Consider the following 71,177-nt stretch of genomic DNA (forward strand, 5'->3'; position numbering starts at 1 on the left):
GACTGGCATTCTCACGGTGCATGGTTTAACCGAGTTTAGTCCTGTGGGCTGTGTCAACAGAACTGGCTTTGGTTTGTACCCTTTCAGGACACTGAGGACCCAATTTCACGTCTGTGGGCAGCACGGCTAAGCGGGCAGTGTACTCTGTGTCACTGGGGACAGAGGAGGGATTGACTGATGGGCTACGTCAGTGTGCCCTGCACAATGCTGCCGCCACCTTGCTGGAGCAGTTTGCGTGCTCCTAGCGCCACAACGTGCCTCTTGGAGGGCCGGGGGCAAGGCGAGGCAGAGCTGGAGGTGGTGTCAGGAAAGCCTCATGGCTCCTGCCAGGCACTGCGCCAGGCCTCAGGCCTGGGACGCCAGCCCCGCCCTGCGGCCTCCTGGCGCCCATCGGATGCCACAGCTCCAGGCTGCCTAGCAACAAGCGCCAGCGGCCTCACTATTGGCTGCGCCCAGAGGCGCCAAGGCAGGCGGCCAATGGGGCGGTGCCTGGCCATGATGGAGCAGAGATGTCACAGGGCAGGGTGGGTGACATGGTGCTGGGTGTGCTGGGGCTGCGGCACTCCGGCGATGGTGGCGCGCAGGCGAGGCGCGGCCTTTGGGCTGCTTGTGGCCCCTGAGGAGTGCTCCTGTGTGCAGCTCTCGGTGTTGTCTTCACCGTGTGACCCCGCAGGAGGGTGTCGTCGTGCAGCTTTCGGTGTTCTTATCACGGCAGCCCTGAGCAGTTCTGCATCGTTCAGCTTTTGGTGGTTCTCCTCTGCAGCCTCTGAGGAGTGCTTTCTTGAGCAGCTTTTGCTGTTTTCTTCACTGCGACTTGAGGAGTGCTTCTGCGTCCAGCTTTCTGTGTTGCCTTCACTGCGTTTCCACTGAGGATGCCTTCATTGTGCAGCTTTTGGGGTTCTTCACATCACGTTTACCCTGAGGAGCGCTTCATCATTCAGCTTTTTGCATTTTCTTCGCCGTGGCGCTTGAAGAGTAATTCTTTGTGGAGCTTTTTGTGTTTTCTTCACCTTGTGGTCCCTGATGAGTTCTTCATCGCACAGCTTCTGGGGTTCTCTTCACTTCGGGACTCCGGAGGAATACGTCATCGTGCACATTTTGCTGTTTTCTTCACCTTGTGGTCCCTGAGGAGTTCTTCATCGCGCAGCTTCTGGGGTTCTCTTCACTTCGGGACTCCGGAGGAATACGTCATCGTGCACATTTTGCTGTTTTCTTCACTACGGCCCTGAGGAGTTCATCGTGCAGCTTGCGGTGTTTTCTTCTACTCGGCCCTGAGGAGTTCTGCACCGTCCAGCCTTTGGGGTTCTTCGCCATGTTTTCCCTGAGGAGACCTTCATCATGCTGCTTTGGTGTTGTTTTCACCTTCCAGCCCCTGAGAAGTGCTTCACCTTCTAACATTTGGTGTTTTTGTTTTTTCTCATTCTAGGCCCTGAGGAGTGCTTCTGCGTGCAGCTTCTGGCGAATTCTTCATTGCGGCCCATGAGGAGCTCTTCATCGTGCAGCTTTTCAGGATCTCTTCACCACGTTTCCCCGGAGGAGGGCTTCACTATTCAGCTCGTCGTGTTTTCTTCACTGTGGCGCTTGAGGAGAAATTCTTCGTGGAGCTTTTTGGGGTTTCATCTCCCTGTGGCCCCTGAAGTGTGCTTCTGCGTGTGGCTTTAGTTGTGTTCTTCACTACGGCCCTGAGGAGTTCTTCATCGTGCAGCATTTGGTATTTTCTTCACCGCGGCCCTTAAGGAGTTCTGCATTGTCCAGCTTTTGGCGTTCCCTTCATTACGTTTACCCGGAGGAGTTCTTCAGCGTGCAGCTTTTCTGGTTCTCTTCACTTCGGCCCCTGAGGAGAGCTTCGTGGTGCAGCTTGTGGTGTTTTCTTCACTGCGGCCCTGAGGAGTTCTGCACCATCCAGCCTTTGGGGTTCTTCACCATGGTTTCCCAGAGGTGAGCTTCATCATGCCAATTTTGGTGTTGTTTTCACCTTGTCCCTGAGAAGTGCTTCATCTTCTAACATTTGGTGTTTTTTTCTCTCATTCCGGGCCCTGAGAAGTTTTTCATCGTGCAGCTTTGTGTGCTTTCTTCACTACGGCCCTTGAGGACTTCTTCATCATGCAGCTCTTGGTGTTTTCTACAATGAGGCGCTTTTTGGCATCGCCCATGTCTGCAGCCAGACCGACAGCTTTGTGCCTGACGTGTGAAGAGGCACATTCTTCTGTTTGTTTTCAATCTGCCAACCGATCATTTCATGTAGAGCTGTTTTTCTTTTTGTACTTTTTTTTTTTTTTGTACTTTTTTTTTTGTGCCATGTTCTGTCATGTTGCTATAAATCTCTTTCAAACCATTTCCGAGTTCTCTTGCCTCATGTACTGGGTTTACGTGGCAAGGTTTTGGTAGCGGGGGGCCATCAGGGTGGGTTCTGTGAGAAGAATCCAGAAACTGCGTCATGTTAGAGAAGGGCCCGCTGCTGGCCACAGCCAGGCCAAGAAGTGCTGTTGTTTGCGCCTCTGTGAGGCCACATTTAAGAAAGGTTAAAAAAAAAAAAAATGCTGCGGAAGAGCAGCTGGGAGAGAGGGAGGAATGAGAACAGCCTTGCAGACGCCAAGGTTGGTGAAGAGGGAGGGGGAGAGGTGCTCCAGGCTCCGGAGCCTGCAGCCTGTGGTGAGGACCACGGTGAAGCAGGCTGTCCCCCTGCAGCCCATGGGGTACCACGGTGGAGCAGGGTTCCACGCTGCAGCCCGCGGAGGAGACCCCGGTGGAGCAGGGGCAGAGAGCCACCGAGAAGGAGCGGCGGAGACAAGGCGCTACAGACTGACCGCAGCCCCCATTGCCCCGCTCCCCTGAGCCGCTCGGGGGGAGGAGGTGGGAGGGGGTGCACTGGGGGGGAAAAGTCTTACTGCTTCCCTACTCTGAGTCTGCTTTGCCCATCACAATACCTGCTGAGTGATCTCCCCGTCCTTATCTCAGCCCTTGAGCCCTTGGCATCGTATTTTCTCTCCCTTTCCCTTTCAGGAGGGGGAGTGAGAGAGCAGCCGTGGTGGAACTCGGCTGCCCACCCAAGTAAAAGCACCACACAGTAACACCTACACTAAAGTCCCTTTGCTGCATCTGAAGTCCTTTCTTCCTTGTCCTAAATCTATGGCCTGGGGAGAAGTTTGCTCGCTTTTTACTTGCAGCATCCTTCTCCACATCTCGGTTCTGCCTGCTCTTGACATTAAAGCCTTAGTCCATTAATCCAATGTTTAATCTTTCCTTAGAGACCATGTTTCCTAAAAGTCTGATCCTAAGAAGGGTCGTTCTTAGCATCACTTCCTGGGTTCCTTGGATGCTTTCTGCTCGGTGTGTGTGTTCCTTGAAATACAATCCTCAGAAATGGGCACAATTTCAGTGGAAAATTTCACAGTAGACCCCACGCTCTGGATAGAGCAGTCTTCCGCCAGCCGCTCCCTCTCACCTTCTTCAATCTGCTGATGGGAGCACGAGGTGGAGGGTGTCGAAGGCTTTCTGAAGGCGCCACATGGGGGTCTTCCCTGAGCAAGGTATTCCGCTGTCAGAGAAGGAAACGGCTTTGTTGTTTGTTTCTCACCATCGGCACTTTGTTGCAGTTTCAGTTGTGATTGCCTAACTACACGTAACCTATTGGATTATTTCTTTGAGTATTTTTGCAGGAGTGGACATTTAACTCATTAGTTCAAATAGTGAGATCACGTTCATGTCATTCACTTACTTTTCAGCCGAATGCAACTTTTCATAGAATTTGCTAGCGTTGCAAGGGCCCAGACATGACCGCTCTCCTCTTAAGGCACCTCCAGTGTTAAGGAGACGGGGAAAGACTTTGGCAGTGCATTTTGTGTCTTCCCAGTGGGATGCTGATGCGCTAAACTTTTCTATCACCGAGCGTGATGTGAATCTCCAAACCAAACAACAACAACACAACAAAAACAAAAGGCTCTTGCTACTGTCTGCCACGATATCCTGCTAACAAAGCTGACAAAGCGTGGCACAGAAGAGCGGACAGTAAGGTGGGTTGAGAACCGGCTGACTGGCCGAGCTCAGAGGGTGGTGATAGGCGGAGCAGAGTCCGCTTGGAGACCTGTGACAAGCTCAGGGGTCGGTGCTGGGTCCCGTCTTGTTCGACAGCTTCATCAGCGACTCTGATGAGGGAACAGTGTCCACCCTCAGCAAGTACGCTGATGATACAAAGCTGGGAGGAGTGGCTGGCACACCAGAAGGCTGTGCTGCCATTCAGCGAGACCTGGACAGGCTGGAGAGCTGGGCAGGAAGAAACCAGAGGAGGTTTAACAAAAGCAAGTGGCACCTGGGAAGTGTTCTATATGGAGTGGTAATTCGTGTTGAGAAGATGGTTGATAGTAATAAAGAAGGGGGAGATGTGGGAGTGTGGCCATGCGGGTCGGCACACTCTGTGGTTAATGATAACAGTAGACTCTTAACGATGAGGCCATCAGGAATGTAAAAGAGCTTAGAGGGAACAAAGAAGGGTGATTCAGGAGACTCCATGTCATCTGGGGTTGCTTGTTCTCCAGCCATTAAGGCATGGAAGATGCTGGGTGTTTGCTGTTGCTGGGCAAAGTTGTTGGACCAATGAAAAGTTGTTTTTGAAAAGGATTGCTGTGGGGAGAAGGGTATAAGAGGGGAGCCTGCCCTCAAGGTTATAAAAAAATTAAAAATTAAAAATTAAAAAAAAAACAAACAAAAGGCAACACAATGAAGTTATGTCATCAATAAAGAAGCAGAAAGAAGGAATGAAAAGGAACAGGCTAGCAGAACGGTGACCAGGACGGGAACAGGCACATTGATTGCCTCATGAAGAGAGGTTCGGCCAGACTCATCAAACCGCTCAAAGAAGCTCCTACTGAAAGTCGCTGGAAATGGGCGTACCGGAGCTGCAAAGAAGCTCACGCTGAGAGAAGCGGAGCCGCGCACACAACTGCCCCTCGCTGGTAAGCAGTTGCGCATTACGGGGAATCATGCGTCCGTAGAAACAAAGACTGTCCTGGTAACCTTACGGCTTATTCTCCTTCTTAACAATCGGACAGTTTATGATCCTGAAATATGGGACCAAATTGAGGTCAAGGTGTGGGACTCTGCAACTAAAAACAACAAGGTTGCAGTGGGATTGCTCGGCACCTGGTGAGCAGTCTCTGAGGCCTTAAAGAGCCGTGTGGGACCACAGTCAGACACGTGTGGTTTGCCAGACAGTGAGGGGGGAGCTGCGGGCTCCTTTACTGATCCTGCTGCTACGCCATCGGCCCCTCTGCTGCTACAGCCATCGAAGGCCTTTGCTGTTCCGCCCCCTGGTGACCTGGACGTGCCTTTTGACCCAGGCCCTGTTGGCCTTGAAAAGGAGATGGATATGCTTTTATTCGATGCGGGAAGCACGGGATACATAAGGCCCGAAGACCGAGTTGCTTAACAACTTAAAGCGAGACATATTGCTCCCACGACTAGCCCTGGAATTCTCCCGTGTTTGTAATGCAGAAAAGGAATGGAAAAGGGAGACTGTTAAGTCATGGAACTTAAAGGATTGTTTGTTACCTTTCCTGATTGTACGCATGTATAGGCATACTCGGGTTTCGTATGTAAAAGCAATGTTCTGTATATTTAGAATGTTTGATGTTCGCGTGTGCGTGTTGGTGGAGCGTAGACTCCCCGCACACCCAGCGCTGTTTACTTGCCTTTTATACCTTTTATAAATATTCCTTTTATAACTATTACTAAACACAGATTGAGTTGAGACTTCACTTATAACAGAAGGAACAACCGCATGTATCAGTACAGGCTGGGGGATGACCTGCTGGAGAGGAGCTCTGCGGAGAAGGACCTGGGGGTCCTGGTGGATGACAGGTTGGCCATGAGCCAGCAGTGTGCCCTGGTGGCCAAGAAGGCCAACGGGATCCTGGGGTGCGTTAAAAGGAGCGTGGACAGCAGGTCAAGGAAGGTGATGCTGCCCCTCTACTCTGCCCTGGCCAGGCCTCACCTGGAGTGCTGTGTCCAGTTCTGGGCGCCTTGGTACAAAAAAAGACAGGGATCTCCTGGAAAGAGTCCAGCAGAGGGCCACAGACAGGATACGGGGCCTGGAGCATCTCCCCTAGGAGGAAAAGCTGAGAGACCTGGCTCTGCTCAGCCTGGAGAAAAGAAGACTGAGAAGGGATCTTATCTATAAGTACCTGAGGTGTGGGAGACACAGGGATACGGCCAACCGCCTTTCAGTGGTCTGTGGGGACAGGACAAGGGGCAATGGCCACAAAATGGAGCACAGGAAGTTCCGCACCACTACGCAAAAGAACTTCTTCACGGCGAGGGTGACGGAGCACAGGGACAGGCTGCCCAGGGAGGCTGTGGAGTCTCTGCAGATATTCAAGCCCCGTCTGGACACCTACTTGTGCAACCTGCTCTAGGAAACCTGCTTTGGCAGGGGAGTTGGACCCGATGATCTCTGGAGGTCCCTTCCAACCCCTACAATTCTGGGAAACGAGCCCCACAACGCCTACGTTTCTCTATCTTCTGTTTAACCTATTGCAGTAACAGCTCCATTAATACAATGTTTCCACAGTCTTCTAACACCTGGATTACCCCTAACAATTGAAAAGACGAAGATGCAGTCTTTCTAGACCTGGCTTGCATCGATAAGAACCCCTGGTTTTGAAGATGACATCGAGTTGCATAGTGGGGCCTTGGTCCTTCCACAGTCCACAGACTCAAAAGTTTGCAGAGCGGAAGCTTTGCAGAGCTGTACGATCACTGAAGATCCAGTTCTGCAAGAAGCTGATGCAAAAGCTACATGGCACTGGGCAGTTTGGGTGAGGAAGAAAGGGACTGGCATTCTCACGGTGCATGGTTTAACCGAGTTTAGTCCTGTGGGCTGTGTCAACAGAACTGGCTTTGGTTTGTACCCTTTCAGGACACTGAGGACCCAATTTCACGTCTGTGGGCAGCACGGCTAAGCGGGCAGTGTACTCTGTGTCACTGGGGACAGAGGAGGGATTGACTGATGGGCTACGTCAGTGTGCCCTGCACAATGCTGCCGCCACCTTGCTGGAGCAGTTTGCGTGCTCCTAGCGCCACAACGTGCCTCTTGGAGGGCCGGGGGCAAGGCGAGGCAGAGCTGGAGGTGGTGTCAGGAAAGCCTCATGGCTCCTGCCAGGCACTGCGCCAGGCCTCAGGCCTGGGACGCCAGCCCCGCCCTGCGGCCTCCTGGCGCCCATCGGATGCCACAGCTCCAGGCTGCCTAGCAACAAGCGCCAGCGGCCTCACTATTGGCTGCGCCCAGAGGCGCCAAGGCAGGCGGCCAATGGGGCGGTGCCTGGCCATGATGGAGCAGAGATGTCACAGGGCAGGGTGGGTGACATGGTGCTGGGTGTGCTGGGGCTGCGGCACTCCGGCGATGGTGGCGCGCAGGCGAGGCGCGGCCTTTGGGCTGCTTGTGGCCCCTGAGGAGTGCTCCTGTGTGCAGCTCTCGGTGTTGTCTTCACCGTGTGACCCCGCAGGAGGGTGTCGTCGTGCAGCTTTCGGTGTTCTTATCACGGCAGCCCTGAGCAGTTCTGCATCGTTCAGCTTTTGGTGGTTCTCCTCTGCAGCCTCTGAGGAGTGCTTTCTTGAGCAGCTTTTGCTGTTTTCTTCACTGCGACTTGAGGAGTGCTTCTGCGTCCAGCTTTCTGTGTTGCCTTCACTGCGTTTCCACTGAGGATGCCTTCATTGTGCAGCTTTTGGGGTTCTTCACATCACGTTTACCCTGAGGAGCGCTTCATCATTCAGCTTTTTGCATTTTCTTCGCCGTGGCGCTTGAAGAGTAATTCTTTGTGGAGCTTTTTGTGTTTTCTTCACCTTGTGGTCCCTGAGGAGTTCTTCATCGCGCAGCTTCTGGGGTTCTCTTCACTTCGGGACTCCGGAGGAATACGTCATCGTGCACATTTTGCTGTTTTCTTCACTACGGCCCTGAGGAGTTCATCGTGCAGCTTGCGGTGTTTTCTTCTACTCGGCCCTGAGGAGTTCTGCACCGTCCAGCCTTTGGGGTTCTTCGCCATGTTTTCCCTGAGGAGACCTTCATCATGCTGCTTTGGTGTTGTTTTCACCTTCCAGCCCCTGAGAAGTGCTTCACCTTCTAACATTTGGTGTTTTTGTTTTTTCTCATTCTAGGCCCTGAGGAGTGCTTCTGCGTGCAGCTTCTGGCGAATTCTTCATTGCGGCCCATGAGGAGCTCTTCATCGTGCAGCTTTTCAGGATCTCTTCACCACGTTTCCCCGGAGGAGGGCTTCACTATTCAGCTCGTCGTGTTTTCTTCACTGTGGCGCTTGAGGAGAAATTCTTCGTGGAGCTTTTTGGGGTTTCATCTCCCTGTGGCCCCTGAAGTGTGCTTCTGCGTGTGGCTTTAGTTGTGTTCTTCACTACGGCCCTGAGGAGTTCTTCATCGTGCAGCATTTGGTATTTTCTTCACCGCGGCCCTTAAGGAGTTCTGCATTGTCCAGCTTTTGGCGTTCCCTTCATTACGTTTACCCGGAGGAGTTCTTCAGCGTGCAGCTTTTCTGGTTCTCTTCACTTCGGCCCCTGAGGAGAGCTTCGTGGTGCAGCTTGTGGTGTTTTCTTCACTGCGGCCCTGAGGAGTTCTGCACCATCCAGCCTTTGGGGTTCTTCACCATGGTTTCCCAGAGGTGAGCTTCATCATGCCAATTTTGGTGTTGTTTTCACCTTGTCCCTGAGAAGTGCTTCATCTTCTAACATTTGGTGTTTTTTTCTCTCATTCCGGGCCCTGAGAAGTTTTTCATCGTGCAGCTTTGTGTGCTTTCTTCACTACGGCCCTTGAGGACTTCTTCATCATGCAGCTCTTGGTGTTTTCTACAATGAGGCGCTTTTTGGCATCGCCCATGTCTGCAGCCAGACCGACAGCTTTGTGCCTGACGTGTGAAGAGGCACATTCTTCTGTTTGTTTTCAATCTGCCAACCGATCATTTCATGTAGAGCTGTTTTTCTTTTTGTACTTTTTTTTTTTTTTGTACTTTTTTTTTTGTGCCATGTTCTGTCATGTTGCTATAAATCTCTTTCAAACCATTTCCGAGTTCTCTTGCCTCATGTACTGGGTTTACGTGGCAAGGTTTTGGTAGCGGGGGGCCATCAGGGTGGGTTCTGTGAGAAGAATCCAGAAACTGCGTCATGTTAGAGAAGGGCCCGCTGCTGGCCACAGCCAGGCCAAGAAGTGCTGTTGTTTGCGCCTCTGTGAGGCCACATTTAAGAAAGGTTAAAAAAAAAAAAAAATGCTGCGGAAGAGCAGCTGGGAGAGAGGGAGGAATGAGAACAGCCTTGCAGACGCCAAGGTTGGTGAAGAGGGAGGGGGAGAGGTGCTCCAGGCTCCGGAGCTTGCAGCCTGTGGTGAGGACCACGGTGAAGCAGGCTGTCCCCCTGCAGCCCATGGGGTACCACGGTGGAGCAGGGTTCCACGCTGCAGCCCGCGGAGGAGACCCCGGTGGAGCAGGGGCAGAGAGCCACCGAGAAGGAGCGGCGGAGACAAGGCGCTACAGACTGACCGCAGCCCCCATTGCCCCGCTCCCCTGAGCCGCTCGGGGGGAGGAGGTGGGAGGGGGTGCACTGGGGGGGAAAAGTCTTACTGCTTCCCTACTCTGAGTCTGCTTTGCCCATCACAATACCTGCTGAGTGATCTCCCCGTCCTTATCTCAGCCCTTGAGCCCTTGGCATCGCATTTTCTCTCCCTTTCCCTTTCAGGAGGGGGAGTGAGAGAGCGGCCGTGGTGGAACTCGGCTGCCCACCCAAGTAAAAGCACCACACAGTAACACCTACACTAAAGTCCCTTTGCTGCATCTGAAGTCCTTTCTTCCTTGTCCTAAATCTATGGCCTGGGGAGAAGTTTGCTCGCTTTTTACTTGCAGCATCCTTCTCCACATCTCGGTTCTGCCTGCTCTTGACATTAAAGCCTTAGTCCATTAATCCAATGTTTAATCTTTCCTTAGAGACCATGTTTCCTAAAAGTCTGATCCTAAGAAGGGTCGTTCTTAGCATCACTTCCTGGGTTCCTTGGATGCTTTCTGCTCGGTGTGTGTGTTCCTTGAAATACAATCCTCAGAAATGGGCACAATTTCAGTGGAAAATTTCACAGTAGACCCCACGCTCTGGATAGAGCAGTCTTCCGCCAGCCGCTCCCTCTCACCTTCTTCAACCTGCTGATGGGAGCACGAGGTGGAGGGTGTCGAAGGCTTTCTGAAGGCGACACATGGGGGTCTTCAATAAATATTACTAAATTCAGATTGAGTTGTATCTTCATTTATAACAGGTGGTATTTTTTTGTCTAGAAAACAGAAGGCTGAGTGCTTCAGGTGTTTTCCCAAAGTCCCGTGGATTTATGTTTGGAATGGAGCTCATTAATAATCTGAAATAGTAAAGTTTGTATTTGGAAAGAAGAGTTTAATCCCAGAGAACTGGGATATTTGGGAAGACGATTAGGAAAAGCTAGTAAAAACCTGCAATAATAAGTTTTACTTGGAAATTGAAACAAGTGACAGTAACTAATATAAATAAATAAAAGGGAATGGGAAATCAAGAAAATGGGTAATATCCAAAAAAGAGACGTTTTAAAGAAAGCCCCCTTGGGTGCATATTGGCACATTCGAAGGATATTGTTAGAACTGGGGGGCACAGAAAGCAAGAGGGCTTTCACTAAGTATTGGAGTCAATGGTGGCCACTGTATAAACTAAATGGCCACTTTATGGATCAATCGACTATAACACTATCTTGCAATTATTGTTGTTTTTGAGGAGAGAAGGAAAATAGAATGAAATGTTGTATACTGACGTGTTGTTTCAGCATCTTGGAGGGAAAATGTATGGAATTAAGTTGGCCTCAGACTGAGACTTTGGTGTTGGCATTAGAAAATTACAGGCTGGAGAAAGATAAAGGAAGTGTTAAAAGGGTTATTGAAGGGTTAAAGGGTTAAAGGTTGTGTGGCATGTAGTATTTGACAGAGCTGTTTGAAGTTGAATGAGCAGGGAAAGAGGATGTAGGAATGTTAATAGTTCCACATCAACTGGAGGCTGTGATCTCAAAATCAAGGGTGTGAGCCCTCTGGGGCAGAGGGACCATGATGGGTCCCAGGGAGTTGTCATGGAAACAGAAAAGTAGCTAACTCTTAAAACAACCTGAGTTCATGTGTGAACTCAGATTGCCAGTGGGACCGCTCAGGGAACTGTTGACGATTGCATTCCCCTGACCGACCCCTCACTGAGACCCTAATCACCCCGGAAATTATGAACGGTTATACCAAAATCTGGTTAAATTGGGAATGGAGAATTCATTCCAACAAGGTCCAAAAGAAACCCCTACGGAATTTTTGGACCAACTTTGAAATGCAGTGGAAAAAAAAAAAAATGGACCTGGCTTCAGAAAACAGAGGCAGTTGGCTAGCCTCTTTCTAGGGCAATTGGCCCCTGATACCAGAAAAAAATTGTCTTAGGCTGCAGGATAAAGTTATAACAGTCAGGAATGACAGGGACCTGGAACATCTACCTTAGCAGGTCCACTGGTTGAAATAAAGCTAGGGAACAAAGAGAGAGGTTTGAATTTTTTTTGGTTAAGGGAGCTTCTTTCCTTAATAACACTTTCCAGATTACCCATTCATGATTGCATCAAGACCACGGACATGGTATACTCCAGCTGACCAGACTTAAAGGAAATACCCCTAGAAGATGTGGAGAATTGGTATATAGATGGCAGCAGCTTCCTCCACCAAGGATTTTGCCTCACAGGATATGCGGTAACAAACATCAGCCCCAGAGGTGGAAATCATCACCTTGATAAGAGTTTTTGAACTGCCTAACATTTAGACAAATTTAAAATATGCCTTTGGTGTGGTGCATGCACATGGAGCAATCTGGAAGGAGAGAGGACTTTTATCTTCCTCAATTAAACATGCAGAAGAGGCTGATAGGAGTTATTAAGGAAGAAGGAAAAAGGAGGCCCAGACAGGAACAGCCCAGGCTAGGCAAGGTGCAATGTGCCCTATGTAAGAAATTTGGGCATTGGAAAAATGAATGCCCAGAACAGAAAAGAAATGGAAAAGGGAACTGGGAAGGGAGGTGGTGGTCGTGCATGCAAAAGATGACTGAAGAGGACTGGGGTAATCTACCCCAGCAGATTATAAAAAGGTTATAAAAGCAGGTTATAAAAATGAAGCTGGGGAAGGAGGGAAAAGAGGTGGAACTTATGGTAGATATGGGAGCAACATATTCAGTTTTAAATAAAGCATTGGTATCAGTGGGGAATGATGACATTGTAGTGAAGGGGGCAACTGGCCAATCTGAAATAGCATATTTCTGCAAACCATTGAAATATAAATATGGGAAACAGTGGGGCATTCACAAGTTCCTATACATGCCCAGCTCCCCAGAGTCACTCATAGGGAGAGATTTATCGGAAAGATTACAAGCAACCATTTCATTTAAAAATGGGGAGATTATGCTGGAGGTAAATGATCAAAGATATGTGGAAGTGTTGAGTTTGATATTGAAAGCTATTGAGACCAAAGAGGAAATTAGTGAGGAAATCCTAAGTCAAGTGTTTTCCGGAGAATGATTTTCTAATGTACCAGGGAAGGCAAAAAATGCATTTAAACAGTACCTCTTGAAAAAGGAAGATAGAGAAGGAATTAGCCCGATAATTGATTAACATGTTTAACACCAGAACTGACGTGGTTTACCATTTTAGACCCGAAGGATGCCTTCTTTGGCCTCCCTCTCCATGAAGCCAGACAGAAAATCTTTGCATTTGATTGGAAAAACCCTAAGAAGTGGACGCAAAACACAGCTCACATGGACAAGGTTGCCTCAGGGCTTTAAGAATTCACCCACCTTGTTCAGAGAACAACTTGCAAAGGACTTGGAGACCTGGGAAGCCCCATCAGGAAAAGTAAAGCTGTTGCAGTACGTAGATGATCTCCTAATAGCCACCCAGACAGAAGAAGCATGTGTGGCCTGGACGGTAAGCCTCCTAAAGTTCCTGCAACTACAGGGGTACAGGGTATCGAAGAAGAAGAAGGCTCAGGTGGTAAAGCAGAAGGTGACCTACCAGGGTTATGAGGTTAGTGCCAGACAATGGACCTTGGGGCAAGATCATAAAGAAGCAACATGTCAAACCCTGAAACCTGAGACAATAAAAGAACTGCAAACCTTTTTGGGAATGACGGGATGGTGCAGATTGTGGATCTACAATTACGGATTGCTTGTAAAATCGCTGTATGTGCTCATTGCGAATGGGAACAGGGACCTCCAATGGACAAAGGAGGCCATGCGAGCCTTTGAACAACTGGAGAAGGCTCTCATGTCAGCCCCAGCTCTGGGATTTCCAGATGTGAATAAACCATTTTTCTTCTTCTCCCATGAGAAACAGAACATTGCCCTGGGAATAGTAGCATAGGACATGGGCCCATATCGAAGGGCAGTTGCTTATTTTTCTAAGCAGCTGGATGCCGCCACCAAGGGATGGCCAGGATGCGTCAGAGCCCTTGCAGCAGTGGTGCTAAATATCCAGGAAGCACACAAGTTCACCTTGGGCCAGAAAATAACTGTGCTAGTGTCTTCACTGTGGACAGTGCTGGAAGTGAAAGGCAGTCACTGGCTTTCCCCACAAAGGTTCCTGAAATCAGCAGAAACCAAGGGTAGCCAGTATACCATGACTGCCTGGAGACCATTGAAGCTACCTGCTCCAGCCATCCAGATCTGAAGGACACTCCTTTTGATGATGTGGAAATATGGAAGCAGCTACATCATCAGCGGAAAGTGACATGCTGGGTATGCAGTTACCACTTGCAAAGATGTAATGGAATCTGGAAAATAAACATCTATACGGGCTAAATGAGATTATTGGAAGTAGTTCAGCTGCCTGAAAAGGTAGCAATCATGCACATTAAGGCACATCTCAGAATGCTCATTAAGGTGAGCTCAGAATTGGAGGAAGGAAATGATCTGGCAGACAGAGAGGCAAAAGAAGCAGCAGAAGGTGAGGTAGCAACTGAGGGAGCCCTGATTCCAGACAGGCAAATTCCTCTTGAAGGTAAACTTGTACATAAAAAGGATAGAAAATTAATCGAAAGTCAGAAGGGAAAATATAACCAAGAGGGTTGGACTGTTATCAAAGAAGGGAAGGGGAAGCTAGCCATCCCCTCCAGTTTATTGTGGTCACTGGTAAAGGAAGAACACAGGAAAATACATTGGGGAATAGATGCTTTGTGTAACTATGTAATTGGAAAACTTATTGCCAGGAACTTATATGCTACTATCACTTAAATAACTTAACAATGTGATCTTTGTCTCCAGACTAACCACAAAAATGCCCCCAAACCAAAACTGGGTCAAATTGGAAAAGGCCATGGGCCCGGGCAACAGTAGCAAATCAACTTTTCTGAACTTCTAAGAAAAGGGGGGGTGTCGATATTTACTGGTGTTAACAGATACCTTTTCAGGATGGCCAGAGGCTTTCCCCACTAGGACTGCCAAAGCCTGAGAGGTAACTAAGTCTCTTGTAGAGGACCATACCAGGTGCTCTTTACAACCTTCACCACAATTAAGATCGAGGAACAGAGTGCCTGGATCACCATTCTCAAGCGAAGAAAGCTCCAGAAGCCCCCTGGAAAGTAACGCTAGGTAACAGTGAATTGAAATTAAAGCTCAGTCGAGCCAAATGAGGACATTACGGTCAGAAGTACTTAGCAATATAATTTGCAGAAAATTTAGTTGGCAGAATTGTTTTATTTTAGTGGCTTATAGTCATAATTGTGATTCTAGAATTGGAAGGTGCCTCTATAATAACAGAGGATGGCGAGTGGCCTTGGTCTGAAGCTGCAACAATGGAGGATAAGAGCATTAATGGAAAGTTAGAAATTTTGATTATGTGTTGAAAAAATGGTGACTATTTATATACATTAACAGAATGGCAAAAATTAGGAGAAGAATGAACAAACTCTTTGGATGGTTGCCAACTGCAACTGGAATTTTGAATACATTATGTCACCCAATTATTGTTTTATTGATATTAGTTGGTATATTGCCTTCTGTAATACTTGTTTGGAATTGGAAATTGTTACAACAAATGGTGATATTAACTTCCTTGACGAAAGTACATGGCAAGGCATTGAGGGGCATATATCATAGAGACTTGGAAGAAGAATTTTTATATTAAGTAAAAGAATTACTAGACTTTCCAGAAAAGGGGGGACTGAAACATGGGATTAGAAATTAGAGAGTGATTGATTAAGAATGAATATGTAGGCAACACTCATTGCTTAATATGTGCTACATTTGCAATGTGCCTGTGCTGCGCTTAGGCCTCCAGATAACAGAAGCCCCTGGAACTGCAAGAACCAGATCACGGAACAGAACTGTAGGGGTTGGAAGGGACCTCAAAAGATCATCGGGTCCAACCCCCCTGCCAAAGCAGGTTCCTCAGAGCAGGCTGCCCAGGTAGGCGTCCAAGCAGATCAAACCAACCTTATGGTTTGGACTGTGACCAAGGGCTCAGAGATAAGGACTGTTCTTAAAAGGACAAGATAAAGATAATGTCAAACATGCAAGGCCTCCAGGTAACAGGAGCTCTTCAGACCCAGAGAACTGGACCAAACCAACCTTATGGCCCAGATTGTGACCAAGGCCTCAGAGAGCATGCACAAGGAGATGAGGTGAAAAGTTCAACCGTAATGAAGACATCTTACTTCATCTCCACAACTCTCAGCACTCACCACCAGAAGGCACCGCGCAAGCACAGATGGGAGGAGTTTATGGACATGACTTCTTGGAGCCAATTTTAATACTAAGCGGTGACAGGTTATGCATACATGTATATATAGGTGTACTGGGAAACTTCTTGTATATGAAACTCTTTACTGCATATAACCAAAGCAAGTTGCCATGTTAGATAAGTATGACTTTAGTAGGACTACCCCTTGTGCTGCCCAGCACTGAATAAACACACCTACTGTACAATCTTACTGATTGTGGAGTCCGTTTTCCGCAAGTCAATTCCATACAGAAATCAATACTGCTTGCAGTATTGGTACTGCAGTCCCAACCAAAGCCCCCAACTAGATGGCTTGGGTAATCCAGACTCATTCTTTGGGTCAGAAACAGAGAAATTATGGATTCAAAATAGTAGCTTTTTTATTTCAGAGTGACTGAATATACAGTAGGAAGATGTGCAGGGGGAAAGAGCAACAACACAAGATAGATTAAACCTGAATTTGTGTCCAAGTTTTTCCATATAATGGCATGTGTGATCTGTAAAAGATGTAAATCAGGTCAGAATTAAAATCTGCAATGTGTTTTTGTTGTTGTTTTTGGGTTTTTTTGGTTATTTTTGTGAGAGAACAGAACACCCATTTTTCTGAAAGCTGAAATCTTGAGTGTAACAAAATTTAAAGGAGACACTTGAAGCAAGAACTTGTAACAACCTGCAGGTGTTGGTGAAATCCTTGCTACATTTAACTATTATCTACCTTTTTATGTAGGGTCTATACCAGTTTTATTGTATCACACATCTAGGTATCATTTTATTTAAATTGATTAACTGTAAGTCTAACATACTTTGAAAACAGAGGGAAATTATTAAATCTAGAAAAAATGTACTATAAGCAATTTTAAAGCAATATGAAGTGGCAAGCACTGTAAAGTTACATGGTAGAAATACTGAGATTCAAAAGCCTGTGTAAAAACAAATGACCTTTCGTGATTGTTGAAAATATATAATGCAAACAGTTTTCTTGGAATACCATAACCTGAGCCATTTCTGCTTAATTTCTAAAACATCCTCAATAGAAACATTCTGTTTCAGTATGCATAAGGAACAAAAAAAATAAAATAAAATAAAAATTTTTCTTTATTATTTATGTTACAGGAAAGTATTTTTTCTAAATTACAAATATTCAGTACCCGCTTTGTATTTTTTCTTAAACTTCAGTCAATACTGAGTTTATACAAAATAAATTGACTAATGGTTATCTATTACCTGAAAGTATATCCTAGAAAATGTTTTTTTTTGTTGTTGTTGGTTTTGTTTTTTTTTTTTTCAGATAAGATGGAAAGATGTGAATTAAGACAGTAAAATATAATTTTTCTTTCTTCTTTTTGCTGTAGAATTTCAAACAACTGTCAGATAATCACTAACCATCCCACAAAACTGGGTAAAAGGATGAAGATGATCATCTTTGAGAAACTCTTTTCCTGCATTAAGAGCCCTTTCTATAGTGTAACCTTATGCTGCTAAAGCAATGAATGTGGAATTGAATTTTTCTATGGCTCTTGTGAGGGTGCTGTGGGGAACAACCAGCAGTATTTCACAAGCCAGATTTTGAAATATCAGCCTGCTAATTTTGAGTGAAGGATTTTTGCAGCCACTGATGGCAGGGAGAAGACACTAGGAATTACCTTTGAATGACATACTTGAGTCTGGATACAGCGTTATTTTTCCTTGCCACAGCATGCCACGGGACCTGAGGAATTTGAAAATTCTGAGATCAAAATCTAACTGCATGTTGACTTTGTAAAAATCACTTGCCAAAGTAATATTTTTATTTTTATTTTTGGGAGCATTACAGTATTTTACATTTGAAATTGAACGATACATACTGCACTTCAAAGTGTTAGCAAACAAGTCTTTTCTGATCAAGGAAATTATTTTTTGCCAAATTGAATGTGCAGCATGTAATGATAGATGTCATGAACAGTGCCTCACAAAGCAGATTGCCTTGCACAGTTTGATGTAGTAATAACAGAAAGAACAGCTCAGAGCTGCACAAGGCTTTGTCTCATTCATTCACATTTGATATTGCAAAGTATTCTGGTCTACTTAACCAGAGAGACTGCACAACAGATGAACTCCAGTCAGCAGTGCAGTGGGTAGGAGGACACTTATCAGAATTAACATTCATTTATGGCCGCTGCTGGCTGCAGTAGATTGGAAGCCTTACACTGAAGACAGCCTTTATCTGTCTAGCAGGGAGGTAAATGAAAGCTGAAGAAGAAAGCACTTCTGTTCCTAAAGATTAATAGTATAGATAAGAATTAATCCTACCAAGGAAAAAAATAGAACTTTACACACAACTTTTTAAAAGCTTAGAAAAAATCTGCTTTTGAAAAACAACCAAGAACAGACAGTGAAGAACAACCATAAACAGATCGTTAATGTCTGGTTAAAGGAAGTTAATATGTTGTTTTAAGGTGATTCCTAAAGGAACATAACTTTACAGCTACACATCTTTGTCAACTGCATGAAGTTTAACAAGGCCAAGTGCCGGGTCCTGCACCTGGGGCGCAATAACCCCAAGCAGAGCTACAGGCTGGGAGAGGAATGGTTGGAAAGCTGCCAGGCAGAGAAGGACCTGGGAGTGATGGTGGACAGTCAGCTGAATATGAGCCAGCAGTGTGCTCAGGTGGCCAAGAAGGCCAACGGCATCCTGGCTTGTATCAGGAACAGCGTGACCAGCAGGGCTAGGGAGGTGATCGTCCCCCTGTACTCAGCTCTGGTGAGGCCGCACCTCGAGTACTGTGTTCAGTTTTGGGCCCCTCGCTACAAGAAGGACATCGAGGTGCTTGAGCGGGTGCAGAGAAGGGCGACGAAGCTGGTGAGGGGCCTGGAGAACAAGTCCTACGAGGAGCGGCTGAGGGAGCTGGGCTTGTTCAGCCTGGAGAAGAGGAGGCTCAGGGGCGACCTTATCGCTCTTTTTAGGTACCTCAAGGGAGGCTGTAGCGAGGTGGGGGTTGGCCTGTTCTCCCACGTGTCTGGTGACAGGACGAGGGGGAATGGGTTTAATTTGAGCCAGGGGAGTTTTAGGTTAGATGTTAGGAAGAACTTCTTCACTGAAAGGGTTGTGAGGCATTGGAACAGGCTGCCCAGGGAAGTGGTGGAGTCACCATCCTTGGAAGTCTTCAAAAGACGTTTAGATGTAGAGCTTAGGGATATGGTTTAGTGGAGGGCTGTTAGCGTTAGGTTGGAGGTTGGACTCGATGACCTTGAGGTCTCTTCCAACCTAGAAAATTCTGTGATTCTGTGATCTCCACCCATACAGGATTCATTCAAGCGAATAGTTAATTCAGTACAGTGCTAGCATTACTATTTGGATGTAAATGTGATGAGCATTTTGTAAAACACTCCCCTGTCTGTTCCCGTTTTCTCCAGTGCCAGTTACTAGTTCCCCTCTGTCACTTTCTTTGTTCATCTATCTTGTACTTTGAATTCCCTACTTGAATTTCTGTGATAGCAGAGAGCAGCAACCTCCTGCCAGACCTTCTCAGGGTAGTGCCTCATCTCCCTTCAGCCTGTGAGTTTTTCACTGGTATAAAAAAATATCAGTACCTTACACTTCCTCCTCATACCACCCAGAAAGCCGGTGCCTGCAGTGCAAAGTCAAGGACAAGACAGAACACTCCACCTTTTCCAAGACCCATGATGGGTGATCTCAGCTCCCCGCAGTCACTCCAGGGACGAACTCCACCTGTGCTGCAAACTTTCCCCTGTGGCACTCTCTTTCAGACAAAAGCCAGCAGATGGTTTCTAGATGCTACTACTGCAGAAAGAAACACACTGTTGCTTAGCTCCAAAGAGGCAGAGATTGGCCATTCAATCTTACGCTTCCTCAGCTGAGAAATAATGTAGTAAAGCTTTATTTATGGCAAGCATCAGTCTGGGATTTCCAGAGCTGTTTTACTGCAGCATAATCTTACATTTTTCCTGTAAACTTTAAGTAAACTTGAAGTTCAGTTCTTTAACTCCTTATGATGCTACTTAACTCACAGCCAGAACAATGGACAAAATTACTGCTTTTTCAACTGGTTTATGATTTCTTGGAACAAAAAGGCCAGAAGTAGGGCAACCGTGAAAATTCATCTTAACTCCAAGAAACTCACATTCACTGTGGTATATAATCCCTAGCATGAGAACTACATATTCTTATGACACTGTAAAGACTAAGGGATGAGAGAGAGAGAAAGAGAAGCAGAGAGTAAGAGAAACAGGCAGAAAAAGGAGAAAAGAAAGACAAAGGGAAAGACCATTTGTATTTACAGCCATAGACTAAAATCTATTGTGCATTTTTCATGAGGGAGCTGATTGTTAGGGACATTCCAGCAGTTTGTCCTGACCATTGTGGACCATATTTTTTTTTTTCTCTTACAACAATGGTATAAATCACCAGAGTGCAGACATAGCCCGTCACTAGACTGATCATCATTAGTATTGTTATAACAGTTCCGCTTGCATGCACCTCCTGCTGTGCAGCACATATGCTTTCAGGAAGTACACTGCTCTGTCTGGCAATGAATGTATAACTGGGTGAATAAGAAATCCAGCCATTGGGAGCTTTGAAGATCAAAGATATTGTTAGGGGTTAGTCCTTAGGAATGACGTCTGAATAGATCTTTCTGTTGAGGTTGATTTGTCACCAAATTAAGCCAGCAGTTCTTTATGCATATAGGACTGTAGAGCATGTCAGTCTTCAGCAGATGAACACTGATAAGAGTCTACCATACACACAAAAACTAGCAGATCAGGGAAGCTTTCAGAGCCCAACAGATAGTAACATATAAGCTGGGTACAGCAACAAGGGGGATTAGAGCTATGGGACTGCATCATATACTTCATTTTTTTTTCTGCAAGAAGCAGCCTAAGTAATCTCCAAATAATAAATAATCCTCTAAGAATAAATAAATAAATACTGACCCACATCATTGGGAATATTGTTTTGATTCTTCACATAGACCAACTGCATGTTTTTTTTTTTTTAGTGTTTATATCAAAACACAGCAAATACAGAAACATGACATGCCTTTCATAGCCCTCAAGTATTTTTAGCACATCAGCATTTCTATTTCATAAATGGAAAACACAGCTTAAAGGCTAGTACCATACAGTATCCATAAAGGATACTACCATAAAGGCTAGTATCATACAGATCCCAGCATCTGTCTCAAAATTATTTCAGGAAACCTATTATACCACCTGATGTCTTGACTCAGCCTTTCTAAATCACCATTAGGTTTACCATTGAGATGGACGTAGGCTGTCTTAAGCATTTTCATAGAATTGTAGAATGGCTTGGAAGGGCCCTTAATGACCATCTAGTTCCAACCCCCCTGCCATGAGCAGGGGATGCCACCCACTAGACCAGGTTGCCCAGGGCCTTGTCCAACCTGGCCCTGAACACCTCCAGGGATGGGGCATCAACAACCTCACTGGACAACCTGTTCCAGGGCCTCATCATATTCTCAGTGAAGATTTTATAACATACAGGCTCAAAGCACAGTTGCTTCCAAACACATCATAAAAGCAGGTTGCCTAGCTATTCTCTATCTGTGATATGAGATTTATCACGAATAATGGGTAAGATCATAGACCTAACAAGACTGTCATTGTTTCTAAAAAGAGTTTTGTTTATAAGTATAATGCTTGCCTGCTTACATGTGTGAGAAAAATCTCAAATTTTTTTTTTGATGAAATCTTCTGTGAAGCTATTTTATTCACGATTGCAATGGCAGGCATCCTGCAAGGAGGAGGTCACAGTAGAAAGTATATCATAACCTGATTCCTGTGCCCAGAGCTTTGCTCAGCTCCCCACACAGAGCTACCCATCCCCTCAGGTGTCCCAGGCTTGGGAGCACACAGGGAGCTTCAGAAATGGCACCAGGCCATCCAGCCACAAGGCTTTGGGCTGTGCAGAGGGAGGTCTCTTACTCCGAGGAAGATTTCTATCTTGGCCCTGTCATGAATGCCCTTCTCCAGAAGCCAAGGAAGATGGTGGCAGGAGGTTGGTGCTGGGGCCTGTCCTCCCCTCTCCTGTGACAGATGTGCTGAGAGCAGCTGAGAGCACTGTGAGGTTGGAGAAGGAGCAGCCCAGGCTCCCCACTCTTTCCAGAGCCCTCTCTCATCGTGCCAGCAGTGCAGAGCCTAGACCTTACTAGGCCTGGGCACCCTGTGGGCACCAGCCAGGGGACACTGGGAGAAATACCTCAGTTTTTCAGACAGTCTTCCGAAGCTATTTTATTTGTGATTGCAATGGCAGGCATCCCGCAAGCAGGAGCGCAAACTAGGAAGTATATCATAACCTTATATTCCCCATTACCTGACACTTGATTTCTTCCCCTCTTTCCTCTTTGGCTGAATACTACAAGTTCGCAAGCTACTTGACAACTTTCTGTACTATACATGCATAATTTTATTTGACCAACTGTTAATCCCCCCCCCTTTTTTTTTTCTTCCTTCTCTCGTGATTAGAGGTCCCATGACTTTTGTTTTTACTGATTTCACACTGCACATTCTGTTTTTCTTAGCTATCCTCCTTATTTTGGAACAGTATCCTCCTTATTTGTGGAGCGCTCCCTTTACCTGCTTAACATACTCCCCACTGCTATACTACTGTCATGCCTGCACAATCACTTTTGAATATGCAAGGTTAGTGGAGTTTTCCACTGCAAAATCAGCTTTATTTCTCACAGCTGAAATGTGACAATATCAAGAGCATCTACAGCCTTCTAGAAAGTATACTGTTGCATCTTTCTACCTCAGTACCTGTATTTTGACATCTCAAGTCCCCCTTGTAGTTTAACTTAGTCTTGCTGATACAGTCATCAAATATACTGTATTTCCTAATGAGACATGAAAGACATAGAGATGGGACAAAGATGGAAAACGAAGCTGAAGTCCGTATTTTGAAACAAATAATAGCACTTTATTTTCAAAGTACAAGCAATTAAATTCGGGCTATGCTAAAATATGAGAAACATATATAATGGGAGTAGAGTGACTATTCTATGAACAGGAGTGGGCTGACACACTTAGGACAATGAAAATTCATCTAACCTACAGCTCCTGACAGACGTCAGTCTAGACACCAGTGGTGTAGACACACACAAGGTCACACCTAAACAAGTCTCAATTTTGTATGCTGGTGGAAGAAGATGACTCAGTGAATCCTAAAACACCTTTAGGCTACTCTGACTTCTACCAACAGTGAAAATAATAAAAGTCCTTGAAGATCATCCCCCTCGGTAGAAGTTACTGGAGCATGAAATGCCATAGATGTGCATGGGTATTGTTTATCCAGATGCTGCCCCCAAAATATGCTAAAGGCAAAACCCAACTGCATAATCAGCTTGTTAAAATTCTACTCTATGGTTACACTGCTGAGGAGCTTCCCCAAACCATGAAGAACTGCACCATTTCCTAACACAAAGCAGCGCAAAGCAGACAAAAGGACAATAAGTGAAACATCACACTAATTCCTTGCTGCTGCTTTGGATGACAACTGTCCCAGGGTAAACATTTGTGAGACACTTCAAACCAAGATGCCTGCCTCTCTGCTGTGACATTTGTTCAGTTGTGTGTTTTTTTTTTCCCACTTCAATTCATTATTAGTTTAAGTATGAATCCTACCAGCAGCCCACAAAACACTAAGAGAATATCTGACCCTGAAGCCATACACATCTACCTTTACAATTGCCTAATGCAGTTACTAGAAGTAACAGGAAAGATGCATAGCAGGACTAGCCGCAGTTCCTGGGCCTGTGCCTTAAACCTAGACTTCCCCATGTTTCAGTAGGTGCTTTAAACACCTTCAAATCTTGCATTTAAAAGCTTTATCTCATTGCATCATTTTAAAACCACACCACTGCACTGAGCACAAGCTTTGGCACAAGTTGCATGCTGTTTTTTCAGCAGGAGACTCTTAAATTAGATGTGGCTGAATTTTTTTTTTTTTTTTAGATTCCTGCTTAAGCCCACTAGATGTTATTAGCTCAGGGGCAACACCATAAACAATTGTATATGTCTTGAACCAGAGAAAACAAAACCTGTTAAACTCAACTTCAGTTTTCTTCTAAGTGGGAGAGCAGAGCACTACCCAAATCAACTTTTTTCAGTACCTAAAACAACCAACCAAACAAAATCAGTATTACTCACTCAATTCAACAGAAGTGCAGAATCAGGATTTCAAGTGCAGCAGAAACGTCCATTAGTATCTCCCAGTATCCTGTACATCACATCAAGTCCCTAAGTGTTGCAAATGTTGGTTATTGGATATCAGAAGCAAAATCACTGTGCGTTGCATGACCAGTGATTACTGCTTACACCACTAATTAACCAGTGATTTGTTCGGATCCATTAGTAACGCGAAAGGCTGGACAGTGACTCTCCTGTAGAAGTATTATTAATATATATATAGCGTTACTTGCACTACACAAACTTTGCTAGGATGGCTTTTTCATTGCCAGAATACTTCTACTGCAACATAAAGACAATATACAAACTGCACCTGTTAAATCTATTTCTTTCAAGAAAACAAGCAAACAAAAAATTATAGCAAGACAGTACAGTATTACATAAACTCTCTTCTATTAAGATTTCTCTACTAAAATAACTTATGTATGAACTGACAGAAGGCAGAATATTAAGAGGTCAGTTGAAAACTTTCATGATGAGAATGCAAGTAGCTTTTACTACCATGAGACCACAGTGTACAGTCAATTGGAATACACAGAAATAATTATACCCCTGGCTCTCAATGCTTCTACATACACCCACTTTAAAGTTCTCGAGGTTGACTCACAGTCAAACTAATCATGATACTCCCTCATGCTGTGCAATGTTCAGCTCCATGAAGTAAGCTTGATTCAGCTGCACTGAAAGATCCATTTCTGTAAAAATACTTCATTCCAGCATCTGGTCTGGTCTTGGTCTGCTCTAGGTTAGGATATTTCAACAATCAAATCAAAAGGAAAACATTTTCAGGAACTCTCACAAAGTGCTGGATGCAACGGAAACTATGGATCTGAGGAGGGATGAAAACTAGGTTTGGAAAACGAGGAGCCACATTTCATACGTTTCTGTAAGCCCAAGACTTGCTAGAGTACTTATCAGGGTTGTGAAACACCAAGCTTAAAATCTCTCTTTCTGACAGATGCCACCAACTTGCCAATTATTTAAGGCTGTAACCTAATCAACATCAATCTAGACCTCCCTGTCTACCTTTGGTTCTTTGATCTGCACTGAATATTAACACTAATTTTACATCTTTGAATCCATTCTCACAAATAGGATGATCAGCTTCCACATTCCGGTTCCTAAAGCACAATTATTTTTCCCCCAGCCTTGAAAAATACAAACTTTCCCCATTCACCTCCCACATATAACACCTAATACACTTATTTTTCACTAATCCCTCGTTTGTTTACATTGTTTTCCTTGACTGAGTACCACTGGCACATATTAATGGGCTCCAAGATACACCTAGGTTTTTCAGTTTCTTCTCCCACACTGTGGACAAGCTTTCTTGGGAACCACCGCAAAGCTTAGCAGGCTTAATCAATTTCTTCTTTAAAACTTTCCCGTCCCACGGTGCTCAATACTCTCTTATAATGTGCCACTTCAGTTTTTAGTATGGGTAAGGTCGTGTACAGCCGTGTGCTGTACACAAGTTACAACAAGCAGCCAAGTCACAGGCAAAAAGGTGGTTTGTTTGTTTGTTTGTTTGTTTTTACCTTTATACTAAATTTGACATTGATGAAGCAGAGGTACAAGGAAATCATTTTAGAAGAGGTTAAATATTTATATTATTTTCCACACTCAAAACACTCACCACTAAACTTCACAGAAGTAAGGGTGAACTGCAAGAACTCCTTGTGCCACCAGCAAGCAATACACTACTCAGGTATTGATTTCAGTATCTGACTTACTAAGTTGTGTACATTTTAAAACAGCTCAAGAGATCTTTCTTGGTCATGTTTCTTAAACGTGTGCTACTGACTACAAGAAATTCTCACTGGAACACTTCCTAGGAGACACCACCTCAACTTCACAAAACCAAAAAAAAAAAAAGCAACTTGTAATAACTCAAGTGCTATCCTGTAGACTTTTAAAAATAATGCTTTTAAAAACCATTCTACGAAGTTTGCTTTTATATATGCACACACATAGTAAAACTATGTATTAAGCTATCTTCTAAAATGAATTGCTTTTCTATTGGAAGAGACTAGTTTTTAGACTACAGGAGAGCCTCTAAGGTATAAGTTTAAGACAATATTATGAATATATTATGATGATGTTTCTGAAAATTCATTGCTAAATTGAAGAATTTCAGTAATGCTCACTACTGCATTGGAATCTAGCTGTTACAAAGCTTAACATGACAGAACTAGAACAAGTTTTCACCTGAAAAAAGCTATGAGAACAAACAGACCTTTGTTTCAAGAGAAAGCCAAAGAGAAATGGCAATAGAAATGCAAGCAAGATATGTGAAATGGAGATATGAAACTGTTTTTGTTGAGTAAGAATACACAGGAGTCCCCAATGGCACAATTACAATATGCTTACATATAAGTTCAATCTAATGAGAACCATTAACACAGCTATTTTCAGATTCTGGCAGTTAATGACAAACTAGGAAGACTATAACTAAACTCCTTACTGAGAGGAAATAATGACAACATTCAGTACAGGGCTAAGTATTTCAGTGTGAGACATGACGATTAGTATTATCAAGAAAACTAATTCCATTTAGAGTCTGTTATAAACAAGAACACACTTTGACTAAGTCTTGGTCTTTAGTCACCATTTAGGAATGTTTAAGATACACCAGTATTTCCTGATTGGGAGTGTACCTACCACCCATACTTCCACAGATGTCACATGGCAAGTATTAATTCAATTAATGCAGTTTCTCATTTGGATTAATTCTAAACAAAGTGTAAATTACTGATAAATTATTTGCAAACCGAATTATTTGTAAACTGAAAGTGTTTTGTTGTTAACCCAGCTGTGTCATGCTCACATCCAACTGCTCATTTCAAACCATTCGAGAGAGCGGCATGGCTTGAACAAGTTCCTCCACTCTTTCCCAATAGCTGACTTACACCACACTAAACATGTTTGGCAAGTCAGACATCCCCACCCTTTCTCAGGCAAAATGCAAACTTGATGCTGTGGCTATCTCTTACGAAAAAATCTGTCCTGCATTTTATCCTGCACAAGACAGGATGAATTTCTCCTCCAGCAATATTTGCTCTAAAGAGACAACCTTAGAGCACTCAACCACTAACCTCTATCTGAAGCTTAGTTTTTGTTATAGAAGTTACCTGATCTATCATTAATATCAAAGACTCCTAAATGTAAAGTTGAACCCTCACTCCTGGGGGCAATATCTATGCAAAGGTTATACTGGAATTAAAGAACTTTTCCTCATAGCCAAGAAACAAACCTTCTCATTCTCTGGAACCCAGAGAAGCACTATTTAAGAATCTCTGTTTAAGTCTAAAATGCTAATTTAAGCACAGAAATTTTTAGAACCCATTTTTCTAACACCATGAAGAAGATGCTCTGCAGAAAAACAAGCCCTCTTATAACAGTTTAATACTTACAGACAATTCTTTTCCTGCTTTTCTGACAAGAAGCCAGACCAGAAAGTTTATTTTGTATTTTTTTATTGTATGCCAAAGTTCATTAAAGATGAGGTTTTTGCTTGTATACAAGTTACTCAAAAATGTATCTAGGCATAGATTCATTAGCAATCCTATTTCAAAGCATAGGTTTGTTCAACCAGGCCACAAAAATAATATTGTGTACAAGCAATAACTAGAAGGAGCTGCAGGTTGAAGGAGTTTCCAAGTATTATAGATCTTGAGATCTATAAAAATGAAGTCAAACAAGAGCAGTCAAAATATAAAATAGCAGCTCCATGTAGCTTTTTCAAGTTTTAACTTTATTCAGAAAGTGACAGTTCAGTTTGCCTCATTCTTTGATGCTTCATCAAAGTTTTCAACAAGATCTGGAGAAAGAAAAACACCGAAATTAGAGTTTGAACCACTTCTGCTTTGCCAAATGTATTTTTTCTGAAGTTCTACTTCATATCAAGTGCTTATGAGGTTAAAAAAAAAAAAAAAAAACAACAGCTTATAGAACACATTTCAAATAACATAAGAGCTTTTCAGACTTCATTTTCTTGCTTAAGAACTAAGTTTTAGGTGGTTCATTATAAAGCACAATTCTAAAATGATTTAACTTCACTTGTACCCACAACTAAACAAAGTGATACTGGATAGGTAGTTCTGTCCCAGCCTTTTTACTGAAGATTAAATAATTATCTCAGCCACAGCTATTACTCCTACACAGGACAAAAATGCTATCCCAAACCAATTATTCATCTAGTCTAGCATGGTATCTGAAAATAATGAAATAACCTGTCCACAGGAATTATGAAACAGAGTGACCAGTCAATACCCTACTGTCCTTGGCCAAATGTTATGGTACATAAGTCGTCTCTCAGCAAAACTCATTTCCTTTTTCTCAGTTTCATGTTTGTTCTTACCTGGAACTTCATCATCATCATCTTCACCAGTAGCAAGTGGTGCTTTTCCATCCACAGCTGCAAAGAGCAAGTAGTTTAAAAAGTGTTATTCTAGCTCACCGTAAGCACCCTAGTTACAAAGTTGTTCTGCTTTCTGCTTATTTATTTTTAAACATTATCAAAGAGTGTAAGCTAAGCTGTAATGCTCTATACAGTTTCCCTGCTGAATAAAAAAAAACCTACAACTAGCCTAAGAAGTTACCATTCCCTTTGTTACTGATCATGCTCAAAGAGATGATAGTTTACCTGACACCATCTTTTACCTAAAGGTATTGAGTGCCTTGCATGGTAGTCATTTTCAGTGACACAGACAAAGACTTATTCTACCAATTCCTCTTGAAAGCATCTTCGTTCACCGACTACTCAGTCGTTCTCAAAGTTTACCTATTTCATGACATCAACAATTTCCATGGAAAAGGACAGATCTGAGTCCTTCTTATGATCTTAAGACATTCAAGAAAAACAATAGTGTAATTATGAAGCTGCAGGCACATGCAGATGACTAGAGACACAAAAACACTACTGTTCTCTAGAAAAATTAGAGGAATATGGAACCAGATGCACCATTTTACCCTTACTTGTTTGAGGTAACCACATGCTCTGGTCCACTTCTCTGATGATTCAGAATCTTTACTACTCTCATTATATTTGCCAGAGCATTAACCATTCCCACTGAAGCAGATCAATGAGTATCTCTCAAACTCCAGTCGCAGAATGCTAAGAATAGGCATTTCAGGTCCCTGGGTGCTCGTGCCACTGCCTTTACTGCTATTCTTAGCTGTGCTACCTAGGCTAAGTTGTATCAAACTCTTCACTACTTCAGTTTTTCCTAATTAACCCTTCTGATTTCAAAAAAAAAGCATGAAGAAAAAGACAAGTTTATACCAGATGACCAAAATCACCGTACCCTCATTTCTAGATAAGTAGGTGAATACGTAAAATTTACTTGGAAGGGGCTTATAACAAGGTCACTGCTAATCATCCCTTTGTTTTTAACAGCAGAAAGCTATTACAGCTTGAGTACATCCTTAGTGTTACGTAATCCATTTCAAAAGCAAACTGTTTTATTTCCTCCTGAACTGTCTGCAATTTCTTTTCATCCCCAAGACCAAACCAAGTTCATTTCAACACCTGCAAATGGGATCACTAAACATGCTTTACTCTTTGATGTCAGGTTTCCAACCCCAGTAGACAATACTGAATGGAAAGTTTTGTGCAACTACCCTGGCATCCACCCAAAGCAGAAATAAACTACCATTTACCAGATCATGCAAAGCAAGCACTTTTAACAAGCTTCTCCACTATTAACACTGTCCAATTTAGCTTGTGCAGAATATACCCATCTTGTTATGAGAAGCAAGTCTTTAGTGGATCGGTTTAAGACCTTCGGATTCTCCTTCTTTTGAGTCCTACTACTATCACACAGAAGCCACAGAAAGAACGTTACAAAGGAGGAAACTGAGCTTCATGGGGAAAGAAGTGGTTTATTTCCTCCTGAAGACTACTTGTGGCACAATTTAATTTTTTATTTTTTGCTGGGAAATAGACTGGAGTGAATCAGTATCAACTTGAGAAATGGAAAGAGAGGCTGTCTTTGCTTGCAGCAAAACACAGAAATAAATGCAACAATCAAGTCCATTAATATCAGCAACTGGACATCATAAGCTTCTTGCATTTTCTGTTTACAATGTTCCACATTCTATAAGCAACAGACTTAATATGTTGGAGAAGACACAGAAAGACCCTATATGGACACAGGGCAACAAGCCTGTCTTACACTACCAACTCTCAAGCTCTGACAGCATCACCTTTCTCAAATACCACACTTAAGTCCTTCCTCTGCTTTTCCCAGACAACCCAAGAGAACAGATGTTCAAGTTGTTTTACTAATTTAAGGCTGGAATAGAAGTTGGTATATGTAGCTTAATGCTCATGCCAGTCCTAAACTACTCTACACACACAAATTACAACCTATTTTCTTGTGAGTATTGTGTAATTCCCTCTTAGCTATCAGAAAGCCCGTGCAAAAAGAAATACCTTCACCACACCTGTGACAGTACAAAGCAAAAGCAACATGTCTGTACTTCGGTCCCTCCACTCCACTTGTATTTCCATTCAATGCATCAAAACAAACATTTGAAGTTTATGTTTTTAAAGCCTTCCATGGTCATTGATCTGTCTAGCTTTAAAGAGATAGGTATGTCAAAATATGGTAGCCACATCAGGAAGGAAACCACAAAATCAAGTCTTGCTGCAGCTTTCTAGTCCTAGACCAGCCACAAGATACACTGAGAAACAAATGCCTCTGCTTTATTTGGTTATGCTCTTTGCTGGAATTGAGCTATAAATAAAATCTAAGAGTTCTACTTCTCCATGTCATAATATGCTTGCAGACAATAAGAGTGCACTGAAATTCACTGCAGCTGTATAAATAAGTCCATGTCAGCTGCCAGCATGGAATGCATTCAAGTTTCAACTTACGTTGCTTGGGCAAGGCTTCTGCCAATCTCCTCAGGCTGGTCAGACTGTCAGCTCCAAGCTGATTTAAGATGCTAGGAAGCATTTCTGTCAGCTGTTTTGTCTCAGCATGGCCAGTGATAGTGAAAGTGTTAGCAGCCAGAGATGCCTGAACTTTAGGGTTATTGAAGTGAATGACTGTTCCTTGGTTGGTAAACATATTTACCTGCAAAAAAACAAACAAACAAACATTATTTCAAGAAGTTTAGTGTGGTTTTTCAATTTAACTAGAAACTAGATGCATTTTCTAAAGCTCAATGAGGACTTACTGATAATTTACAGACAGGTTTAAAATGCATTAAAATTAAATTGGCAAGGGACATTTTACATATCTGTACCGAAAAGCACTTTTTCATTTGAAGGAATTACCTCTTCAATACCAGAAATATTGTTCACTCCCAGTTTCTTCAAAGAAAACTGAAGTTTCTTATCATCTGCCGTGGCTGTTCTGTGGACAACCTTCTTCTTTCTGCGGGCAGTACCCTTGCAAAAAAAAAATAAATTAATATTGAAACAATTCTTCATAAACCCTAATCCTCAGGGCCACATAATTACTCTGTAGCCACCTACAAATCAAATTTCATACATCAAGTTCCATTTCTGTGTTACAGTCCACAACTCCACCTCTCCAACTGTACTGCTGCAATCCCTCCCTTGCTGTAATGCAACCTCTAAATGCTTGTGAGAAATGTGAGGTTTTAGGAAGCAAATCGCCAGAGAAACGTTACAATTCCACTTAGATGTGCACAAGTCGATGGGGCCGGATGGGATCCACCCAAGGGTACTGAGGGAACTGGCAGAGGAGCTGGCCAAGCCACTGTCCATCATTTATCAACAGTCCTGGCTATCGGGGGAGGTCCCAATCGACTGGCGGCTAGCAAATGTGACGCCCATCTACAAGAAGGGCCGGAGGGCAGACCCGGGAAACTACAGGCCTGTCAGTTTGACCTCAGTGCCAGGAAAGCTCATGGAGCAGATCCTCCTGAGAGTCATCATGCAGCACTTGCAGGGGAAGCAGGCGATCAGGCCCAGTCAGCACGGCTTTATGAAAGGCAGGTCATGCCTGACGAACCTGATCTCCTTCTATGACAGAGTGACGCGCTGGGTGGATGAGGGTAAGGCTGTGGATGTGGTCTACCTTGACTTCAGCAAGGCTTTTGACACCGTCTCCCACAGCATTCTCCTCAAGAAACTGGCTGCTCTTGGCTTGGACTGGCGCACGCTTCGTTGGGTTAGAAACTGGCTGGATAGCCGGGCCCAAAGAGTCGTGGTGAATGGAGCCAAGTCCAGTTGGAGGCCAGTCACTAGTGGCGTCCCCCAGGGCTCGGTGCTGGGGCCGGTCCTCTTTAATATCTTCATCGATGATCTGGACGAGGGCATCGAGTGCACCCTCAGTAAGTTCGCAGATGACACCAAGTTAGGTGCGTGTGTCGATCTGCTTGAGGGTAGGAAAGCTCTGCAGGAGGATCTGGAGAGGCTGCACCGATGGGCTGAGGTCAACTGCATGAAGTTCAACAAGGCCAAGTGCCGGGTCCTGCACCTGGGGCGCAATAACCCCAAGCAGAGCTACAGGCTGGGAGAGGAATGGTTGGAGAGCTGCCAGGCAGAGAAGGACCTGGGAGTGATGGTTGACAGTCGGCTGAATATGAGCCAGCAGTGTGCTCAGGTGGCCAAGAAGGCCAACGGCATCCTGGCTTGTATCAGGAACAGCGTGACCAGCAGGGCTAGGGAGGTGATCGTCCCCCTGTACTCAGCTCTGGTGAGGCCGCACCTCGAGTACTGTGTTCAGTTTTGGGCCCCTCGCTACAAGAAGGACATCGAGGTGCTTGAGCGGGTGCAGAGAAGGGCGACGAAGCTGGTGAGGGGCCTGGAGAACAAGTCCTACGAGGAGCGGCTGAGGGAGCTGGGCTTGTTCAGCCTGGAGAAGAGGAGGCTCAGGGGTGACCTTATCGCTCTCTATAGGTACCTCAAGGGAGGCTGTAGCGAGGTGGGGGTTGGCCTGTTCTCCCATGTGTCTGGTGACAGGACGAGGGGGAATGGGTTTAATTTGAGCCAGGGGAGTTTTAGGTTAGATGTTAGGAAGAACTTCTTCACTGAAAGGGTTGTGAGGCATTGGAACAGGCTGCCCAGGGAAGTGGTGGAGTCACCATCCCTGGAAGTCTTCAAAAGACGTTTAGATGTAGAGCTTAGGGATATGGTTTAGTGGGGACTGCTAGCGTTAGGTCAGAGGTTGGACTCGATGATCTTGAGGTCTCTTCCAACCTAGGAAATTCTGTGATTCTGTGATTCTGTAATTCTGATAGGGATTCTGCAGCATCCTACTTAGAAGAGAAGAACTGCATGCTGATCATGATCTGTTGTCACTGGCCTAAAACTGAAGGCTGCGTACAGATTTCAGTTGTTTTTAAGGTATCTTTAGATCACTCTTCTCAAGTTGTAGCCAAAATTTCATGAAGTCAGAGAACATCGAGTTATTGATATATTATTATTTTCTCACTCATAGGAGTGTATGAATGAGAACAGACCAACATTCAATTTTTATTCCGGATACACATCTTCATCTGATGGAACTACATATACGTATTTGAAGAACACTTTCATTTTGCCAAAATATTTATAAATACATGTTTTTAAAAATACTTGCACATAGTATTTCAGACCACCTCTGTTCAGAAAGAAAAACAAAGGTTTAGTTCCCCAACAAACAGAGTTGTAAGTTTCTCCAGGGAAATAACTGTCCCATATGAGAAGACATTTATACCTATGAAAAAGAAGAAAGTGTCATTCTAATACTTGCTGGAACAATCATACAGCTTCAGTAAAATCCAAGGTAGAAACGGCTAGGAACAGGTGAAACTAAGTCTTCCTATTTCAGCTTCCCATGTTCTACATAGTAACAACATGAAAATGCAGTGCTGCCTTGCTGCATAAATAAACGGTTGCAATATCTTTTAAGTGTGAAGAGGCTGAAGTTAGGATACTGGCTAGATGCTAGCATCTTTACAAAAACGTCAACTGACAAATTCACATGAAACTAAAACTTGGAGGATTACAGCTCAGAAGTTTAGCCTTTTGTCTAGGAAGTGCGATGTTCCTTTCCTGCTACTGTCAAGTTAGTGATCTGCTCTGCTGCACAAAGCAATTCAAAAATTTCTAGAGTAAGAGAAATTGTTTCATTTTAGTACCTTGACTACCTAGTAACTGAGCCACATGAATTAGTCACTCTGGACAAAAGCCCTCTCAGTCAACTTTGAAAAGTTACATCTTGAAGTAAAGGTTATGTAGGAACATGTGCCCCTCTCCCCTCCCCTCCCCCAACATTTACCAGTATTAAGCACAGATATCAAACTTCACACAGCCTGAATTTCAATGAACATCTGCTGCTTTAATCTCCATAGATTTAAACTTCTAAAGATTACATGTTTTTAGTAAGCAAATACTGCCCCAATCATGCTGAGACATGCTGTTCACAGCCCTCTACCTCTGTACTGGAAAGAATGGATACAGTAGGCCACGGGTAAAATACTACACATCTGCCAGTCCTCTATAAAGGTAAAAAACACTTATAAAGGTGTAAAACACCTGTACTGACTACAGCTGTAAGAGCTGCAGTCTGAATGCATATTCTTAAATGACCAGCGTTGGATGCATCTGTGGTCAACACACACACAACCACCAATTCAGCAGTTCTCTGCTTAACAAGGAATCCAGATAAAGAACATGCAGGATCACCACGCCAGTTAATACCAATTTCACCCTGACTTAAGGCCGCCCAAATCCCCAGCCAAAGGCAAAAACCACAACGAAAGTCACTGGAAGCTGCCAGTGAGAGTCCTGCTGAGGAGTTCTTATTCCGAGACACCTCTCTTATCCCGAGATATGCTGATCCAAGAGGAGCGTGTTTCCTCAGGAATTAATGGATTAGTCACAAATTAAAAACTTGAGCTGTACTAAAACGTTCGCCATTAAAACTATGGCCAAGGAAGTTTGTTTTTTTTTTTTGAAAATCTTCAGGCTGTAACTAACCAGAGAGGTGCATTTTGTCAGATGTCATGGCAACACAAAAATCACCTTCCAAGCACTTTACACCTTCCACTCACGCGTTGGTAACGCACCCAGAAACCCCCAGTTTTTCCCCCCAAAACGTTGCCCCCCCCCAGGGCCCGTCCCGGCGGCGCCCCCCCGCCTACCTTGCCGCCGATGCGCACTTGGGCCTGCAGCTTGGCGAGCTTCTCCTGGTTCATGATCGTTTCTTTCATCTGCGGAACCAACCGCACCGCCCGTCAGACACCGGGTACCCCTCGGGTACCCCCGCAGCCCCCCCCGTGCCCCCCTCAGCCCCCCGAGCCCCGTCCCCCCCCCGCCCCCCGTCACCTTCCCGGGGCGGTGGCGGCGCTGCCGGAGCGGGGCGCGGGGCTCAGCACGCGGCGGGGAGCGAGATGGCGGCCGGAAGGGAGGCGGGCGGGACGGCCGCGCATGCGCAACCGCCGCCGCTGCCGCCGGGCCGCCGGGGGGCGCCCTAAGGGGAGGCGGGGAGGGGGCGGCAGGCGGGGCCTGCTCTGCGCTGTCCGTCCCGTCCCTTCCCTTCCCTTCCCTTCCCTTCCCTTCCCTTCCCTTCCCTTCCCTTCCCTTCCCTTCCCTTCCCTTCCCTTCCCTTCCCTTCCCTTCCCTTCCCTTCCCTTCCCTTCCCTTCCCTTCCCTTCCCTTCCCCACAAATCCCTCCCACTTCCTAGACCATTTATTTTATCGTCAATAAAACCAACCCACCAAACACGCACGTGTCATACTTTCATTCCTCCCATGACCGTCTTTCCCCATACAACCACTAAGGTTGGAAAAGACCTCCAGGTCCAACCACCCCCCTACCACCAAAGTCACCCACTAAGCCATGTCCCTAAGCACCAAGCCCAACCTGCCCACCACACCTCGCCCTGGGCTCCTCATGGTCCAGACAGGCTCTGCAGTGCTCAGGGGGCTCAGTCCTGTGCTGCACCTTGGGGTACAGGTCCAGCCATATGAAGGACCAATGCAATAGAGAAGACAAACTGCTCTGCAGACCTGCCCCTGTCACCACTGCAACCATACCCCGTGGGCCTCCTGGCATCAGCAGAAATACCACCGATCACACAATCTCACCATGTGTTTTAATGACTTTTATACCAGTCCTGCTTTGGAATATCCTCAGGAAACTACCCCCCTTGCTCTTGTTTCCGTAAGACTGCGTTAATAAATGTATCCTTCTGTATTCATTAATACTAAGGTTCCCATCAAAGTAAGCCCCAGCATCATGTCCAGGCTGTGCTTTGGCTTTGTCGTGCTCTAATGATATCTCTTCACTACAACAGAGCTATTAATTTGTAAGCAAGTTGCCTGGCACAGAAGACTTTACTCGCTGTTAAAGAGCAAACCAATTACTTTTGTAATTAGTGAGAATGAATAATAAACACGGCTCGACTCCATCTAGTGGCGATGAACGGTCACCAAACAGCGCTGACAGAAGGTTCTGCTGAAGTGCAAGCTGTGCCTCCCACCAAATTTATGTCACCTCTGAAAATTCGAGGACAATCAAACAGCTGTGGGGAGGGAATGCTGAAATCCAGTCCAGCATATCTCCACATTGGAACAGTGAACAATTTTGCTCGAAGATGAATGAGAAAAAGCCCATATTACAGCTTATGAATTCATTAATATATTGCAAGATTAAATTGGCAATGTAGCTGCAACAAATAGGAATATAGACAAGATAAAAATAAGAAAAGTGGGGGAAAAACAGAGTCACTGCAGGCTATTAAAAGTAAAAGCAGTAAATACTTCAATACTACAGCTTCAGATTTATCACAGTCTGCCATCAATATATAAGAAAGTTTTCAGAATTTCCAGGCCAATTGATGATTAAAAACATGTGAAATGTATTAATAGCCTAAAAGACTGAAGTGAAAATTAATCACAGAAAGCTTATTCCAAGATAGAAGATGTAGAAAGTGTGGTTCCAGCTGTCAGCCTAGGATTAACTGGGCTGGAGGTATGATCTCATATTCCCTCATGTGAGATTTCAAAGACAAATTATGCTGAAAACCACATCACTGAGTTATATCAGGAATCAAGTGAAGCAGTTCAAGAACTGCAGTTCACGAAATTCTGTTAGATTTGGTTACATTTCCTGGAACAAACACCAGACCTTCAGAAAATAAACTTTGCATCAGAGAAAAAGTATTTTAGTATGCTAAAATAGCGCTGGCTTGTTTTCTCCATTCCTTTTTGTGTAATTGCATAATGAGAAACATAAACTTAAACCTGGATTTACTTGTAGCTGAACAACTTCTGTTGAGAAGTCAAACAGATCCAAAGCCCATAGTACTGAAACAGAGCCTGAGCTCTGGCAGCATGTTATGAGACCTGAAAAAGGGTTGAAACTCAGGATCTCAAAATCAGCAGAGAGCATCAATTACTGAAGAAAAGTTCATTAGCTGCACAGAAGCATAGGAATGGGAAAAGACAGTGAAATGGTTGCTCATGAAAGTTGTCTCATGAATTATGCAAAAGCTAAAGGCAAAAGAAAGGCAAAAGTTGCTGTCAAGGTAACAGAGGAAAAGCTGTCCTGAAAGACATGGACAGTCCTGTGTTAATAATAACAGGGTATATTGAGAAGAGGTGTTAATTTAGTATTTTATTCAGGAAATGAATCAGAAGTCATAAACAAAACTGATCAGGATAAAATGAAGTAATATTTGTCCTGATTGTCTGTGAACATAAAGAGCACGTATTCAATATGTTTTTAGGCAAAAAGAAATCTGCCTGATATTCAAAGTCTCTTGGAAAGTGTTTGTTCAAAAGAAAGCTGTACTCAGCACTCAAGAAAGCCAAAGTACATGGTACATCAACAATGTTACTAGTGATATGAATGGAAAAGGATATGTCTCAGAAAGTCTTGATATAATTCATAAATTACAAATTCATAAATTGTGAAGAGATACCAAAGATATAAACACCAAATGGCAGCTCGGGAAGATTGAGCTAAAGTAGAGTGTTTTTTTCTATCTCAAGTATTACTATGTTGTATCAAGTGCTGTTGAATGTATGTAAATATCCATAAAAGACTTCAATATCTAGGTAGAGATAGAGCTCCTCATCAGGCAGTGTCCTTTTTTCACCATGCCTGCAGCTCAAAATCAGCAACCCCAAATACCTGGCCTTCAAGCCACATCATAAGCCTTTTGTGAGCCATGGGCTGTCTCTCTGTGTGTAACACCCTGCAGAGGCAGTCTAGAGAATAGTCAGAGAAGTGCTGTATGAAGAATTCCTGCCTTCACCATGCATGGTTCAAACAGTGAAGTTGGTGTTAATCAGACTGGCAAAAACTTGCCTAGAATAGGTTTCACGTTAGGCTTTTGTGGTAGAGTCACAATGATGATCTTGCTGCAGAACAGATAAAAATAAAGGTTGTTAAGGCCTGATCTAAAAACAGAGTAGCTGCACCCAAGGGTGGCACATTTAACCCACGATGAATCAGAGTTAAATTTGTTGCACTTTCAGATACACGATTCTCAACATACCGCCTTTGATGTGACCATCTTGCTGATGTCTTGGCAGCTGCGTGGCTATGATTCATTCTGAGTTTTGCTTTTGGCTTTCCTGGCCTCTTGGGTCAGTATGGTGCTCAGCAGGAGGTAAGTGATGGACGCAGGTGGCCAGAGGAGGAGAGGCTGGAGGGGGGCAAGAACGTTTCTCCTTCTGCAGCAGCTAGCTGTTAATTCTGCTCAAGCTCTGGCAGAAGCACACCACCCCCTTGGTTTAAGCAGAAAATCAATCTCCTCTATCTGCGACCACAGTATAGATAATCCTTAAGGATTTATAAGTGGAAGAAGAGCATACCTGCCAGTATTCACTACTCTTACAAAAGGGTCCATGCTCCTTCAGGGCTTACTTGCATTGCTACAGCATTAAATGGAAAATATGTTAAATATCTGATGCATTAATTTTTGGATCTTCCTCTTAATTTGCCAGAACCTGTTTACAGCAAAGATTTCACTGATTATGTAGAGCACGTCAGAGAATTGTTAAAAAAAAAATGTTCATTGCCTCTTGTAGTAAGAAAATGAAAAAACATTGGATTAAAAGAGCAGGTAACTGACTTAAAGCAAACAAAAAGGGACACTTCATACCACTTGTGGTTAAAGCTAGGGAACATTTCACTGCAGAACAAGTTCAGTGGTGTAAATGTACATGATTTCAGAAAGTGTTTGGACATATACACAGTAGAAAAATCCATCAAAAGCTATTACATTCAAGTGTTATCTTTGGCTTAAAATAAATCCTGATGCCTAGATTTCTGGTGGCTATGAAATAATTTTACACGCTTGTCTTGTTTCTGTATTCTTCCATAAGCATCGGATACTGACTGGTACCGAGTACAACTTCTGGTGCTAGACGGGTGCTATATCTAACTTAATATAAACCTATAAACTCTTTTTGTGTTCTGTTAAACCGGAAGAGCAGATGTGTCCTGAGAAATTGTAGTCAAATTTTGCAGGAAGTGAAGGCCCAAAAGAGCCTTACTGGAACTGAATTTCATATATCATAGCAGAAGTACTTGCCATGCAAGAATCACAGAGCAAAGAAAACAAAACAAAACAAAAGGAAAAAAAAAATGTCACTGGTGGTAGGGTCTCCTCCAAGAGTGAAAAACTCTTTTTCAGCAGTCAATGTGGCAGGAAGCCCCACAATATACTTCTGCCTTCTTCAGCTTTTCAGGTGCAATGCAATGCTTTTTGGCCTGATCGCACAGACCCAGTTTATAATCTCAGCCTTTGCAGGATGCTTAAGGATAAAGTAGTCTTCCCCCAGAACCACACAGCACTAAGCCAGAATGGAAGGAGGGAGATAAATATGCAAAAAATAAAAATAAATAAAATCATGGGGCTAAGCTGTTGGTCACTGTGGGCAATGGAAGCCACAGTTATTGCTGCAATAGACAGCAATAACACAGACACACTGTCCTGTTGTAGCATCATTGGTGGAAGATATTTTCTTTCCAGGATGCAAGACACACAGAATTCAGTCCAAACTTTGCCCTGGGGATTTACATCAATCGAAATTGCACTTTTTTCCAGGAAATTGTTTTATTTCAATAAATGGAAAGTTCCTAAGTTTTCTGCAGGGAAAACTTAGATCTGGGTTTGGAGAGTTATAAGGATATGCCAAAAAAGCTTCACATTTGGAGCTGCAGTTTCTCAAGGTGCAGCAGGCCCAGGGCAGGCTCTTCAGCCAGGAGGAGTAGTAGGTGGCCAGGCTCTACCTCTCTTTCTCCAGGCTGTGTGGGCTCACCTGCACATATCCAAATGCTCATCAAATCACCCAGGGATGCACACTGCCCACACGGTGCTCTACAAGTCTCTGGCACCCTGCTGCACCAGAAAACCCGGTGTGGCCCAGCCTGGCTGCATGAAGATGCCCCAATACATGGCCGGGGGGATCTCTGAAGCTCCCATCCTTGCTGCCCTGCAGGAGCCCTGGTGCTGGGTAACCTGGGGAGTGGGGGCAGGCACCAGTTCAGGTAAAGAGCAGGAGCCACCCAGTCTGCTTGTAGAGATCACCCAAGCAGTTTGATTCCATACATGATAAAATGCACTGATAAAATGCAGAGTGCTCCGTATAGGCATGTAGGAATTGAATGTATGTTTTATTTATTTATTTATATTCATTAAATACAATAAATATTTGGCTTACTTTTTTTTTTTTTTGATTAAAAACGAATATTAATAAACCGAAGTAACAACAAAGACGCTGCCCTCACGCCCGTCACTCACATCCCGACTCCGTACCGCTGCAGTTTTGGGTGCGTTTCGTGTTTCCTCGTTCACAACCGGCAGGGAAAGCCCGGCAGGCAGCCGCCGCTGCCCCGGGACCACCGGTGCGGGCTGCAGGGCTCCGGGCAGCCTTTGCGGGAGCAGATCTCACGGCCCCTCTCCGGAGGGAAGGGGTTCAGGTCGCCCCAAAATGTTCCTACGGGTCTCGCCAGTCCCCGAGCGGGGCGTCTTGCGCCAGGGCTCCCCGCATCCCGGAGCAGCCTCTGCCTGTCGCTCCCCGCCGGTAGGTGGCATCCCCCGCCCGCCGAGAGCACCGCCCGCAGCGGAGCGGAGCCGGGGCCGCTCCTGTCCCCTGCGATGGGACAGGGACAGGACAAGGAGCGGGGACAGCGGGCGGAGAGCTCCGGTAGAGAAAGGCATCCGCCGCCGCCCGTCGAAGAGCCGCCGCTGTTCGCCAGCCTTCCTCTGTCCTTTCGTTCCCTTGCCCGAAAGCACCTGCTAGGTTAGGTGGGGAACAAGTGGGAGAAGCCGTTCCGGCAGCACCACGAGAAAGTCGCGACGTGCGGGGACCGCGGGGACACCAGGTCTTAGCTGTCCGCCCCGGGGCTGACAGCCAGCCCTCGGCTCCCCCGCGGGGACGGGAGAGCGCTGACAGCACTGCCCCAGCCTCCCCAAGCCCCCCGAGGGCCCCGCCGCTCCCGCAGGACACGTCCAGGAGGACCCGGAGTGCCCGCGGTGCTGCGGGAAATCGGCGCTGCCACAGCCATCCGTGTCACCCGCCCGGCAACTCCGGCTCCAGCAGGAGATGGCAGGCAGGTCCGGCTCCTGCTTCAGCGTTGTTGCTGCTCCCTATGCATCCTTTCACTCCATTCTTCCCATTTAGAGCTTGAGGGATTGCTTTCCCTCTTCTCTTCTCTTCTCTTCTCTTCTCTTCTCTTCTCTTCTCTTCTCTTCTCTTCTCTTCTCTTCTCTTCTCTTCTCTTCTCTTCTCTTCTCTTCTCTTCTCTTCTCTTCTCTTCTCTTCTCTTCTCTTCTCTTCTCTTCTCTTCTCTTCTCTTCTCTTCTCTTCTCTTCTCTTCTCTTCTCTTCTCTTCTCTTCTCTTCTCTTCTCTTCTCTTCTCTCTTCTCTTCTTTCTTTCTTTCTTTCTTTCTTTCTTTCTTTCTTTCTTTCTTTCTTTCTTTCTTTCTTTCTTTCTTTCTTTCTTTCTTTCTTTCCTTTTCTTTCTTCCCTTCTCTCTCTCTCTCTTGCTCTCTTTTTCTCTCTCTCTTTCTCTCCTTCTCTCTTTCTCTTTTTCCTTCTTTCCTTCTTTCCTTCTCTCTCTTTCTCTCTTTCTCTCCTTCTCTCTTTCTCTCCTCTCTCTCTCTCTCTTTCTCCCTTTCTCTCTTTCTTTCATTCTCTCTTTCCTTCTCTCTTTCTCTTTCTTTCTTCTTTCTACCCAGACACCAGGAGATGAGCAAGAATAAAAAGAACAACAACCAAAAAAAAAAAGCTAAAAGTAAAAATGGTAACTCTCCGTTCAGAGGAAAAACCTCTCTCAGGGACGAAAAGTTATTTTTCTGCATTCTTTCCAGTAACTTGCCCTAGGACCCTAAAGCTAATCCAGAATGTCATTTTACTTTCAATTATCTGTTAATCTCGAGTGATGTTATCAGTCTTCCCAAGGGGAAAAAAATAATAGTCAATACTACACTACCAGCTTTGGAGGTTTTTTTTTCCGCTCCCCCCCCCCCTTTTTTTTTTCCCCCCTCTCTTTTAAAACTTCTGGTGGCATTCTCCTACCGGCGTCTTACTAGCGAACAAAATGTGAATAGGATTATTTGGAAATAGTAGAAAGGATTATGCTTTAAATCCATGAAACTGGGTTTGAAACAGGGTGACTTGACGCTTTGAATTAGCACAATATGTAGACAACGCGTTTCAAGAAAATGGTGTGTTTCAGTTGTTTTAGAAGTGAGATTGGAGAAGTGAGGACGCTAGACACCGTTCCGATGATTTATTTCGGAGCACGAAATACTTTAGCGCTGCCCCGGTTCTAATCGGATTTCAGTTGTGGGTTTCTCTAACAGACCTAGGACTGGTGTGAATTTTCAAGGTATTTCTTTCTAAGACCCCGCCGATCACATTTATAACCAAGACTTTTATTTATTTATATATTGTCTCCTGCGAGCCGTCGAGGAAAGGGTCTCTCCTCTCTTCTGCTGTCCTTGCGTCATATATCACCTGAAACTGGGACCAGTGGGACTAAATTGGGAAGCAGTCCTTTGTGTCACTTTCTTTGGGTTGTCACCCCTGCGCTCAAAGCAGAATTGGCAATTTAAAGGCCGGTGGATTTTTTTCCTTTGCATAAGAAAGAGGTAAAACTAATTCTCTGTTAGTGTTTCCCATAATGGGGGGATCTGCTTCTCTCCCCTTAAAAACAATAGCTTTGCAAATAAACTACGAGATTAGTAGTGTGCTTTGGAGACTGTTGTCCGAGAGTTTGCGTGGTCGGCGTCTAGAGATACTTGATTCAATTCTTAAATAAATTGAGCTCTGGAGGAGGAAGAGGAAGGAGCGTGCAGAGAAGTTTCGAAAACCATCCCGTGGACAGAACTCTATCTGGAGTTTGTTAGCTCACCACCTCCTTCATTTGGGGTGGGGGACACTGATTTGGGTAGAAAACTTTATTTTAGAGAGCTTTGAGACACGTGCCGCCCGACGCCCCTTCTCACCAAGGCACTGCACACCTCAACTCCCCAGAGGCAGCCTCACTGGCAGCAGGGCTTTCCCGCAGCCCCCTCCTCTGGCCGGCCCCACGCCGCCTCCCCACAGCGGTGCTGAAATCTGGGCGAAAAGGCGTTTTTCCTCCTTCCCACGGGAACAGGACCCGGTCCCCGAGGGCAGCGCAGGAAAGTGCCGAGCTCCCGGCACGGATCCTGCAAAGATGCTCCAGCACTTTGGGACCAACTTAAATTTCTTATATTTTTTTGTAAGGTGGGGGTAGATGTCTGTATTTCCCCCCTTTTCCACTGCAGACCGCCCGCGGACCGGCTCAGCCCCTCTCGGCCGGGGCTGTGCGACGAGGCGCCCCGAGGGGGGGTCCGGGGCCGCACTGACGCCGGGAGCCATGTCATGGCCCCCTCGCTATAAGGCGGGGAGGAAGGCCGCCCTCTTTGGGACTCGGCCCCAGCCTCCTCACCGTCTTTCCTCGGGCCCGGCGAGCCACCCCCCTCCGCCCTCCCTCTTTCCCTCCCTCCCTTCTTCCCTCCCTCCCTCCTCGCCAGCCTCCTCCTCCCTCCCTCCGTCCTCCCTCCCTCCCTCCTCCCCGCTCCCCTCTCCTCCTCCCAGGACTAGGCGCGCTCCCTCCTGCCCCACATCCATTAATGTCTGGGGGCTGAGGTGAGCAGAAAGAAGGGGGGACCCTGCTTGCAGGCGCGGCGGCACGGCCCCCCCCCGCCCCCTAAACCCCATCCCCGAGCAAAAACAACAGCCCCCCAAAGAGGGGAGGGGAAGGGAGGGGGCAGGAATCCCCAAAGCAGCCCCAAAATACCCCGCAACAAAACCCGGACCGCCCGCCGCCGCCACCGCCGCCACCGAGCGGGCGGCGGCAGCGCTCTCGCGGCGCGGCGGCGGCGGCGGCGCTGGGGGCCGGCGCGGCTCGGAGCGGGCCGCCCGCACCGGGAGAAGGCGGCGGCGGCGGCGGCGGCGTTGGGGCGGCTCTCGGCGGAGCGGAGCGGGGGCCTGGCGGCGGCGGCAGCGGCAGCGGCAGCGGCAGCGGTGGGGAGCGCGGCCGCCCGCCCGCCGCTCCGCGCCGGCCGCCGCCGATGCGGGGCTGCCCCGCCGCCGCGCCATGACGCTGAGCTCGGAGATGTCCGAGGCGTCGGCGCTGGCTGAGGAGACCGACATCGATGTGGTGGGCGAGGAGGACGACGAGGAGGACGACGACGAGCCGCAGCCCCGCCGCCGCCGCCGCCGCCGCCGCCACCGCCGCCGCCGCCGCTCGTACGCCGAGGACGAGGAGGAGGAGGAGGAGGAGGAAGAGGACGAGGAGGATGTGGGCGACCTCCACGACGACGCCCTGCTGCCGCGGTCGCCCGTGCGCGGCGGCGGCGGAGGAGGAGGAGGAGGAGGAGGAGGAGGAGGCGGCGGCGGCGGCGGCGGCGGGGCGGGCGGCGGGGACGGCCCCGGCGGATCGCGGCCCCCCTCCCGGGGCGGCCCGCAGAAGGCGGCGGCGGCGGGCGGCGGCGGGGCGGGCGGCGGCGGCGGCGGTGGCGGCGGCGGGGCAGGCGGCGGCGGCGGCAAGAACAGCCTGGTGAAGCCGCCCTACTCGTACATCGCCCTCATCACCATGGCCATCCTGCAGAGCCCCAAGAAGCGGCTGACGCTGAGCGAGATCTGCGAGTTCATCAGCGGCCGCTTCCCCTACTACCGGGAGAAATTCCCCGCCTGGCAGAACAGCATCCGCCACAACCTCTCCCTCAACGACTGCTTCGTCAAGATCCCCCGCGAGCCTGGCAACCCGGGCAAGGGCAACTACTGGACGCTGGACCCCGAGTCCGCCGACATGTTCGACAACGGGAGCTTCCTGCGCCGCCGAAAGCGCTTCAAGCGGCAGCAGCTCCCGGCCCCCGAGCTGCTGCTGCGCGCCGTGGACCCCGCCGCCTTCCTCCCGCAGCCCCCTCCCCAGCCCCCGCAGCAGCCGCCCTGCGCCTACGGACCCTACGGCTGCGGCTACGGCCTCCAGCTCCAGCCCTACCACCCGCACTCCGCCCTCTTCGCCTTCCACCACCCCTCCCCGCCGCCCCGGCAGCCCCCCGCCGCCGCCGCCGCCGCCGCCGCCGCCGCCCCGCCGGGCCCCTTGCTGCCGGCGGCGGAGCTGGCACGGACGCCCTTCGGCTACGCGCACCCGCTGGGCCCGGCGCTGGCGGCCTCGCTGCACGCCGCCAAGCCCGGCAGCGGCGCGGCCGTGGCCCGCTCGCCCTTCTCCATCGAGAGCATCATCGGGGGCGGACCCGGACCGGGACCCGGACCGGGACCGGGACCGGGACCCGGCTCCGGTCCCGGTAGCAGCTGCGCCTCGCAGTCGGCCGCGGCACCGGGGCTGTCCCGCCCGCTGGGCAGCGCCGGCGGAGGCCTGTCCCCCGCCGCCCCCCTGCCCGCCGCCCCCGGCTTCGCGGGCCGCATCTCTAACTGTTAAGGGTTTCGGAGTCTTTCCGAAGGTAGGATCCGGGGTTATCTCTTTTCTTCGCCTCTCGGACGCCCGGCGGACGCGGCGAGGAGCGGAGCCGCGGGGCTTTGCGCGGGGCTTTGCGCGGGTTTTTGCGCGGGTTTTGTGAGCGATGGGGATCGAGGGTCGTCCTCCGCGGCCGCTGGGCCGCCCGGGACCTGCCCTAATGCACAGCCAGGTCGATATGCTGCATGGGCGGACGGTCATGCTGTTGGGAAGTTACTCGCTACTCCTTGAAAAAAAAAAAAAAAAAAAAAAAAAAGAAAGAAAAGAAATAATAATAAATAACGTCTCTAAACCGTCAAAGTTCAGAGATTCTCAGGTCTAGGAGCTTACAAACAATAATTTACAGGAAAAGGAAAAGGCTTGAGGGAGGACAGCAAAGCAATACTTTTTCATTTTAGTACACTTGTCTCATGTACTTTTATAAGAGAAAAGATTAACATGTTTACACAGAAGAAAGTCAAGATTATCATTTCTTATTTTAACCTGTGTTTTGTATTATAATAGACTTACGGAGTTTTTATTTTGTACTTTATGCGTATTCTTTACAAGGAATATTGTTAAAAATTACTGGCAAGTATTATTGTACCATTTTAATGTAAAATTTTTACACGTTTTCAAAAATAAAATTTTTAATTTTCAAAAAAAAAAAAAAAAAAGAACCAAACCAAAATACAAAAGGAGCTCTGCCACACAGTTGGCTTTGGACCCTTTCGTCCTTAATACTTCTCCCTTCTCTGGGGCATCGATATATTTTTCCTCGGGATTCATACCACAACACTCAAGGAAATTTACAGTTTGAAATGTATTATGACTGGACTTGGCCGCGATGAAGATATAAATATGATCTTCACAGTCAAGCCATTGCTAGTCCTAGCAGAGAGTGAAAGAAAAAAAAAAAAAAAAAAAAAAAGTAAAGAAATGAAAGAAAGAAAAAGAGAAAGAAATTGCGAGCAAGAACAAAAGATGGAATAAATAGTAAAAGGTCTTTCTAGTAGGATTAAAGCCTAGTCCTGCAAAGTACCAACCAGGGGATTGATTATAAACACTGTTTTAAACCATTTTTATACTTCTGGGAGAATTCTAAATCTGCACCACAGTTTGCAATCATATAGGCCCAACGGAAAATAGTAATAAGGGGCATGTACAGAACTTCAGAGATTTGTCCTAACCTCTTAAATTTCTATGACGATAGTACGGACATGTGTTTCTACTTTTACACATAATATAAAAAGAGCATTGGAATATACTTTAGTGATGAGCTGATTAAACGCAAGAGCTGTTGAAGTCAGGAGACGTAGGTGTCTGAAACCAACGGCGTCAGGAAGCTTTTTTTTGGTTTTGAACTCTCACTTTCTCACGCATAAGATCAACAGATATTTATGTCATAGTCTAAAATTATTTTTTAACCTAAAAAGTCCGCCTCAAATATTTCGAGCTTAGGCGTGAAAAGAGGATCGAACGTTTTTAGAGCAGGCATGGTGAGGCTTGCGGTGGGCTCGGAACGCCAGCTCTCCAGATCAGGAGGGCGTTCTTCGAGTGAGGCTGTATTTATAGAATTCAGTAGACTGTGGGATAAATTACGTGAATTTTCGTAAAACAAAAACAAAAAGGAAAGGAAAGGAAAACAAAAAAAAAGAAAAAAGAAAAAAGGGAGAGAAGTCTTTTAGTGCTCTTTGGTGTGGGGAAGGAAAGTGTACATGGTTATACACTTTTACGTCTCGAAATACCTCGTCGCCTTAGTTTTCAGTTTCCTCGTGGACAGAAAAATGAAGGTTTTCAGTTTTGTTGGTATCAATGTAGGGTTAAAACAGTGGTTTTCAGAAAGCGGAAAGACTGGACGTATGATCTCTGCTGGGCTTTATTTGCAGCATGTAGCTGGAGGGCCTCTTTGGGTGTCCCAGGTCCCTTAGAGGACAAGTACGTACCGTCCTGTTTAGTTTTTAGAACAGAAGGGAAGAGAAACCCGAGGCTCCGCGGACCTGCACCCTGGGGAGAAATCAGCGTTGTTCTCCAGGGAACCATTCACTCCCCGTCTCCGGGCCTGCGCCCTCACCGGGGCTGGCCGAGGGGGCTCTGGGGATGCCGAGCCCTGCTCGGGCGTCCCCCGGGCTTGCGGCTCAAACTGAGAGGGGCTAGTCTGGAGAGGGAAAAGGCAGCGGCGGGGGGCTGCCCGCGGTCTGTCTGCTTTTTGGCCGCTCCCGCAGCGGCTCGGGGCAAAGAGGCTGTGAGAGCCCTGGCGAAGGGCGGCACACGGAGAAAGCAGGCTCCGCATCCCCTCGCTGGCTGCCTCGCGAACCCCTGCGAGCCGGGGATGATGCCCCGTGCGCCCAGGTCGGATTCGGCCCCGACCCTGGCCCCAGCTACATAGCTCGGGCGGTGGGATTGCGGCAGTGCTTCCCCGGGGTCGGCAGGCCGGGTCCAAAGGTATCTATATATATATGTGTGTGGCAACGAGACCTCTAGGCCCCTCGTTCCTTCCTTATTTTTATGCCGTGCGCGCACGGGGCCTTCGCCTGGGAGCTGGGGGCGAAGCGGCAGCCTTGCCGGCAGAAGGGCTTGCAAAAAGTGTCGCGGCTTCATTTCTCGAGGGCCGAGGAAAGGGGTCGGGGGACTGAGCTGTGGCGACGAGGGCAGCCCCCAGCGCTTGTTTTCCCCCGGTTCTCCGGGAAGCCGCCCGGCCTCGGCCGCCCTGCCCGACGGTGCCGGTGCCGCGCCGCAGCAGGTGCCGCAGCCCTCCGGTGTGCCGGGCCGCGGACACCCCCTGGCACCCGCGGTGTCCCCCCGGCTTTCCAGAGGGACAGAGGGGACGTGCGGTCCTCGCAGGGATGGATCCCGGTGGAAAAATTCCCCCACAATAGGCTGGGCCCTAATAAACAAACTGGTGGGACAAACATGATGGTGTCGCCTCCTCCTCCTCCTTCTTCTCCTCCTCCTCTTTCCAGCTACAAAGTGTGGATTCGTTAACCCGTCTCCTTTTCTCATCATATCCCCGTAGGGCTGAGAGACGAATTACTGGAGCTGAATCGGGAGGGGATTGCTCTATATGGGGGCTAATGTTTCAATCAGTTCCTCCAGAAGGACCACACAAAAAGAAACTTTTTAGTTTATGGAGCTATTATGCAGAGTTTTAATCTAGGGATAGATTTAGCCAAATGTTATCTATTGGGAATTTAATGAAGCCCTTATGTATTCAATCGCTTTTTATGCCACACACAGTGTCTCTATCCAGAAACGTTTCCTTCTACATATTTCTTTGTTTCTGTTGGGTGATTTATATATTTTAATTAGTTTTTCTTTAATTATTTCTTCTCAACCATCTTGTATAACGTTTCTCTCAAGCGGGACTGCGTTAGGTCCCTTCCCACATCCCCTATGAAAGAAATTTCCCCTTCCCTCCCCCGTTTCGGAGCTGATTACTTTGCACGTCTGCACGCTGCGCCCTGCCCCGCGGAGCGCTCCCCCCGCGGGGCGCAGAGGAGGCCGACATCCCCACGGCTCCTCCGGCACCGGGAGCCTGGCCGAGCCCCGGGCACCCCCCTACAATGCTCCTCGGCCCTACAGCATCCCCAACAGCAGCTCTTTTGGGTCATTCGCTCCTGGTCATTTTTCTGCTGCAGCGAGATGCACCCCCAGGCAACAGCGGGGTGCTCCGAGGCGGCTGCTGCCCCCCGCATCCCTGCAGGCTGGTTTCAAGCACCCAGGGTCAGCCCCGTCCCGGGTCCCAGAGGGCAGGGGGCTAGGCGAGGGCCTCACCTGCTCTCGGCTGCTGCTTTTCTTACGGTGCCGGTGGAGAGGGAGGGCGCACGGCGGCCCCCGCCGCTCCTGGGGCCTGTGCGGGGGATCTGTTGGAAAGTGGTTCTGGTTTAATGGCCCCTTGGCACGGCCCGGAGACTCCGCTCTGTATGTAATACTTTCCTTCATTACTTACAGTAAGTACTTCAGTAGTCTCTGATAATATTGTATTTGACAGAAATCATGGAAATTATGATCATGGCCAAATGCTCCCTGCACGGGAACTTGCTAACCAAAGCAGATCCGTTTTCCAGCTTGTGACCAGCGGCTCCCCCTTCCTCAGCGAAGTTTCTCCCGCTTCCCCTTCGGCGAGGAGCCGGGACGGGCCGCAGGCACCGGCGGGACCCCGGTGCCCGGTACCCGGTGCCCGGTGCCCGCTGCGGGCTGCTCCCAGCAGGTAGGTGTCCGCTCGCCCTCCGGCTCCCCTCACTCACCTCTCCGCTCACCCGCACGCTCCGCAGTGCTCCTTCTCCCTTCTCTGCATGTCTTTTCCCCTCTGCCACCCCACCGCGAAAGCCACGCCGAGCAGCTGCTCTCCGCGCGTTTGTGCCCACACGCGCGTGTGGACGGGTGTGCAGGAAAATGGCACTCCCGATGCTAACTAGTTGCTTTCGGATCACTGCCGCGACAGCAAACGGCTTCGTATTTGCTCTGCACAGATGGCCGTCCATCGACTTGGGGGGAGGCGGAGACCTGCTCGGTAAACCGCCTGTCCTCCTTTTTTTTTTTTTTTTTTTTTCTTTTCTTTTGTAGGAGAGAAAAACCGCCGCCCGCACGGCTTGCCGCGGAGATCTGGATTCGACCCCAAAAAAGAGAGAAGAGGCGAAGAACCAAGGCGCTTGGAGCCGCGCAGTCCGGGCAGGCAACCCGACGGCAAAACCCGGTGCGGCACCGCGGGCATTGCGCGGCCGAGCAGGAGCGGGGGCTCACCGGGGCCGCCCCCCGGGGCCACGGCAGGGAGCCGGCGGACGAGGGGCCGCGGAGAGCCAAGAAAGTAGGGCTGGAGTGAGCTGTACTCAGGACTTTTTATTATTATTATTTAATGCAGGGTCTCGCCAATTTCAGAAATGATATCGCTGAAGTGAATTTAGACTGAAAGTTGTTTTTTTTTTTTAATTCAAAATAATTAAACTTGCCCTTTCTCTAAACCACAAGAGACCTGTTGAATTGATTCTAAGTTTCCCTCTCGTTGATGGAGCAAAACGGCATGCAGAAGTCTGCGGGGCCCCATATTTAATGATAAATTATACAATTTACGTTGGAAGCAAAAGGATAAATAGAGATTTCGGTTGTTGCATTAATTCGTTGTCTGAAGCTGGGAAGGCCTTATCCACGCTTAATCCGAAAGTATTTCTCTCCCCTTCGAGCAATAGAAAAGCAGCTGTGTATATCGAAATGCGCATGTTACGTTCAGGAGCGTGTGCCCGAGGCCCGGTGCGGCTACCGGGACCCGCTCCCGCACATCCGCAGCGCTGCGGGAGCCACTGCGGCAAATGTGTGCAGCGTGGAGAGCGCCGGCAATGCCTGGAGACACGGCCCTCCCCACCGCGGTCTGCTCCCCTGCGCTCAGGACGGGAGGGCACATGCACACCTGTACGCCCAGAATACATTAAACCCATTAAATACACACAATCAAGATAAATGAGGTGTCTTCCTCGGGTTTTCTTTTCTTAAAATAAACACTGTCACGTCTGCTTATTCAGCAACCACCAGAGGAAACTGATAGCTTTCTAATATTCGTGTTTAGAGGGAAATTCCACCTGTTGTCTGCAAGAAGGGTGTGTGTGTGTGTGTGTGAGTGTGTGTGTGTGACGACAGGCAGTCTCTTCGGATCAATAGTTCACGTTTAAAGGAACCACGGTGGGAAAAAAAAATAATAATAATAGTACAGGGCAAAGTGAGAGGGGACAGGTGACTGGTTAGCCCGAAACTGGATGAGATCAAAAATTACGGGCCGAGAAAAACAATTCATCGTATGCAATCCAGCCTGCCCCTGATTTCACGGAGTCCCGTCGGGGCAGCTCGGTGGGTTCTGCCAAGCTCCCCGCCGCCTCCCCGCAAGCCCGTCACGTCTTCTCCGAGCCGACGGCCCTGCGTGTGGGGGACCGCACACGAGTGTGTGTCCTTTCACTGCCCCGCGAGCGCTCGGCAGCCGGCGGAGCCGGTAACACCAAACCGCAGACCTCCTCCCCGCTGCCTCCGACTCATCTGCGAGGAGCCGAAGGGCGGCCCTCCTCTGGAAATTACCCTCTTTAGATCGCTTTCAGCCCGACTCCCCTGCGATGGCTCTTCCCTGGGTTCCGGGACATCTGTCCGGATGCGTTTTTGGGGGGGTCCCGGCACGGCCGGACCCCCGGGCCGCCCCGCGGCACTCCTCCGGCCCGCACACCGGCGCGGCGTGGGGTATTTGTCCGTCTGCTTTTAAACCGACTCCTTTCCCCTCCGGCCTCCCCCCTCACCCAGAGGAAGTCCGCAACAACTTGCTAACACGCGGGCAGCCAAACCCAGCGCTTCCACAAGAGGTTTCCAACCCAGCCCCGGAGACGCAGCTCCTGCTCCTTGCGCAAACCTCCGCGGCCCCGTCGAGGCAGCGGGAGAGGAGCCGGGGATCCTCGGGGAGCTCCGGGTGGAGGCGGCCGGCTGCCCGGTGCCTGTCCCGACCCGGGTTGCGCCGCCACAGAGCGAACTTGAGCTGCCGTCGAGGGAGTGGGACTGGGCGCACAGCCCGTCCGAACACATACAGGGGTTCTCCTGCGAGAGGGGGAGGGATGCGGGATGCGGGATGAGGGATGCGGGATGCGGGGAGCGGGCCCAGCCGGGCCCCGACGGCGGGTCGAACCCGGGGCCCCCGGCGGGGCTCGCTCCCGGCGTGGCGGTGCCGTGCCACGGTCGGTGATGGCCACCTCGGCATCGGAGCGAGTGCGGGCCGGGACTGCCCCTTCTCCTTGCCTTTGTCTCTCGGGGCGTGGGGCGAACCCCAGGGGCCCGGCCAGGGTGAGCGGGTGCCCCTCTTCCCGAAGCAGCCTTGGCGAGGGCGGTGGGAGACCAAACCGGCCCTTCGGCAACCGGGGAGGGGGGTTGAGGGGGCTAGGGGTGGGAGGGAGGGGGCGGGGAGCCCTGTCCCGGCCGTATAAATCCCTCGGCAATTGAGTTCTGCACCTTTGATTTGAAAAATCGGGTTCCTTGAGTGGAAACAGTTGACAGGAACCTAAAAGGATTAGCTGCATTCCACACAGGATCATTTTTACTGGTAACATTTTGAAACGATTGATCCCTTCCAGACCATAAACAATGTCCAGAAAAATGATCTAACTAGACTTCCATTGTTTCCCTTTGTCTGCGAATCCCCTTTCGCCGGCAGTTTGATTAGGGGCTTTGACAGGGTGGGTCTAATTTTCTCCCCCTCCTTCCCCGAACCGAGTACTGAGTGGGAAATGGCTCAGCGCTTGGTCTGCCTGCCAAGGGGGGGCGGGCAGGTAGGGGGAGGCAGGAGCCAGGAGAGCGGGTGGGGAAGGGGCTCCGTGGCGGGGGGCCGAAAAGAGAGGAGGTGGCTGAGAGAAAGGTGGCCTTTCTCTCCGGTGGACGCCGGACTTTCCCCTATGTTTTGACACCTGTGCGCACTGCCCTGCCCCGTTGCTCCTTTCCCTGATTTATTGCCCAATTAAAGGTTCAGCGTCCCTCAAGCCACCCGCGCTGCATCCCCCCGCACCTTCTCCCTGCATCTGGGCATCTCCCTGCCCCGCACCCCGAACTGCCCCCGCCACTTAGCCAAAAACATACGCAGCTCCCGCGGCCCTCCACGAGTCCCTGAGCTCGCTGTCCCCCGGAGCCGAGCAGGTGGAGACCCGGAAGGCGAGACGTCTCTCCACGCCTTCCCTTTCCCCTCCTTTCCCTCCTCTCGTGGGTGATTTTGGGGCCCGGTGTCCGAGCCACAAGCCGGCCGTCCCGCAAAGGTGGCCCCGACGGCGCGGTCCGGCCCGGCGCGGGGCTGTGTGGTGCTGTGCGGTGCTGCGGGGCCAGGATCCTCCATCATGGGGACTGCCAAACCCACTGGGGCAGAGCCCGGACAGAAAAAGGCGATTCCGCCTCCGAGTTTTGTATCTCCCCCCCAAAAAATTAAGAGACAGCAGCTTCTGTCCCTCGGATTCCTCGGGATTTGTCCTTCATGTCAGGCTCAGAGGTTTTCTTTTTTTCTTTTTTCTTTTCCTGTTTCTTTCTTTTTTCTTTTTTTTTTTCCTTTTTCTTTATTCTTTATTTTTTCCTTTTCTTTTCCTTTATTTTTCCTTTCCTTTATTTCTTTTTCCCCCCACAGAGAATAAGCCGCTCCCCAGCGCAGATTGGCAGCATTGAGCATCTTCCTAACTTAACTCTGTCTTCCTTGCATCTATCAATCCACCTTTCTAATTAGACTAATTAGAAGATATGTGGAGTGTTACTGGGCCCATAGACTAAACTGCTTAGGGCTTGTGAAAGGAAGGCTGAATGCCCGCCATGGGAGGTGGCCATTCAGGGGGGACGGTAACAGTTGCCACATTTATCTCCTGCCATTGAAAAGAGCTCTGCTTAAAGCTCGATTAAAATGTTTGGAAACTAATGCCACCCTGGATCCCTCTCTAATTAGAGGGCCTGGATAGATCACCCTGATCAGTCAAAAGAAACTCCTTCCCGGGCCTGGGTTTTCTGTTCAGCAGAATTACTTCTCTCCACCACCACCCTGCCCCCACCTTGAAAAGAGAAAGAGAGAAAAAAAAAAAAAAGAGAGAGAGAGAGAGAGAGAGATATCAGCTACAAAAGCGGAGGAGAGAAAAATGGCGTGGGGCCGAAGTCTTCCCTCGTAGGCGTTATGTTTTCCTCCGGCTTTCCCGCTCGCAGGCCCTGGGCTCTTTCTCTGCTCTCGGGGTCTCTGCCGGATTTCTGAGCTCTGGGAAGGAGATCGGCGGGGCAGGGGGGTCCCGTCGGGCCGGGGGAGGCAGTGCAGGTGCGGAGCCCGGTGTGCAGCTCGCCGCCTCGCCCTGCTGCCCTCCCGGCTCTGCCGCTCCAGCCTGGCTCTGGAAGCACCCTCGGGACCGAAAAGGGCACGGAGGGCCCGGGGAAACGTGCCGCTAAGCTGGACAGGGCTCCGTCGAGCAGCGCAGAGCCGGGAGGTGGGCGGGCAGCGTCGGCAGTCCTCGTAAATCCGCGGCACCACTTCTTCCCCGTGTGATGTTCGGGGTACAGGGATTTCGTCCTCGTAACCGCGAATGAAGGACTGGTGCTGACGGGGGAAGGGAGGGGAAGAATGTTCTTTATTAACACCAGTCTGCTACGCTCAGATGCTTTAATTTACAGGCTAGATACGACCAAAGTGCCTGAAAAGAGCTCACTCTCACGACTTGGCAAAGCGGCGAGCCCTCGAAAACCCGTGCCGGAGACGGCCCGGGGCGACCGCATCCCCATTGTGCCCGCACACAATGGCACGGGGGCCTTTGTCTGCGGCCCCGTCGGTGCCGCCGCCGTCGGGGCCCGGTGTGAGGCCGGAGCCGTCCCAGAGCGGCGGCCCCGGGGGCTGGGGTTTGGTGTTCGCAGCGCACCCCGTGTCAGCAGGCATGGGTAACGCTGGGGGTAGGGTTAGTGCCGTTTCTTTTTTATAGCGGGATAAATTTTTAAGGAACGGTCTGGTCCCCTCCCCACCTCCACAAACACACTCGTATCGGCCAGGGGGGAAAAAAATGGTATTTTTGTCCCGGAGTCCCGTTTTTCTCGTCTTTCCTCTGGAAAGGCTCTGCTGGGCCTTGCTGAGCCGCTCCACGGGTGGGATGTCGTGGGAGGGGATGAGAATTGGAGGGCCGAATTGGTGTCCCCTTCTTGTCCCTGCAAGCAGGGAAAGGACTGGCTCTGAGCCGGGGCGGGGGGGGCAGGCAGATGGGTGGCGGGGGCAGCCCCCGAGGTGTCCCCGACAGAGCGTGTCGCCTCTGATCCTCGACAGGACGAGTCCAAAGGACAAAACCAACCAAGTATTTCCTTTAGGGATATATAGACTACAATGTATTTATTATTATTAATATTATTATTTTATTTTATTTTATTTTATTTTATTTTATTTTATTTTATTTTATTTTATTTTATTTTATTTTATTTTATTTTATTTTATTTTATTTTATTTTATTTTATTTTAATTTAATTTAATTTTATTTTTTTATTTTTTATTTTTATTTAATTTTAAATTTTATTTTATTCCCAGCTCAAAGGACAGATCTGCTCATCTGCAGAAGGAGGATCTCTGAGCAAGACCTCCCCTTCAATTAACACTCCCAGAGTGTCTCACCACCCTTACCACTGTCCTAACTCTCCTAACTCGGTGATACAGCCCCCCTTCTCTCCTCACGGAGTGCCCTCCTGCCCACACACGTCCACCACGGGCAGCTCCTGGGGCCCCGCACCACATAGAGCTGTTCCGGGGTGCTCAGAGCCCGTCAAGAGAGGGTGTCCGGCCCGCAAGAGCACAGGACGACGTGAGGGGTAATTGAGAGTTTGATGAATTGTACTTAATTTCATAGAGTTTATTTAGTTTGAGAGAGCACAGGATCTTCCCAGGGCCAGTATCTGCATTTCTGTAGCCCCAGGGGAAGCCCTGGTGCTGGTGACCCCTCTCTTTCTGAAAACAAGTAGATGAGGACAGAGGATGCTCCTTGTCCAGACCCAGGGGCAGCTGCAGCTGTGTGCTTGGTAGTCGTCTCAATCAGCAGGTGGCTGAGCTGTTTGTCTACATTTTACATGTTTCACATTGTTTTCCTCGTGGGCGTTATACGACAAGTTTCCTTGCTAGCACTGGGAACATTTTTTATATCCGAATGGGAAATTCTTACAAGTAGCATGGACACAGGGTCAAAGCTCTGGGCCGGGAGGTTTAGCTGAGACCTGCACCCGGCGCTGATCCTGATCCGCCCCTAAACTCCTGCGAGCCCCGGCCCCACGCGTCCCTTGAGCAGTCGTGGAGGAAGGCAGAGAGCAGTGGGGGTTGTCCTGTTGCCTCCCTGAAATCCCATCTTCTCCGAAACGAGGGGTCAGGGGAATCTGCCCCGGGGAAGATCCCACCTCGAAAAAGCAAGCCCGAAGCTGCAACACCCCTCGCGACCTGCCCGGAAAGCACGCGTGTCGTCCGGCTGTATCTCAGCAGCTAGAGCAGGAACTCTCCCCAGATGTTGATGGCAGAAAGAGATAAAAGGGGAATTAAAATAAATATTTGTCCTCCAGGAATGGAAGTTATTAAATTAACACCCGAAAGTTTGCGCGTTCTAATGAGTTTTGTCAAACATTATTTTTTAAAAAGAAGGATCAAAATACGTGAAGTTTTGCCTTTGGCCGATGTAGTGGAGCGTAAGAAAAACCTATTAGCGTACATCATCGAGCCACGCACGCCACTGCTAGACACGTACCACAGAAGGTAAATAGATTATTTTGTTTAACAATGCTGACAGCTCTTATGGAGCAGAATTGGGGAGATCTAAATATTAATAGATTCATTCAAGTGGAGCAAAAGTTACAAATCATTAGCTGAAGAAAGTTGGCTTCCAGCCCACATTCTATACGGGCATGAGGGAAGAAGCGTGGTAACTGTGCTGTTGCCGTCTACAAAAGGGCAGTTTTTGTATATAATTTATTTAGATGAAGTGTGCAAAATGTTTTTATTTGTTCTACATCTAGCTGCCTCACCTCTGTGTGAACTCCCCAAACTCAGATCTACTCCAAATACTTCTGCTCCCCCTTCTGCACACTTCCCTCCAACGTGTTTGCTTTGGCAACTTTCATGTTCTTACAAACAATTCTTCCAAAGATATCAATCACTCTTGCACCCAAAGAGAAATACTGTACACTCAATGCGATGACAAAATGAAACATGTTTGAAGCAAACCATGTGTTCCAGTGTGCCAGGGATTATGTTATTTGTTCAAGGAACATGTTCGGAATATTTTAGGCTTCTGTTACTCCTGTGATAGTAAATTTTATTGTCTGCTGTTGGGATTTATTATTTCGGAGACAACCGAAATACCTCTTTACACGGGGAGAACTTCTGAAGCGGGAAGCCTGCTCTGCTCTGCGTTGCTCGGTGGGAGTTTATTTGCCCAGGGTGATTTCTTTTCTAACGCCGCTTGCGCTCGGAGCCTTGCAGAAACCGTGCGAAACGCGTGGGGCTGGGTGCCAGGGCCAAAAGCACTTGCCGCGGGTGCTTTTGGCCCTGGCACCCAGCCCCACGCGTGCCTACCCGCACCCACCCACACCCAGGGGCTGCCCCACGGCTCTCTACCGCGACCCCCGATGCTCCCCTCTGCTAAAGGTAGAGGTGAGGGTGGCGGGACCCCCGTGCCCAACCCTTGGTTCGTGGGCTCGCAGCCCCTGCCTCGTGGTGGAGTCCTAATTTCGCACCTCGCTTTTGTAATTTATTTATTTTTTTCCCCCATTCGGGCATCGCTTCCCGGGGATCGCTCCCACCCGAATCCCGAAGCCGTGTCCTTCCCGGAGTTTGGGGGACAGGGACCTCCCGGGATGCTGCAGGGCAGCCCAGCTCCCCTCGTCGGCAGCGCTGGAAATTCAGCCCCCCATCTTCTCGCAGCCCTGCCATCCCTCAGGTCCCCGGAAAGAACAGGCTGTCGGAAATCAAGCGAAGAATACCCATGTCCCCGAAACTCCTTGTTCAGCTTCCCTTCGCATGGCTCCTGCTTCGCGTGCGGCCAGGCCGTACGGAGACTCTTCCAAATGGAATAGCTCCGACTGCATCCTGCAGGAAAAGAAAACAGGCTGTAGGTCATTACAGCAATAAAGAGGGTTTTGATGGCCTGAGCTGACCGGGAGCCGCCTCGCTCGCAGCGCCGTGCCCGGCTGGCAGAGACAGAGGGGGCACGGCTGGTGGAGGGGAGGTCTCCGCCGCTCTTTCGGGCAGAGAGGGGACAGGACGGCTTTCCAAGGGCTAAACACCCTCGATGGGAAAGTGCTTTTTTAAGCTTGGGGCCTTGCTCAGCCAGGGGTGCAGCCCCTTCGACGCTCCCCAAGAAAATCACGCTTTGTGTGCTTTTTAAAGGGACAAGTAGAGAGATGCGAAGTTGGGTTGGTTTCTTTTTCCCAGTGAAGTCTTTGGATATGTGTGCATGCTTTAGCCCCTCATGAGCATACCGGGAAGGAAATTCTGTCCTGGGGTGGGTGACATCTCGCCTCACAGCCCGGCCTGGGGGCACTCGGTGTTCCGTGTCTGTCTGCTTCACTGCCCTCTCAGACTGCTTTCGACAGTGGCCTTACGGCGTGTCACCGCCCTTGTCACCACGGTGCATATCGCCTCCCAGGGCAGGTGAGAACGAGTGGAGGGGAGTGCCAGGATGCAGCCTAGCGCCCGTTTTAGATGCCGCCCACTTCCAGCTTCATTAACATACCTGTAATACTGTAAATTCACCCCCCTCCCCCGAATTAAAATAATAATAATAATAATAAAAAAATAAAAGGCCAAAAAAACTTTGCAGAGGAAAGTAACCTACTGGAGGTGTCACGAAAGGGCAGGAGACCTAGAAGAAGGCCTAAGCAGTGGCGGACTTCGAGGGAAACAAATAGTGAGTAATTTTGCTCAGAGGGATCTGGAGCAGGTCATGGCCAAAAAAAAAAAAAGACCGACACCAGAGAAGAAACACTCGGGGGAAGAAGGCAAATATGTAGCGTCCTTATTACTGGAAGCACAGCCAGCAGCAGCTTGCCCAGGGAGCTGCTGTTTCTCTCGGCGCTGGCCCCTTCTTGGCGACCCTCGACACCCAGAAAGTATTCCCGGGAGAAAAAGCGCTCCCCGGCCTGCAGAAGCTGTGCTCGGGGACCATTTCCAACTCGTCCGGTGGTTCCCAGGCCCGGGACATCAGCGCCGGTTTCCCCATCAGCCCGGTGTGCCGCCCAGACTTGCGGTGGGACCTCGTCCCCTTTTTGCCAGGCGTGTTTCTGGTCCTCGATCATCGAGCACGGCAAGAGCCGGGGGATCGGGCTGCGAGGATGTGCTTGTTTTCGGGATGGTGGCTAGGTACAGCCAGTGGGTGCATCTCGTTGATTTATTTATTTATTTTTCCTCCCAGGCAACGCTCAGCTTCCTTTGGCTCCGAGGAACATATGGTGAAGCATGCGGGAGAATGCAGAGAGATGTGCTTGTGACTGTTCATTTCATCTACCAGGGAAACTTCTCCCGAACGACTGATCTCAAGAGCCCTGGCAGAGTAATCTCAACCACATTTGGTTTTATAGCAAATTAATACTGCAGTCTATGGAGTTGAACGGGAAGTCGAAAGCCAAACCAAAACCCTTGTCAAAATAAATACTCATCATCAAATATTTTGATTATTCAAAAATGTTTTAATAAGTGTCTAGCATTTCAAAAGAAAATTAAAAAAAAAAAAAAAAAAAAAAAAAGATTACGAAGAAGCGGAGAAACAGCTTTCCGAGCGCCACATGCCTCGCGGCTCATCCCGGGGCGAGAGACGGGGCGTTATTATCCTGCATTGTGTGAGCTCCAGGAGCAGACCCACGGAGCTTTATTCGCTTGTTACCTCCTTTAGCAGCTCGTACGATATGCAAACCCCAAACTGGGTGTCAGGCATCGTGAAGGGCGCAGATTAAAACCAGGACCCCGAAAACACCTCGAGCTGCCCCAGGCGGTGAAGGTGCCTTTATGTGCGGGCTCTAGGGGTGTCCCGGGGTGGTGCTGGGGGCCCGGTCGCTGCCGTCCCCCCTGCATCCCGGAGAAGTGGCTCCTGGGCTACCCCCACCGGCGCTCTGCCTTCCAGGGCTGCTATAAACTACCCGGAGACCTCTCAGCTTTCTGGTCCGCAGGGCTGGAAGCCTTAAATGTCCCAAAGCTGGCACGGTGCACAAACTGAAACCTTTATAAACTTATTTCCCTTAAAGTCTTTATTAACTACCCCCAAGGACCATGGCTGCTGCTGCTTCTGCTCTTGCACGGTGGTGGTCTGGCACCTCCACGAAGCACACATGCTAAACAGATTAACATGCTTCGGCTGACCCATGCTTCACAAACCGGGGATAGAGTTTCTCCAGCTCCATGTGGAAATTAACCTATATGTAGCAATGGTCAGCTGCAAAGAGGGAGTTCCCAAGCAATCTAAACAACCCAAAGTTCTTTGTTACTTTTGGCCTTTCGCTCCCTTTCCATGGCTAAATATTTATTAAAATAGGAAATAAAAGAAGAGAAAGAGAGAGAGAGGAAAAATAAAGGAAAAAACTTCCTTCTTACACCCTCTTCCTCTTTGGCTGTGCTCGTTCACGTACCTGCAAGAGCATTTGGTGCAAGTCCTTTTATTTAGGAACACAGTGCTTATTTTGAAACGGTTAAAATCTCTGTTAGATGGCTTGTTAAATGTTATTGAAAGGCAGGTTAAAAGCACAACGTTTGGAGTGTTAAAGTTGCTGGAAAGACTTCAGTCGCTGATGTATCGTGTCGTCGTCTTCAATCGCCCCCTTCCCGGACATTTACATTTGAAAGCACCCTGCGATAGAGCTGTTTGCAGATAGCCAGGGAAGGGGCTTTCAGCACACTGATCCCACCACTTTCCCTCTATAACAGCCTCTTCGCCCGCAGGCTTTGCAGATCGATCCTACACCCCTGCCCCTCGGCTGCAGGCTCCACGTTTTCAGAGGGGGTAAGAACAAATAGAAGTAACTGTTGGCTTGTGTCACACAGGGCTGTCATGGTAATAAACACACAGCTTCTCCTCCAGGAATTCCTAATCCTCCCTGTGTGGCTCTAGCCCTGTGGATAATATCATTACAGGACTAAACAAATAAACAGTCCATCCGAATCAAGCAGGAGGCACTGGGGACTACAGTTCCTCTCTGCAAAGATGATACAAGTAAATTTACACTCACGGCTTGGAGAGGGTCCAGTGGCTATGAATAGCTGCTCAGTTCTGCAGCCCTGGCTCTGGGCTGGGAAATGGTGCTGACCCTCCTGCTCTGTATTCGCTGCAATCAATGTGAGCTATTCAGGGCTGTGTTTTCCTTACTATCCTCTGCTGGGAACATCAAGGACCACTAACACTTTTATGAACCCGGGCTCGGGGAAGACGCTTTTACTACAAAGTTAGAGCATTAAACCCAGTGACATGAATGAGAGGTTAACGTGCTTCTGCCAACCAGAAGTTGGACTCTCTAATGCGATTTCCTGTTGTTCCGGCTGCTGCCTCGTATTTGATAAACTCGCTCACGTGCTGGGATGCACAGCCGCATTTCTTCCACCTCCTATAAAAATAATATAAAAATAAAGGCAAATCCAGCTGCAATCAAGATCCAACATAACCAAGACATTTTGATAGCGCTCTATAAATTCCGGCCTCGAGTTGCAATAACTGGCTTGAATGGCGTATTGGGAACATTAGAATTTACCAAAAAAATTATAAAACCCAGCATATATCAAACTTATCTATGTGGATCTGGCTCCACGTCAAAAGAAGTTCTAAATCTCCGGATATTTGATCCACCCCTAAAGCCCCCTACCCCACAAATGTCAATTTACAAATCATATTTTGGTTTTCTATGGCCTTTCTTGTATATTTAGTTACCTTATTTCCTTCTTTCCCTCCTTATTTCCATTCTTCCTTCTTCCCATCTTTTCTTCTTTCTCTCCTTCTCTCTTTGTAAAAAGAGAGATGAAAATACCACACCTAAAACATGTCCTAAAGCTTTTATATTTTTTAATCCATAACGAGTAAAAATCAAAGAGATAGGTAATTAATAGAAGTGTGTGCCGGGGGGGGGGGGGGGGGTAGTCGTCTAAGTGAACACATACAGCAGATGAAGCAATACAAAAGCACACCAAATTACTGTAGATAGATCAAGTTATAAATTTTCTGAACCATACCAGGCAGGAAGGCCTCTTACACAATCCAGATGATTTTTGAGAGCAGAAAAAATTCCTGGGGCTAATTTTGATTAGGCAGTGTGACAAAGATCTTGCCCAATTAAATATACTGTTTGCTAATCCTACAGTCACTTAATTAACTTGGCACTTAATTAGTGTCAAAGAATAACAGAGACCTTGCTCTGAATATGCCTTAGCCACTTCAGCCTTGCCCATTCTTGGTGCCCCCAAAGAAGATGAGCAGCAGTTTGAGGTGGGCTCTGGTGCTCATCTGCAGCCAGGGCCTCCTGGCAGCTACAGAGTTACACTGCTCACCCCCTGTAGCAGCCACACAGAGACCACCAGATGCACCCTGGTTTTATTTACCAGGCCTGTTTTGTTTGTTTTGTTTTCATGGAACTCTGCTGGTGGGTTAAAAGAGTAGGCATTTTTAATTAAGTCAGATTTCTTTGCCGTATCTGCAGGCTCGATTGTAGCTGGAATGAATACCAGGCTCAGAGATGGAGCAGCTCCAAAGCACTCCTCTGTCAGTGGGTCATTGTGAAGAGCAGCCTGGAGCAGTGTCCAAAGGAATTGGATCATCTTTAGGAAGCTGGACCCTTGGCCTTGTGCAATTCTCACTTGTTCTCATAGTTGTTCTGCTGCAGGATCTTATCAATGAGTAAACAACAATGTGACAACTCCTACAGAGCTGGGATCTTTTAGATTTTGTATTGACATTAGCTTAGATGTGCTGCAAGCCTTCTGTGCAGGAACTTTGTATGGATACAGCCTCCTTGGGAAGTGCTTTTGGCAGTGTTATAAGTACTGCTCAGGACATGGTTTATGTGCTTGCCTCCTGGCTGGTGACCACCAAAGGTCTGTAAGCAACTGGTCAACTTGGGTGACTGCTGAGAATACCTGGTGCTGAACCTCATACCCCAAAGTAGACCAGAAAGAAGCTCCTGAGGTTTCTGCACAATAGCCTGTTCTGTGCTTGCCTGGTGGAGCAAGGAGGAGCCACTTAACCCACAGATTCTTTCTCAGTGAGCTGGCATCTCCCCCTGATTTCTTACCTGCCAGCCAAGCTCTGGGCTATCTTTCTCCTTACTTTGATTTTGCTCCTTCCTGAAGCCACTCTGGCCACTGTTACAGAAGGTATGCCTCCATTATGATTGTTACGCAGTGGTCTGTGGAACAGGGGTTGCTCCTGCTTTGGAGTACAAGCTCAAGGCACTTGTTGCCAGTGACAGAGCAGGGAAGAGAGTATCTCAGAATTTGTTTGGGTCAGAAGGGACCTTAAAGATAATATAATTCTTAACCAACCTTAAAGACACCCCTGCCATGGGCAGGGACACCTCCCTCTAGAGCAGGCTGCCCAAAACCCCATCCAGCCTGGCCTTGAACTCTCCCAGGGATGGGGCATCTAGAGCTTCTCTGGGCAAACTGTTCCAGTGCCTCACCACCCTCTTAGTGAAGAATTTCTTCCCTAAGTCTAATTTAAATATACCCCTTTTTAGTTTAAAGCCTCTTACCACTGCATTCCTTGACAAAAATTCCCTTCCCAGCATTCCTGTACTGGAATTAGGTACTGGAAGTCTGCTATAAGTTCTCCCTGTAGCCTTCTCTTCTCCAGGCTGAACAGCCCCAGCTCAGCTTGTCTTCACAGGAGAGGTGCTCCAGCCCCTTGATCATCTTCATGTTCTCCTCTGGACTCATTCTAATACTTCCATGAGTAAGGACAACACTTAGCTACCTCTTACCCATAGAGGGATTCAGGCTCAAAAGTTCTTTTCCCCACCACACAGACATATTGAACCTGGGAAAAAATGATCTCCTGACAAGCTACTTGGCAACCCCACCTCTTGTTAGTGCTGTAAGAGACAGAAATAGCCTGAAGTGCACCTATGCTGGGGAGACAGCACATGTCTTTTCTCTTGGAAACTCCTGAAGATAAGACTAAAAGTTGTTTTTCATTGTACAGCAACATAACTCATCCATTAAAACCAAGGGGTTAACAGTTCATTCCCCAGGGGATATGAGCTTAAAGAAGAAATCAGATTTATTCTCTTAATAAGATGAGTTCAGAGTACAGGGATATTTTCTTAGCATGGTCTCTTGCAACCATCAAACCACAAGGATGGTCTTAAGATCTATTTTACTCTCCCCAAGCTGTGCAAGCTCTTGATGTTAGTCTAGGAGCCCATTAGCATGGGAAGAGCTGTCACTGCTCGAGACAGCCTGCAGCTCTCCATCCACCAAGTGCAACGCGGGCCGACAGCAGTCAAAGGAGTGAAGCTGCCAAAGATTTACTGGCTCCCACCACCCTTTTCCATTAATAAAACCCACCGTGGAGCGATTGGCGCTGGCCTCCTTTCCATTGTCATAAAGCTGGAATCAAAGAACATGACTGCTTTTGTTGGCAAAACTTTCACTCCAGCAGTGACGTCAAAATGCAGGAGGCAGCTGAGGGTTCAGCAGCAGCTCGGCGCAGGGCGGGCTTTCTGGGTGAAAGGCGCCTTCTGTCAATGCCCCTCCCGAGACACTTAGGTTTAAGGAAATGTTTGTACTGCCCTAGAAAAAAGAGTTGGCCGGGTGTTTTTCTTTTGTGCTTAGGCACTCTGAAAGGAATTCCTGTGGGCACAATTATCTCACATATGGCGAGTCAGAAACAAAACAAAACAAAACAAAAAAAGGCCAAAGGGAAAAAAAAAAGGAGAGAGAAAAAGAAAAAAAATCAAAGGTCACTTGGATGCTTTGGCCCAGCACAGGAAAGGGGAAAATCCACCTTGGAGGATACAACTTGCTCTGGGAGATCTGGAAACCTGTGATCAAAGCAACAGTAAACTGAGAACAAGCAGTGGCCCAGTTAAAACCATTGAAAGAAATCCCAGCTTTTGTATACTATACTGTAGGAACAAGGCATCGGGGCTGCAAATGAAATGGAAAGTGCACATGTGTAAATGTGGTGAACTTCACGGGACTAGGCCTTTTGCATCCAGCACCTGAGCTTATTTGTACTACTATCTTTACTGTTCACTGCTGCTTAACAGGATCCCACTTAGATCTCAGGTGGTGCCCTACAAAACAGCACTTAGCCTTTGCAGTGTCTCTGTGGCAGAGGTCAGAGTAAATTCAGCCCTATTTGCAGAAGGGGAAATGAGGCTTTATCCCCAGCCAAACAGCTAGACATTGGCAGGAAGAAAATCTACTGATTTGCTCAGCCTCCTCAGGTAGAAGGCAAAGCAGAATTAGGAAGAGGTGTTGCTTTAGCCAGATTACACATGTAGGGTGGCAGTAACATCCTGAATCCTACTCTTGCTTCCTTTAAAATTCAGCGATCCCAAATGGTCTTGTGAACCTGCCTCTATTTTTTTTTTTTAACTAATTTTAATTAAGAAAATCATTGTAATTTGTGATTAAGTAATTATATATAAGGTCATAGCTAGATTGAATAGATATTGTCACTAAGACTGAGTTCATTCTTGGAGGAAGGTTTGACTACTTGACTACACATAGCTAGCTCTGTGAATGCAAGCCTCCTCCTGCACTTGAATTCAAATTTGCTTCATGTCCAGGCTTTTTGAATACTACACAGAAGCATTTGTGCAGCCTCGAAAAGATGAGAAGAAGGCCTGAGCTTCCATGGACCATCCCCATTGGCTACCACATGTCTTCCTCATGTGGCCAACATCATCAGACTTCTTACTGGTGTCACAGGTCGTCAACTGTGTGTCACCACACACTGGGACACTGGCATTGACATGTGTGTGAGTTGGGGACCATGTTAAAGCTTGTTTCTTGGACTGTGTTTGCAGAACAGGTGTGGCTGGAGACCTTGAACCCAAACAATAATGGATGCATAATATTCTGCTGGAGCTTCTGGCCTCAATGTGGTCACGTCACACACAGGGTGGCATAAGATCAGTGACAGGGTATCATGGTGTATCATAAGCCTTTCTCTGCATTAACTCTGCAAAGGGCATTGGAGCACATTTGAGTTCCTTTTCTGAGCTGTGGTGGATGGATCAGATCAACAGCTTCTACAGCTTCCAAGAGAGTTTATTAGATTTAGTTGGAGGAGTACCTTGCATATGGTAGACTATTCTTTTCTTGCCTTATTTTGACTATTTTGTTGCCCATCATGGCAATTATGACCCTGGATGCTAGCTATGCTGGCTAGCACTGAGGGGAAGCAAAGCTTCCCTGTCCTCAAAATGCTGGGACCCCCAGCCTGCAGCACCTTGGTGCACTACTCTGCTCTCAGGTGTACTAATGGCAGTAATAACTCATAACGCAATCCTTAGTCAGCTGTGTCATTGTGGAATCCTACAAAAAGGTTTTGAGTGGGTCTAGTTTAGCCATGTCATTAGGCCAGAAATCAGCTTTGATGTAACTCTGTTAATTCTGGCATGAGTGTGGCCAACCCTCAGTCATCTGTCCTGAAGATGAGATAAAACCAGGTAGCACGCTTAAGTTTCTGTAGATGTCTTTGGTCTGAGAATGTGGACATTTCTTGTTCTGTTTTCATCCATTTTAGAAGTATCTGTGTCTTGTATCTCTGATCTCCTTCATAAAGACCAGGAAAGATAAATTTATTATTACTTATAGTAATAATTATCTGTTTATCTTTATTCTAGTCAATTAGTTTCTAAGCTGAGGAAAAAAAATAAAAATCTTCTGTGAAGAATTAAACTGTTTATAAAGAATATGAATAATGAAGGCTGTGCAAAGAAAATCTACAGACTAATTTGTCTTTTTGAGCTACAACAGGAAATGTGTGCAAGCTTTGGAGCCTGTCTATTATGATCACAATGTCTGTGTATATCCACTAACTACAAAAGATGTATATGGACTCAATGGAAAGCCAAATTTTTCTAAGACTTCTGTAACTTTGATCTCATTATAGATACAAATTCCTTGGCTTTCAAGAGCAGCCTTCCAGAAATCATAAGGTTGTATCATGCATGTAACTACTGCGCATGTGTTTGTAAGCTGCACTGTTTGTTTTTCTGGCACAGGACTAACTTTAAAATGAGATTACTTAATTGAAGAAAACATCTGACATGCTGCAAATCAACATTTGAATGAAATCTTCTCCTTTTGTGTAAAGAGAGGATGAATGCACTCTGGCCTGTTTAATCCATGTGGAGCTCAATGAATTCATTTCAACCACTGGGGCATTTGATTGGTAAAACATAACATAGCACAGTGTGAAGCAGCTGCCCGTTGGTTAAACAGTTTTGCCCAGTGAGATTGCTTTGATAACTATTTATGTCTTGCAGGGGGTCTCACATATTTCCATCAGATAGGCTCTAGCCCCACAGACAGAGCAACAGGTCCATATGGACAGTGGGGTTAGTTTAGATTGCACTGTGTTTTTAAACCCCATAACTGATTGTTAACAAGTATGTTGTGGTTTGGGTATACTCTCTATTTATGTCCATGACAACTCTAGGTGTTTTCTAAGCAGAGTATATATGTTTATGCACATAAGTATATAAGTACATATATATATATACACACATATATATAAAATGTGTGTGTGTGTGTGTGTGTGCACATGTGTGTGTGTATATGCAGGTATGTTTACTAAAATCTCTTGGCATAACATCAAACATTTAGAATTGTGTTGGGTCATTTTCCAGATGATAGGAGATATTGAAAAGAGCCCAATTGTCAATTTACTGAGACCAGAAGTCTCACCAGTATTAGTGCTGATAGTGCCAGAATTTATTCTTTCTGGAGTTATTGATGTTGAGTTAGAAATCTGCCATTTTGAGCTGTGGAACCACAGAAATATGTCATAATTTGGAAAATATCCGGAGACAGGAAGTAATAGCAACTAGATCACCAATGAGGCAGTCAGGGCCTTGGGTCCCAAGAGCATCCCTGCCACAGGGTATTATCCCAGCCTTTCCCTAGGTATTTCTTCTGCTGTCATTCTTCTGCCCCATGTTCCTGTTTTTCCGAAGGCCGCTTCAGGGTGTCCCAGTGTTTGAATGAAATTTTCATTTCAGGTTTGCCTTAGTTAGATGTTCATAAGGTGCACTCTTGTTTGTTTCTGATTCGATTTTGAAATCTCACCCTTTTTGCTTCCACACAGGGCCCCCCCAGCAGCCACACAGATCTCAGTGAAGGATCCTGATTACTTGGCTACATTTTTTTTTTCCCCTACTGAGCCATGCCAGTGTCATATAACACCTGACAATATACATTTTATTTTATGCACACACACAACTTGTTTTTTCTTCTGTTAACTGTGAAACAGAGATATCCAAAATTTTCACTGTAAAGTGCCTCTTGTTTGTGAAAATAACCTTATTTTGTGAGGACTTAATGTAGTGTTATAAGTATAGCAAAAATTAGCATGTTCAACCTATATTTTATGTAGAAGCTTTGCAACAGTGGAGTCAGAAATTAAGTACAGAATACAAGATATACTGGGCATCAGAACTGGTCACTAATGGCAGTCATTTCCATTGATGACACTACTTATGGACACCTAAATCCATCCTTAGGCATCTACACAAATTATTTCAAAATCAGTCTCTAAAATGTTTAGTTAGACCTATATGAAATACAAAGGGCCTAAAAATTTTCTAGGTACAAGAAGGAAGAAGTAGTGAAGTTACAAATATTGTCCACAGTAAAAGTGGTAGAGGTTTTTTCTTTAACTCTATTTTTTTTTTCTTTTAAAATTTTACACTAGATGATTCATTTCCTTAAGCATAGCTAATGTTGATCATTCCATAGCATTCTGCAGCTTAAATTTAGGATTAGATTTGCTGACAGAAACATTAAAATGTTTTATTGTGTGAACTCAATGAATATAGTACTTGCTTTACCTGTGCACACAACAGGATTTATAAAATTTCCTCATCCAAACTCCATAAATCACTTTTGTTGCATATTAAGCCACATCCAACTCTCAGTAAATTTGTTAAAAAATATGTCTTTAGTTCTCTCAGTGTGTGAATAAGTCATGTTGAATTGGCTAATATCACTATAAGTACTTGATATTTAACTGATCTACAACACAAATTAATAATTGTCTAGGAGGCTGTGATGAAACAAACAAAACAATCAAAAAATCAACAAAAACTAACCAGTCCAAATTTGTTACGCTGACATAAAAATTAAACTAATTAAAACATCACTTTATTTTATTTTATTTTATTATTTTATTTTATTTTATTTTATTTTATTTTATTTTATTTTATTTTATTTTATTTTATTTTATTTTATTTTATTTTATTTTATTTTATTTTAGCCTTTTTAAAATTTTATTTTAGCCTATTTTATTTTAGCCTATTTTAACTGGAGGTAATGTAATCTCTTCTCATTTAAGGTCTCCTGAAATGCTTCAGCTCACCTTCAGGAATCTGCACTTACACACAATGCAGGATCTGCTAAGGTGCATCATAATCTTTTTAAACAACAAAGCTGGGTTTTCCCCCATATTCTGTACAGATCATCTGGTCACAGCGATTATTAAATGTCCAGAACAATGTACAGTGATACTTAGATAGCAGCCTGAAAAACAGCAAGACCGAAGACTGTTTCACAGAAATTATAATTCAGTGGCAAATCCAGATCTGAGAAGTATTTCTGAAGACCCAGAGACTTTGTGGAGTTTGTTCCTGGAGATTCAGATGCAGCTTCAGGCTCAGAACAGTCCTAGGATGCTGGCTACTAGAAGGTAAAGGATGCCAGTGGAGGACAACTATTTTCTTGCCCTGCCTTTCATACTCCTCTAATTTGTGTTTTCCTCCTGTTGACTCCTACAGTACTACAGTTGTCATATTCATGTATCTAAACAGAATAACATTCTGGACATTTTCCCTCCTATTCATAGCTGCGTAACATTTCTGTGGTAACCAGAGCAATAATTTGCAAAGAAAAGTTGTTTTAGGAGAATATGCATTTGTAGCTGTTTCTAATGTAGTATGTGTTTGATACTTCCCTCTGTATGTTTTCTTGTAATTTATTTCTCTTTGTTTCCTAATTTACTGCTTTGGTGTTGGGTACTCTGGTTCCTTTGCATATCTCTTGTTCCTGTCTTGATGGATTTCCCATCTTCCCCATGCCAGGCCTTACTTTGTGGTGTTTAGCCACCCGGCATTCACTGGTGGCTCCAATCCCCAAAGCTGGCTCCAATCCCCAAAGCTGGCTCCACTCCTGCTTAGTGACAGTCCCCAAGGGGCTGTGAGTCTGGATTCTGTAGGCCTCCAAATTTCACTCTGCAATGATGACAGCCAAAAACACAAAAGCAAGCAAGAACTGCATGTTCCACTAACCCCACACCAACTCTTAGCAAGTGGCTGGGAGTCACACACTTGGGAATTGCTGGAGCATTGAACGGTGTCATGGTCTAGTCATCGGACCACAAAAATAAAGAGCAAATATGTCAAGTACAGTCCTTGTTCTACCTCTGCTGATTTTGTAATATGGTTACAGTATTTGTCTTGCTCTCTGTGATTATTTTTGGAGAGTCATTACTTTGGAACTGAAAAAATACTATTTTGTAATAAAACCCTTCTATATTTGAGACTCAGGATGCTTCTGCCAGTAAAGGCATTTTTATTTCCTAGCTGTGCCAAAAACGAAA

At 47.0% G+C, this 71,177-nt stretch overlaps 2 protein-coding genes across 2 annotated transcripts; one reads left to right on the forward strand and one right to left on the reverse strand.

The window, feature by feature from the left end:
* Window positions 1-27,719: 27,719 nt before the first annotated feature.
* Window positions 27,720-35,382, reverse strand: BTF3 (basic transcription factor 3). The gene is made up of 6 exons (XM_082782627.1): window positions 35,277-35,382; window positions 35,093-35,161; window positions 31,272-31,385; window positions 30,867-31,068; window positions 28,347-28,403; window positions 27,720-27,806 (listed from the first exon to the last, which is right to left on the reverse strand). The coding sequence occupies exons 2-6, from the start codon at window positions 35,159-35,161 to the stop codon at window positions 27,760-27,762; spliced, it is 489 nt and encodes a 162-aa protein (XP_082638753.1). The 5' UTR covers window positions 35,277-35,382; the 3' UTR covers window positions 27,720-27,759.
* Window positions 35,383-44,398: 9,016 nt separating this feature from the next.
* Window positions 44,399-49,986, forward strand: FOXD1 (forkhead box D1). Its single transcript, XM_082784098.1, has 2 exons — window positions 44,399-45,907; window positions 49,892-49,986. Exon 1 carries the CDS (start codon window positions 44,539-44,541, stop codon window positions 45,883-45,885), a length of 1,347 nt encoding a protein of 448 aa, XP_082640224.1. The 5' UTR covers window positions 44,399-44,538; the 3' UTR covers window positions 45,886-45,907; window positions 49,892-49,986.
* Window positions 49,987-71,177: the final 21,191 nt, after the last annotated feature.

This window comes from Aythya marila, assembly GCF_965140915.1.
Source record: "Aythya marila genome assembly, chromosome: Z".
NCBI lineage: Eukaryota > Metazoa > Chordata > Aves > Anseriformes > Anatidae > Aythya > Aythya marila.

Bases quoted from the DNA above. Each gene is read 5' to 3' on its own strand.
- FOXD1 (XM_082784098.1), top strand. From the start codon at position 44,539: ATGACGCTGAGCTCGGAGATGTCCGAGGCGTCGGCGCTGGCTGAGGAG.
- BTF3 (XM_082782627.1), bottom strand. From the start codon at position 35,161: ATGAAAGAAACGATCATGAACCAGGAGAAGCTCGCCAAGCTGCAGGCC. The intron at 31,069-31,271 runs GTAATTCCTTCA...GTTTTTTTGCAG, and splicing joins ATATTTCTGGTATTGAAGAG to GTAAATATGTTTACCAACCA. The intron at 27,807-28,346 runs GTAAGAACAAAC...TTCTTTCTCCAG, and splicing joins TGATGATGATGAAGTTCCAG to ATCTTGTTGAAAACTTTGAT.